Source organism: Lemur catta, chromosome 9 (assembly GCF_020740605.2).
Source record: "Lemur catta isolate mLemCat1 chromosome 9, mLemCat1.pri, whole genome shotgun sequence".
Lineage (NCBI taxonomy): Eukaryota > Metazoa > Chordata > Mammalia > Primates > Lemuridae > Lemur > Lemur catta.
The window spans coordinates 30,996,734-31,068,822 of NC_059136.1; the positions used below are offsets into that span (position 1 = coordinate 30,996,734).

A 72,089-nucleotide genomic window follows, 5' to 3' on the forward strand; every position below is an offset into this window, starting at 1 on the left:
ACATGGAGGTGGAGAGTTCATGTGTCCATTTTGCACTGTTACTGTGATAATTCTTTAAACTGTGCCCTTCAACATGGAGCTGCCTTCAGCTTTTTTTGAAGAGTAGATCCATAATGACCAAGACCAACTGCTGTCTAGATCCAAATGCTATAAGTATAATGACTTCATAGCGATATCTTTCTGCCACTTAATGACCCTAAACATTAAAGAAATTAGAATTGGCAGGATCTGTGGGGCTATTGTTTTTTAACTTACTGGGATTTCCAAATGGTAGCTTTGTGCTGCCAGCTAGTATAATAGCAAGGATTTATAGGCAATAAAACATAGCCAGGTCCCCAATCATAAGAGTTATCATGAGCTGCATGTGGGAAAACAGTCTCCCATTTATGTTGCCTGATGAGACACGATTGACCATAATCGTACCTTGATTTCATAGACTGGCTTTCTTCAGAGAACCATAAGGTCCTTAAGCATATGGTTTATGATCTTACTAACAAGCATCAATCCTGACACATGTAGACAGGGAAGGTCTCTCACCAAACCTTCTGCAGAGCACACAGCATAGTAATACCTTACTGTTTTGGGCTTTTGTTATTTGATTGAAGGTATCAATCTAACAAACTGAGCAACTACCAGGAGTCCAACCCTGTGCACAGGACTAAGCTCCCCAATGTGGCACAAGAACCTCTGAAGCTGATGCACTGAATATGTTTTCCAGTAAGTATTTCCTAATCCTCACAGGTGGCGAACTTCTCCCAGTTGTCTTCCATGTTCTTAGCACTTTGCCAATTCTCCTGCCACACATGTTCAGCCTCATATGAAAATCAGGCATCTCTGGTTCATTGGAGAGTCAGGTGTTCTCAGCAGATGGACTGAGTGTGCCCTGTGTCCACCCTCAGTGGCTGTGTGAAGGGGTACACCAATTCATTCTCTTATTCTCAGCTTACTCATCTTTAAAAAATAATGTCACTTTGCATAGTTGGGACGAATATTTAAGATATTGTACATAAAGTACTTAACTATAGAGATAGTATTAAATAAATATTCAATTGCTTCTATTCTGGAGTGCAGGAATGTACACTCTGGATCTGCTTCTCTCAGTTCTTGGCAGAGTTCCTATGAATTGGAGATTGATAAAAACTTACAAAAGGAAAGAAGGGAGGAAATTTGAAGTCATTAAATGATGCTGGCCATTGCATGGCAGCAGGAACTAAAGAAATAGGAAATCCAGACATTCCCAAAACTAATCCAAAAACAAAAATATGCTGAAGACATACGAAAGGATATTTCTTGACAAAAGGATCCCATGGTCACCACAACCTCCATCAGTATGTTTGGCGTCATGATATAGATGTTGATTTTTGTCTGCAGTTCCTGGCCTGTAACTCCCAAGTCCCTGTTATAATGTTGGGGAGCTTTCAGCCTCAGGAGGCATAATCTCTCTCTTTGACCCTCTCCAGTTCTCCTTTCACCTATACAAGGTAGGACTCTAATCTGATTGTGGGTCAAAAGATCCTCATTCCAGAGAGAGTCCTGCCCCTGCCGTGGAGGAAGGAATGCTTCACAGAGAGGCCAGGAAGAATCTGAACAGACAGGACTTGCTGGGTTTATATCATGAGCTTTTTGTCCAGTCACATTTCTACACGGTTGTCAATCATGCCTACGTAATGAAGCCTCCATAAAATCCCAAGAGGGCAGCGTTCGGAGAGTGTCCCAAAAGCTGAAAACGCAGTTTCCTGGAGGGTTTCCACCTGGGGAGAGCAGAGAAGCTCAGCCCTTCCCACACCTCTCCCTATGCATCTCTTCATCTGTATTCTTTGTAGTATCCTTTATAACAAACCAGTAAATGTAAGTAAGTGTTTCCCTGAGTTCTCTGAGTCACTCCAGCAAGTTAATAGAACCCAAAGAGGGAGTCACGGGAACCCCAGCTTGAAGCGGGTTGGTCAGAAGTTCCACAGGCCTGGACTTATGACTTGGTGCCAAAAGGGGCAAGCGGCAGTTTTGGGCACTGAGTCCTCAACCAGTGAGACCGTACACTATCTCCAGGGAGATGGTGCTGGAATTGAGTTAGAGGACACCCAGCTGGCATCCACTGCTTTGTGTATGGGAAAAAAAACACACACATTTGGCCATGTAAGTCTTCTGTGTTGATGACTTTTATGGTGTGAAAACAGGGAAAAACACAGTTTGAGAGGTTTTTCCCCACAAGTGTAAGCTTCAATTTGAAGGTTCGATATAACGTCTTTTCAAGAAAAATCTAATTGACTATTTGAGTTAAGTGTTTGATATTCCATTTCTTCTGTCACAAGAAAACTCTCAATCTGCTTCTCTGTGGGTGTTTCCCACTTAATAACAAATCCAAGTCCCCGAGGTTTACTTGGTCCCAGGATCAACACAGGTCAATCCTAGTTGCAAATTGCCATGCACGGTGGAACCTGGAAAATCTTCTCTACCCACTGGGGGCCATGCTATACTGCACTGCCAAAGTCAGTGTCACAAGCTAAAAATCAGGGGTTCCCTCATCATCTCTAGAAGATGACCTTGACCTCCGCTTTGGTGATCTAAACATGCTACCACCACTGGTCCTGTAAGTCTATAACTTATACAAGAAGCGTGGGGAAAGGAGAATGAGGTCTTGTCTCATTGTCCACTCTGTCATGGTTACCCCACATCCATGCAGACTCCCTGTGGGTCAGTGTCTCTGCCAGAAGTCACACCCAAGGGCTTTAACAGAAGAAAGTTTATCAAAGGGACAATTTCAGAGGAGATACCAGTGCTGATGGAACTCACAAGAGTTAGTGAAGCATGCACAGACCAGTAACCACAAGAAGACTTTACCACTCCAGGTCAAAGGAACATGTGGGAGCCATGGCAGCCATGCACCCAGCAGCAGGTGACCACATGGAACACAGCTTCTGCCAGGTCCATGAGGAGGCAAAGAGGTAGCTGGGGAACACTCTGCCATCTCTCTCTCCCCACCCTCCATCTCATGCTGGTAGCCCCATCAGTCAAGTTTAAACACGTGTCAGGAAGCTAGGGAGCCTGTTATTGCAGACTCTGGAGGTCGTCTTGCCTGGGAAGGTGGAAGGGCAGAAAAGGGCAGAGAATGGATCTGCAGACATTGGAGGACGGCCAGCACAAGCTCCCACTGTCACAGTTTTTAATTACATGTACATGTTCCGTTTGCTCCTCACATTGCACCGGGATGCTGGTAAGACTGTCACTGGCTGTTGAACTCCTTGGTTCTTGTCTTCTCACAATCAGAGAATGAAAGCAGCAAAGTTTATTAAAGTGAAAGTTCACTCCTAAAGGGGTTAAGAGTGGGCACACGTCTGAATGGACTGTGGCCCTGGGGTCTCTGTGGGTTTCTAATCAGTAAGTGATAGTACACTCCACAAGGGGTAGGAGCAGGCACACAACCCAGCAGACAGTGGCACTGGAGTCTCTGTTTCATCTCTTTTTCTTCTATCTGTCCTCTCCTTCATGATGTTGTCTCTTTGTTAGGGTGTGACTGTTAGGGTGTGAAGTCCATACTCAGGTGAGAAAGAATTTTTAGACAGTGATTAGGATATACAGAAGTAAAAATTTATTTATTTTCCCAATAAAGAAAGAAAAAAAAAAGGGAAACAGAAAGAGTGGCCATGACACATGGAGAGAGGAAAGAAATGTCGGGTGGTGAGGAAAGTTGTTTGGTGCTTTTAAAAGGTAAAAATGGATTGTTTTTTCTCTGCTTCAGCAGACTGATGACAAAAGAGTCTGTGAGTTGTAAGGGAGTTATTTATTTCTTTTTCTTTTTCTGTGAGGCTGGGTTATCTAAGTCCTTGAAATCTGTTTTCTTAGCAAAAACTAAGCAGAAACCTGGACCAGGGAGTTCGCACCCCTACTGTCCACTTAGGGCTCTTCAAGGCTGAGAAAGAACTCAGAGTTAACAAGTTAGGCCATACATGTTTTAATTAAACAAAGGGTAGTTGTGCTGGGAATTTATTTCTCTTGCTTTCTGTTTGATAGTTTATTTTACTCTGTTAGATAGGTTATTAATAAGACTATCTTTCACTCTTCTCTCTCTCTTTTTTTTTCTTGATCAATGGGGATGTTGCCTTCTTCTTGCTGTCAGGCAGGGGAGTTCTACACCTTATCATGGTTAGGCCTGGATATGTTGTGGTGTCCAAAGTCCATGGGGGTGGGGAGGGCAAACTGTAATGTATAATGTGTCCTTATGTTTCTTGTGATAGTTGTGACTACCCTTGTCTGTATTATTGTCACAGTATGTTCTCTTACTCAGCATCCCATTTGTTTACGTTGCTTGCTTTCATGTTTTCTCTGCTCATGCCTCACTTTTCTTATGCAAACATTCTGTGACACTTACAGCTACCTTATCTTGCAGTGTGTTTTCTTACTCAGTATCCTGTTTGTTTACACAGCCTGCTCTGTACCTCCTCTGCTCCTGTCTTACTTTCCTACCTACACTAACAAGATGACTGGGTCAGGGAACAGTGTTGGACTCAGCTATAAAGTCTATCCTAAGAGAGATTTCCTCTCTGATAAATTAGTCCTGGTGTTGAGCCTGATCCCCAATCTGAGTGTCCTTCTGTCCTTTGTGAGACTGTGCTTGGCAGCCCAGGTGCTGACCCCAGTCAACATCGCCTCGCCCACTCAGTGGTTTCTGACACTGAACCTGAAACAGCAGGCATCAAGGTGCTAGCTCTTCACAAGGCCCTTTGGTCCTGCTGCAGATTTGATCACTCCCACTTTCTCAAAGTTCAGTTTCCTTTAACCAATGTTTACATGAGAAAAAGTAACTATTAAAAACAAAAGCAAAGCAAAAAACTCTGTTACATTCTTTTGCAGATTTTCTATATAAGTAATCTTTCCTAGAATAAAGACATTCTCAAATGTGACTTCTGGTCTAGACATAATTACCCTCTGGAAACTTTAAGTGACAATTCTATGGTAAAAACAAAATTAAAAAAACAAGGCAACACCAAGAATATATATATATATATATATATATATAAGTATATAAATATACATACACAAACATATATATATTCACACACACTCTGAATATATACTCTGTCTCCCTCTCTCAATCTACATCTATGTATACATAGATGTAGATTGATAGATATCTATATTATTTTATAATTATTATTATATTGCTATATTATCATTATAAACCTTATAAACCTAAATTAAAGTAACACTGACATAATCACATCTTACCTATCAGCAAAAGTAATAGGTAAAGACATTATTTAATTAGCATGGCAAAGAGAGAGTTCCTGAGAGGCTGTTCCACCAGGCATCAATTCTATAGTTGCTGGATCCTGGGGATGCCGAAGCACCCAGGATGTGGTCTAGAGTGACTTGGTCAAGGAGTAACCATTTAAAGAGCTTCTTACTAACAGTACGAATGTGTTCCAATTTTTCAAGAATCTATATAGATGCATTGCAACTGAATAGCAACCCTGCTCATTAAATTAACAAAAATTAAATATGGCCACTCCTCTGTTGATGGGGTGCAGGGAAAAGGGTACCCTCAATCATTGCTGGTGGCATGTGAATTGCCAGAACAATGCTTGGAAAACAAGCATCCTGTGGCAAAGAAATATGTTAAATGAGCTCATATTGTATAATACTTAGCTATTTTCCTACCCTGCCCTTTGCTTGCCCATTTCAGAGAAGCAATGATGAAAATATGGTCTGAATTGTTTATATCAGTATTAGTGCAAATTACAAATTAACAATACATAAATCCATTCAGTACTTTGAAATTTATCCCATGGAAATAAAGAAAAAATATATCAATACTTAAGTAAAGGTAGTGATCAATTTACTGTCCTGTTATACGAAGTAAAATATTTTTAAAAGAACTGAAATTAAAGAAATGGCTGAATTCTCTCAGAAATAACACAAGGAGCAGGACCACCTGAGTTAAAGCAGAATCTGTACTTTTCTGCAGCTATGATTTTAATAACATCTTCTAAAGCCCCAACTGCACCATGATAAAACATGCTTCAGAGAGCACTTTGACAAATGCCGTACTGGTTTTTATCAGCCAGCATCTCCCCAGTTTCAAATGGATGATCATTGGCTTTTCTTCCTGTAGTGGAGCCCACAAGTCATGTGTAGTATTATGCTAAAAACAAGCCCAATGCAGCCCATAGAAGATCCCTCTGGCCTCTGAGTACAGTCCTCTGTTACTGCCTCCATCAAGTGAAGAGGTAGTGGGAGGATAAAGCATAAAACACACAATCGTTGAGGGCTGGATGAGCTATTTCAAAGCATAAAAATAAAATACGGAAATGCAATTCCACCAGTTGTGCCATATGCCTCAGTTGGCTCTTTGCACAGATTGGGGTGTGCTGTCCACATCTTTGGAGGCCTTGTTTCAAATACACACCCTCAAGTTTTCATTCACAGTTTCAGAAATTAATTTGCTATCCCCAGCTGGATCTGCATCCAGGGCTCAGAAATGATACCTATAATCATCAGGATTTTAGGAAAGTGAGAACAGGAGACATTCCTTCCAATATCACTTCCATCCTTTCGGACACAGCCTTCTATTATTCAAAGCTGTCAAGTCACACGAGGGCTGATAATGGGATATGGCAGGCCCTGCACAGCCAGACAGGCAGAGCTCCACCGAGAATGGTATTCTAACGGTTTCAGGGTGAGCATTGTGGATAGAGGTCAGAAATAAACATGAAGGTTTCCACAAAGAAATTTATCAAAATTATGCAGTGTCTGGTTCTAAATATTCTAAATGTATTAATAAGAAGTGAAAAATGAAAGTGAATTTCCAGGTGGTTTTTGTTTTCTTATATGTAAAATGGATAATAATAGCATATTTCTCACTCGAGGATTTTGAGGCTAAATAAGGTAAGCATTGACCCACCTCAAATCATCTGCTGAGTGAGTCAGGGGACAGACAAACAGACAAGTAAAGTAAGATAAATAAATATGGATACAGATACAGAGAGACCGACAGCTACTCACTGATGGTGAACGTTAAAGTCCTGAGTTCATCATTCATAGGTCCTCAATACCTGTTTATTGAGTATGTGAAGTATCAGAACAAGGCTTTGTATTTTGTTGGGGTTTGGGGGTGAATTTTTATTCTATAAACTTTACATCTTCACAGTCAATATCTATTTAAAAAATTATAAAAGTTGTATTTCCAAAAGATGTATTTCCATTGGTCGAGTCCACTGGCAAATTACTAAGCAATCACTCACAGCAATTACAGGGACAAGTACCTTCTGCCGGTGGCTGAAAGCCCACACTTCCCCGAGACAGACAGCTATGTGTGGGCAAGCAGTCCAGGAGGACATTGAGATGCATAGCCCTTTCACTTGGAGGGAAGAGCTTGCATGGACAGTGTGTGAGGGTGTGTGCAGGGAGTGTTTCATGTACAAATTGGTCTACACAATTATAAGCTGCATCTTGTAAATCAATCCTGTATCTTTGGTCATTTATGAGCACAAGCTGGTTTGGATGAATCTAGCCATCAGCTTCTAATAATAATGACATCAATAATGATGTAGGTGATTTGTGTTCATTAAATCATTTAATTTCCTCCACAATCTTATGTTAGGTACTATTAGCATCTCCATTTCCTTTTTTCTTTTCTTTTCTTTTCTTTTCTTTTCTTTTCTTTTCTTTTCTTTTCTTTTCTTTTCTTTTCTTTTCTTTCTTTTCTTTTCTTTCTTTTTTTTTTTTTTGAGACAGAGTCTTGCTCTGTTGCCCCAGGTAGAGTGCAGTGGTGTCATTGTAGCGCACAGCAACCTCACACTCCTGGGCTCAAGGGATCCTCCTGCCTCAGCCCCCCAATTAGCTGAGACTACAGGTGCATGCACAAGACCCATCTAATTTTCCTATTTTTAGTAGAGATGGGGTCTCTCTCTTGCTCAGGCTGGTCTCGAGCTCCTGAGCTCAAGCAATCCTCCCACCTCAGACTCCCAGAGTTCTGGGATTACAGGTGTGAGCCACCATGCCCTGTCAGCATCCTCATTTTCTGATAGCCCACTGAGACAGAGAGTTTGAGGAGCTTAATATCACATACCTTATAAATGGCAATGCTGAGGTGTGAATCCAATAATCTGAATCCAGAGTTTAAGCTCTTGGCCATTACAAAACCCTTTTATTTAATAGCTTAGGAAATGGAGGCCTAGAAAGGAAAATGATAATAGTGTCAGAGCCAGGGTTTGACAGTACCTTTTGGTTTAATTAGTGCAAACCCACTAAATGCTTATTGCAGGCCAGCAAATGGGCAAGGTACCTGCTATGGTTTGAATGTCCCCTCCAAAACTCATGATGAGACTTAATCCCCAATGTGGCAGCAGTCAGAGGTGGGGCCTTTAAAAGGTGGTTGAATCATGAGGGCTCTGCTCTCATAAATGGATGCATGGGTTATCATGGGAGTGGCACTGGTGGCTTTTCGAGAAGAGGAAGAGAGACCCGAGCTGGCAGGCGAGCACACTGTGCCTCTGGCCATGTGATGCCCTGTGCTGCCTCTAGTCTGTAGAGTTCTCACTAGCACGAAGGCCCTCACCAGAGGCAGCCCCTCCACCTGGGACTTCTCAGCCTCCATAACTAAAAGAAATAAATTTCTTTTCTTTATAAATTACCCAGTTTTAGGCATTCTGCTATAAGCAACAGCACATGGACTAAGACAGTACTAGAGAGACAGTTGAAAGCAAGATGGATAAGGTCCCGTCTTTGCACAGAGATGAAACTCGAGCCAGGACAAAGGCGGAGTGAGCGGGTTCTGGCAGTGAAGCATGGCGCAGGCTGCGCTGCCTGAGGACAAGGAACTAAGGCAGCGTCAAGGCACCAGGTGAGAACCAGAGGACGACTGAGCAGCCAGGTGAGTGCTCTGGAGCTTAACACTCAGTCCCATTGCACTTAAAGAAAATGTAAACCAAATATTTTCATCCTTTCGTACATTACCAGCTTAGCTTAGTGAGGTTGCATATTTTCCCATCTTCCTAAGCCATCCCTGCTTATCTCTTTCACAATCCTGCTGTGCTGCTGATCCTCCTTGTGCACATGGCTGCATGCTCGCTTTGCACTGGCCCGTGTCCCAGAGGACAGCTTCCCCCAGGCTCTCTTACCTCCCAGAATCCTGTTGGAGTCGGTCTAATGGTGGCCTCTAAAGAGAACCGGAAGGTAGGCAAGAGATTCCCCTCTCCCCTCCACCAGGTGGGGCCAGGTTTTTGTCAGTTACTGAACTCATCTGCCTGTGGCTGCAGGGCTCCTCTGTGGCTCCTGTGTCACAGCCAGGCTCTGGTAACACCAGTCCCTCTCCTTCCCCATGGGTCCTTACACAGGGAAGGATTCTGCTCTTGCTGTTCCTGGGGTTATCTCCAACCTTGTGGGTTGCTTAACCTTGCCCACACCTCTCCAAAGAGCTCTCTCTTTCAACTCTCTTCTGTCACTGCTTTGGGTACACCATTTGTCTCCAACTAGACCATTGCTGTTTTATATAACCATTTTTTGATTTAGTCATTTGAAAGATGTATCTATTTGAAAGATACATACTTTTTTTTTTCATTTGCTCATTGTTATATATCATTGCCAGTATTTCCCCTGATCTTTTGATTCTCAAGTACTTTTTTTTTCTGTTGCTTTAAGGAGAGTTTAAAAAATAATAATGCAATGTGAGGCAAAAGGAGATCTAATAGAGCAAAATTCTGAATTCTAGAATTATTTTTTAAAAAAGTTATATAATTTAGAGTAAATACACATATGGGAAATAGAAAAATGGATTAAGAAATCTTTCTGAAACAGAGATAAGCCAGACATAATTCAACAGGTAGAAACAGTGATGTGAATTAACACTTTGGCTTCTTTCAATGGTTCAAAGTATTTGTTTCTCCTAAGTAGGTAAAACATTCTCCTTGAAAATTGTGTTTGTATGACTCATTAGACATACAAGACCTTTTCTCGTGATTTCAAATTCAAGTAACATTTCATCAAGTATTCATTATGAGCAGATACTTTCTTATACCTAACTTAGTATGAAAAGTCTGCAAGGTTAGTATTCTCATCTCCGTTTTAAGGTGAGAAGATCGAAGTTCATAGGGGTTAAGGAACATAATCAGAGTTACACAGGTAGAATAAACAAACTTCCCAGCAGGAGAGAGATTTAAACATAAGCCTTTTGCCTTTAAATCCAGTGCTCTTGTCACAGTATCAAATACCAAACAAAATACACTTTAACAGAAGTCATGAATATTTAACAAGAATCAGATTTAGCCTATGTGAAATGATGCTTCTGAAAGATTCAAATTCAGTCTACAAGTATTAAAAGATACTTGATACCGAAATAAGGGCCAAATACAGTTAACTGGAGAAAAATTTACAAAATTAATGAGTTATAAGCACCATAGTTAAGTAAAAAAAATTTTAAATTCCTTATAAATAAAAATAAATATTACAAAAATATTCTAAGAAACAGGTGGTAAAATATGCCCACACTGACATCAGTTAAAACTCATATACCCAAATGGATATAAAACTGTTGGTGGGGACTGCTTGAAATGGATTACCCTGAACGGAAGGTGTGTATAGCATCAGAACATCTATTGAAGTTCGGTGAGCTAACAGGAGTTAGTGGACCAGTAAAGGTATCTTCACTTTCTTCATTTTGAAAATAATAGACTGTATAATAATAGAAGTGTCATCACAAGTGCAATACCAAAAACTCATGGGTGAGCCTCTTCTGAAGCAGAGTTGGTAAAACATATGGCATTTATGGAAATTCCTCCCCTTCGATGCTCATAATTACAGAGTTTAGCCGCTTCCATGTGATGCAAGCAACTTTCCTATAAATAAAAAAGAGATAAACCAATCTGCCGACAACATTAGGAGCAGCACTGTTAGAAACAAGAGCCATTGCGAGAGGCAAGTCTCCTGTGACAACAGCTGGGGTTGATGTGGCGGCATTTAGCTCAACACTTCCAAATAACTTATTTGTGGAGAAAGACACTGTTCACTGACTGTGGTGGCATTCACCAATGAATAATACACTTCAAAATCCAATTCTAGAAAGACAGCAGCTACATATCCACATCCCCTTCACAACTGCCAACCACCTGTGCAAACTTGGTGCCAGGAGACACATGAGGCCTAGCGAGGGTAAGCAAGGCCTTGGGACATGCAGAAATCTCAACAGAAAACTTTGCTGAACAATTTCTGCTCCCCTGGGTTAGACGAGAGCCTGGAAACCAATGAAAAGAGTCCTGGTTGAGTGGTAGAACATGGCAGAACTAGAGAGAGTGTGACCTGCAGAGATATTGGACCTCCAAAAGTTTTGGGGCTGCAAAGCATGTTTCTGGAAAGATCTATCAATCTCCCTGATTTGAGTAGCTTTGTAGAATCTGGTGGATATGTACACTGAGTCCCTTTGTTTAGCTGAATCTGTAGATTATAAGTCTGTAGGGCAGAGATGTTTCTCATCTTTAAAGATGAAAGCTAAGACACTGGTACCTGACCCTGAGCCCCATTGTATGAGTAATGGAAAATTGCAGTGTACTTAAGAGGGAACTAATGGCCAGAAAAAGGAAACACAGGCAGATACTTATGAAAGTCCATCTACTAGCAAAAAATATGCTGGAGAAGACAGGCAGCTTAAGCAAAGAAACAAAATAATCATACTTAAGATTGTATTGCAGCATGAGAAAAGACTTCAGAGAACCAGAAACAGTCCATTCTCATTATTAGAGGAGTTGTTTTATAAAGTCACTGTGAACAATGAATAATGAACCATTGCTCCTACAGGACATACCGGGTTAGGCTTCTGGAGCCTCTGGTCACAACATTCTTATCAACTGATCAATATATAACCTTATTCTATGTATGATTCTGTTTAAAAACACCTTATTTAGTATATACTGTGGATCCATTAACATGCCTGAACAGCAGTATATCTCAGGCCTGAACAAAGCTTATCTAACACGTGTATTTTCTTCATAAGGTACATCGCTGCCTTCTCACACTTACGGGCACTAGACAGCACTTCAGCACTATTCTTGGGGGCCATTTTAAACAGCAAAATAACCAGGAAAGAAAAGCCCCAAAATGTGAAAAATGTGGCACTAAATCAACCATGAAAAGGACATTTGTTTATGGTATGAGAGCTGAAACAAGAAGGCAGAGCACCGTGTTGTTCGACCTCATCTGGGAATGTGTGCATTGGGTGACCCAAATTTTTTGGCACTGTGCACATGTCCCTGAATGACAGTGAAAGCTCCATGATATTGACTTTAAAGTCACAAATAAATCTTAGCAAGTAAGCAAATTTTCAAACACAAAATTCATGAATAATGAATTTCTCTCCCTGGGCCTGGACCTCATCTGATTCTCCTGTAGCTCTAATCTTTCCAGGGACGATCAATTCCCTGATTCCAGAACCTCATGGCTCGCACTTTGGACATTAGAAAGGGACCAGCTTTTCAACCACTTATTGCTGTGAATCTACATTCTCCTACCTAACCCAAATCAAGACACGTTAAGGTCACAAATGACTGATACTCATCCAAAGCATCAACCGAAACTGTAGACTCCCATGCTGCAACCAAACATTCAAATGCTTTCCAACAGAAAGCAGACACAACAAAGTCATTAAAAGGTTAGTTAACTTTAAAATTAACAAATATTTTTCATTTTTTGAAATTATTAAGTACACAGTAGTTAGATTTTTAAAAAATAATGTATATTTTTATATATATCTAATTGAAATTTCTGAAATGTGGCCTTATTTGATTATAGCTAAATTAATGGGACCTTCTAACATGAAAATGTTCCCCACCTCTGCTATGGACTAAGACCTACACTACGTACATTTTTTATTTCATCTCTGAATCTCCCACATCAGCTTATATGATACCTGTGGTAATGATAATATCTAACATGTTACAAGAGGAAACCAGGATGCTAAGACCAGAGAAACTACCCTTTCAAATACAAAATAACTCAGATAAGTGTGGAGGGAATTCTCCCCTGCTCCCCATGGCTTGTGCCTGGCAAGATGCCAAACCAGCACACCTGGACAGACCCTCACTGCAAGACACATCCCTGCCCTGAGCCTCTGTCCCCCCACTCCAAGGGGTTGCTACAAGTGTTAAATGAGAAAATGTCTTTACAGTATCAACACACACTCAATTGGTGCTCCATCACAATCATAATTTCACTATTGCTGCATCTCTAGAGTAACAGCAACAAAAGTCATGGCAACTAAATAGTGATTTAATTTAGTGAAAAACAAATCTATTTTTCACTTCCGTTTTATGCATCAATCTTGTTTATCCTCCTTTCAGTTCTGGCTGTTGCAGGCTAAGTGGGGGTGTGTTTACAGTATGCTAAATTGACTTCTTAAAACATACAAAACAGCCAAATATTTCAATTGGCAACATAAACACTGAGAAGATGGCAGCTTCACTGAATACTTCTATCACGATAAGAGATCAGGAGAAGAGAGCCATGTTTTCACTGAGCCTGTCTTGAAATGCATGGCCTCTATCGACATTCCTTCCAGAAACTTGAGTTCTTGCACTAGTCAGTTAGAATAACTTCAGACTCCTTTGTGAAGGTCTCATAGAAGTTAGAACTATTGGTTAGGCTGACCACTGTATGATTCATGTTCCTAATGGTTTACAGCTTACATCCCTAGGAAAAGACTCTCTGACTTTTGGCGGAATCCCTTGAAATGGAAGTTGTTCTAACTACCAAATGTGTGCTGCAAAACTGGAAGGTCCCTGTTTTACCTCGCCTTCTACTAGGAGGAGGTACATGCATGTGAGAACTCTCCATGGCCAGAGAGTAAGGGTGAATTCATAACAGGTGTAGATCTCATGTGGCACCATGCTGATCGCATGTCTAGAATAGTACATTCAGTTCTGAGTATTGTGTCTGTTTTAGCATACACACCTACAGGAGCTCGTCCAGTGAAGAGTTACTAGCATGCTTAGTGGGTGGTCAAAATTATGTTTTAGGAAGAACATTGAAAATGAAACTAATTAACACAAAGAAAATAGTCCGGGAATTTGTTCATCTTTAAAATATCTTAAGGACTGTTATGGCAAAAGCAATGTGTTTTTTCTAGGTGCACCCAGGTGTAGGTTTAGGGCAAGTAGATAGAATTATGCATTTTGGGGAACTGACATTGTTAGCTCAGAGGCCATCCGTGGCCTGTGGAAATGGTAAGGCTTCTCTAATATGTCTTCGATTCTCTCAGAGTTTTCCTTCCATGACTTCCCCTGTCTCTGGTTCCTGGGCCCAAACCCTCACTGCTTTGGACCTCTCAAAGCCTGGATACCAAACTTGGCAAAGCTTTGCTTTCCTCCAGAGAAATCCACTGTCCCAGAAAGAATTAGTGAGCAATGTAGACTTTACTAAAGATGGGAAAGAGATGGAAGATAGGGGAACTTTCCTTTTCTCCAAAAGTCCTTCTCTGGCTACCCCTCCATGGGCTGTCACTGCCCCACCCAGTCACCAGTTACCTCCTTTCTACTTTCTCCTTGATTTTCCCCTAAAATTTCTAACTTTTCTCCATATGTTATGCAAAATAACTTTTCTCTTGCTGGGTAACTGACTGTAGCTAATTCCTAGGCCAATACAGGATGGTCAGTCTAGGCTGGGGACTGGACCTACCTTCTGTTCTATTTTTCAAAATACTTGTAAAAGCATTACTTTCTAATAAAGACAGTTTTCTACGTACTAGAAAGTCTCATGAATAAGGAAGTTGGTTTCCTGCTCCATATTAGTGTGTGGGTAAATGTCTGTGTGTGTATGTGTGTCGCGAAAGTTTACCAAGATTCTTAATGAAGTGTGAAACTGTTTGCAAAAGATCAAGGGAGGACATTATTAACTGAACCTGAACTGGCAGCTACTGAGATGTGAAGAGATTTATTTCGTAGGTAAGCAATAATCTCTTAATAAAATTGTGAATAATGAGTGGGAGAATTGGGCAGGCAGCAGATAAATGAAAGGGGAGTAAAATTAAAATGTCAAAGGTGCATTGAAATGAAATGAAACCAGAGTGGAGGTGGGAGGACTCAGAGAAGAATGAAGATGTACAGACCCAGAGTTTTCAAGAAGGAAACAAATCTGAAACTCAAAAGTGAAGATGCTGTACTGACCACCCAAGAAAAGAAATGTGCTTCTTGCCTTTGGGGAGAACTTTAACAAACTGAAGAATCTAGAGCAGACACCCAGATGGTGTCTGAGGTGCCTGAAGTCTGGAGCTGGGGGCACAAAGATTGAAGTCAAGACAGGTTACTATGAAAGGAATAGCAGGAATCAGGGTAGGAACACCCATGACAACGCTTTATATCTCTGCACACACAGAGCCATTTCCTCATTGGTCATAAGAGGCAGAAAAGTCGAGCATCAGTATCCACATTTTAAGTAGACAGAGACTGACAGACAGAGACTGAGGCTTGGGAGGCTGAGTGACTTGCTGAAGGCCAACCGGCCGGCTACCCAGACAAGACAAGATCCTGTATTTTATGATTCCACACATATGGTGTTTTCTCTTTGCCATAGGTGTTTGACTCTATCTGCTCCAGATCCTCTTCGAGGGACTAGAAAGCTCCTCTTTTTTTCCCCTTTATGTATTTTCAAGTTGAAACTTCAACTTTAAAATCCAGCTCTATGACTTATACTCTGAGTGAGTGACTTTACCTCTTTGAGCCTGTTTCCCCACCTACAAAATGGGAATGAATAGTAACTATCTCATAGGGTTGTGCAGATAAGACAAAATACTATAGATCAAAAGGCTTTGTTAATAAAGCACATTAAATATGTGGGTGATGATATCATTGGGGCAAGGCCAGTATCACTACCACCCTCAGAACAGTCGTACAGACAGTGGGAGGAGGCACCCTGGCCTCACGTTGCACCATGAAGACAATCAAGTGTCACCTTGTATGACACAGCTTGGTGCTGAGCCAGGTGAATTTTATTCCTATGAAGCAAGTACCAAAGAGAAAGTAGCCAGGCAAGACACAAAAGACAGAGAAGATCCACCAAGAGAGAGCGAGAGGATGAGATGCAGAGAGAACCAAAATCACCTAAGCGTGTAGCTAGTCTTCAGGAAAAACATTACGATAATGGGATCACAGAATGTAGGAGTTCTAAGGAACCTCAGAGTCAAAGGTGGCAGGTTGAATATCTAGCCCTCCCCCAGGCTGAGAGAGTGAATATATGCACAAGTGTCCCTCTACAGTCAAATGAGGATGAAGTGTCAGCTTTGTCATTGGCCAGGCCTGATGTTCCTCCATGTGCAGATTCAACATTAAAAGCAAGACTGGATAAGATGGCTTAGAGGCTTAGCTGTAGGTTGGATGGGCCTTGAGTCTGACATGTGATCAGGGTGGGAACACTGAGGCACGGATGGGGTGCAGGTTCTGCCAGGCTGTGCTCAGAATCTCAGAACACATTGAGAGAGGGATGCAGGGCACATGCACCAGCTGGGCCTCTGTGCACGTGGTCCCAAATCAGAGTTTTACCCTACTGGGGTCACTCTGACCAGCGGGTCCCAATATTCCTCTCTCACAGGCAAACGTGCATGATGCTAGGGAAGATGGCCGGGGCAGAAGCATCCATCATTTTAGGACCTCCCAGAGACTGTTGCACTATTGTAGAGGATACCCTGGAAGCATCATCGGGAATCTCCTCCTCTTTGCTCCCGGTCAAGAATAAGAAGAGAAAAAAGAAGGGCTCGTACATCAATTCACCCACAGGAATCACTTAGTCCATTCGTTTCCTGTTGGGGAAATGGGGAGAGTGGTAGGAGCTGGCCTTGCTGTGAGGCTTGAACAAGTTGGAACATACAACACACAAGTAAGCCAGGAAGCACCCAGACAGCATTAGCTGTTAGTGTCACTACGGCAGACGTGATTTACTTCACGAACTAACGTTGACTGGTGCACAGTGGCTGCCTAGAGAGGATTCTGAAGCCCCTCCGGGCTCGGCGGGAGAAAGCACCCTGCCACACTCATTGCTCATGGGCTGGGTTGGGGAGGGGCTGCCACCTGTGCGTGCTGCTTGCTCGAGCTCCAAAGCCCCATTGTTTCTTATCAATGAAAACAATTAAGGTTAGAAGCTGGTGGTGTTTCCTAAAGTCAAACACAAAAAATTATTTTATTATGGAAATAAAATTCATACCTCTCTTCCAGTCCAAATGCCTAAATTTGCTCTTGCTCCCCCAAGCTTCTCAGCTGACAAGGGAAACTGGTGGACAATGGAAGTAGGAAGAACAAGCCAACTGGATTCCAAAGTTTCATTCCAGAAGAGGAGGAATTTCTCTGTTCAGATTTGGATAATAATCCCGAAAGCCACAATCCTGAATGCCATAATCCCAAATGCTGAAAGATCAAAATCCCTAAAGGCTTGATCTCTAACATCTAACTGAATCCCCAAAGCATAATGACAGATTTGGAATTAGGGGCGATCAAGGATTCTAAAAGTAAATTTTAAGGTGTTATCAATCAAGTTTGTGTATTTGGTGGAAAAGTCAAATGAGTGGATTGGCCCTATGATACAGCAACTATGAAAACTGCAGTATAAAAATGCATCGTTTGTCTGCCTTGGCATTCTTTCTAGCTGTTGAAATTCCAGGAGTTTCCAATAAATTAAAGCCACAATTGCTGAGGAAGCCAGTGATGTTATTGACTGGCTTGAAAATAATTATGTGCATGGTAGGATAAGAGGACACTTGTGTCACAGTGTTGCTGTTTGATCACAAGTATTGTTTCTACCAAATCTGTGGTCTGTATATGAGCACACGCAGAATGGATTTCCATAAACCCCAGATAACATATAAACATGCCACAGAAGATGGGAAAATTTAATAGGAAATGCCCATGTCAATGTATCATAGAAGAATTTCAAAAAGAGCAGCATGTAGAGAATGAATGTGAATGCATTCTCTGAGGAAAGCCATGCCCTAAAAGAAAAAAAAAGTAGCTATTCATCCTGATGCAAGACTGCAAAATATAGTTAATGATCGTGAAAACCGACCAGCTCTTACGGACTACATCAGTGCAATTGTCCATAATCCAGCCCTGTAATATACTTTTACATGTTGAATTTTCTTTTGTAGCTGTTGTTCTGGACTTTGTCTTTCTTTTAGTTTTGTTTTATTTTATTTTATTTATTTAAGTTTTATTTATTAGTTTTATTTTAAGTTGTCAGCATTATTTCTCACAATTTGCTATGCTATGTATTTCATATTCACATTATTTCCAACACTGGAGGTATCAATTGTGTAAAGGCTTTTAAAGAGTTCTAATTTGTTTTATGCATTTTTTACATAATTGACTCTACAAAAGAGCATGATCACGATGTCGACTTTGTGTATAATCATTGTGCATGTATGTAAAATGCTGAAACTTCCTTGATAAGTAGGGAGATGTCCTTTTTGTACACCCGCATTTGTGAAAGGTGAAATTTCTCAAGATCTCAGCTCTTTAGGTGACTGCATAGCAGTGGTGACTCATCGAGGTTTTTGGTCTCTTCCGGAGACTTCTGTCGTGGTATTTCAGATGGCCACATTTGCATAAGCTATTTCTTTACGCATATGGTTCATTTGCTCATAACTGTTACACCCTTGTGACTGCCGTTAGTATACCTGCATGTTTATGCTTGTGAAAATATGTATGTTATTATTTCCTATTTTATTGTGTAAATTGGCCTATAAAGTGTTCGGTCCTGTTGTTTCTCAAATAAATCTCTTTATAAAAATGTAAATAAATATCTTTTAAAGAATTTGTGATTATTTTTTTCAGAATTATATTTTTGGGATTTTGATCTTTCATGATTTCAACATGAGGGATTATATCTTTGGGGATTATGATCAGCTCCCCTCTGGCCAAATGTAGGCTCCTGCTGGCAGCTGATTTCTGCACATTTTCCAGGGACCACCAGAGAATGTTGTGGTACCACAGAGGATACCTTGGAATTATTCATGCCTTCTTATCGTATGGACTTCCTGACAAATTGCTTATTTGCTCTGTGGTTTGAGAACATTTGATTTTGCTGCAGGGGTTCTTGTTTATCTCAGAAGTGCTGAGCAGCTCTGATCAGCTGAAAATGAATATGCCAATTCCACTGCGTTCTTTGAGCACCTACTGGTGCTGGAGAGGGCACCAGGCACTCCTGAAACCTTCAGCTCATTTAAGCCTTATCTTGTCAAAACCCCTGGAGGTGGATATTTTTCTTCCTTTAAGGAAATTAAGGCTTGGAGAATTTACAAAACTTGCCTAAGGTCATATACAGCGTCAGGAATCAAATCCAGATTTGTCCATCTACAAAGACTGAACTTTCTGTTGGAAGAAAACTGACTGCTTCTTGAGAAAAGCATAAGGTCCAGATGCCAGAGGGGTGAGTTACTGAAAAACTACCGTGTGCTGTCCCCCAGCAAGCACTTACTGTATGTTGTTTCATTTGGCGTTCAGAGCAATCCCATTCCTGCCAGGCTCCTTGATCCCCAAGTTAGAGTTGAAGTAACAGAGTCTAAAAGAGATCAAATGTCTTCCATAAGGTGACACCAGCTGAAAGTGCTGGAGTCGGGACTTCAACCCAGGTCTCCTGACTCCAAATAACCTTGTTCTTTTCACTGCATGACACTGCACAGAAGAAACTTTAAGCAGGCAATTTGTCTGCAGGAAAATATGTCACTTGGGCCTCAGTTAGTCCTTATACACCTCCTCTAGAGAAGTAGACGTTCACTTTTTTGTCAGCTTAGTGCTTTGTTTTGTTTTTAAATCTACTAAGACTCTTTTGACTACAGCACAGGGTGCTACTCTGCTCTTAAGTGTAGTTTGAAAGAGACTGTCAATCAGATTTTCCTACATTCCCCTGTTCATGATGTGGACATGTTACCCAAGCTCTGCAACCTCTCTCTCCCAAGGGATGAGACACAGCAAGACCTGAAGCTTCCTAATGGGAAAGTCTAAGGAGGCTGTCCCTGTGAGATCCCGTGCTGCAACGCACGCCTGTAGTCCCAACACAGTGACCAGCAGCACTTCCCTTCACTGCTTGAGATGATAAATTATACAGTTATGCTAACTACCATCCCAATTCTGCAACATGGAAGCCTTCTGATGCCTGGGTCTTCAGCTTCCCCTTCAATTATATAAGTGGCCTCATACCTCTCCAATAAATTATTTTTTACTTAAGTTAATCAAGTCTGTGTCTTGCTTGCAATAATAACAAACATTATGCCCCTTGAAATGACTTTTTGTGGATGAGGTCTTTAATAACCAAATAGCTAGGGTTTTTTTTTACCAAAAACATTCAGCTTCCTTTCCCTACAATTCCCATGCTTGCTTACGGGCTTATGGACAGGTGTCCATAGCAGAATAGGCAGAGATCATTCTTGAAAGCATGGCTTCCCCTCTCCTGGGCTGACCCGGTCTCTGCAATTGCTCAGTGAGCACCGTTGTCGCCAAAGCAGCAACCAGCCCTGAGGCCTTTGATGGCGCCATTCTGTGAGAGCGCCAGCCAGCCTAGCCAAGGCAGACTGATCAAAATGAATTTCATTAGTTTGGATGAGGCAGGAATTTGTCCTCATGGGAACTGACACTTATTCTAGATTTGAATTTGCTTTCCCAGTCTCTGATGCTTACCCAGTCTATGGTCCTACCGAATGCCTCAACCTCTGCTCTGGTATCTTACACCAGGGGACAGTTGCCACTGCAATGAAATCAGACATGGAGGAATGCCCATGGTATTTGATACCCAAAAGCAAGCACATGGCCTCCTGAAGGGGTGGGGGCCTATTAAGGGCTCAGCCTGGAAATCAGCATGGAGGCAACATCTTGCAAGTGTGAGGGTGATCTTGCAAGTGTGAGGGTGATCTTGCAAGCGTGAGGGCCATCTTGCAAGTGTAGTGTGTACTCTGAACCAGCAACGGATGTTCAGTGCCATTTCTCTCAGTGCCAGAATAGAGGGAAGTGGAAACTAAGGAACAAAACTGGGGATGATGTAGTTCTGATTTTCCTAAGAACCTGCTTATAAACTCTCAACTTCCCATTTCTGCAATTATGGGATCCACTGTTTTGGAAGTCTCCATACTTGTATCAGGTAAGATCTCAAGAGGAACAGATAGCATGTGCAGATTAGGATACTGTAAGTAGAGTTTGTCTACAGAGGACTACTACAAAATCGTAGGCAGAATGTAGTAGAACCATAAGGGATAGTGAAGGAACCCAGGGCCAGTATCTCTTGGGCATTTGTCACCTCCAAACCTAAGGGAACAAGGAGTTTTAGAAACTGGGAGAAAGAATCCCATAGAATCAGCTATTTTGAGAGGAGCTATGATCCTCTGTTGAGAGACACAGCCAGCCAGTGGGAATCCGAGAGGGCTGGAACCAAAGGACCCTGGCTACACTCTCACCCCTCCCCCACACCACTTTCAAGGGATTTCCATGGACCAAACTCAGCAGGGATCCAGAGGCCACTGGATCCTTTGATTATAATCTTTTAGAGCTAAGAAGAGTGGAGAAAAGTATGTGTATCTAGAGAGGCAAACAGGAGATATCCAGCTCAGTACCCAAAGAAAGAATGCAGAAAACTACTGTAATTAATCGCTGGACACAAATCAACATTTTTTAAAAAGTCAATTGTATTTTTATATAAAATAATGAGCAATCAAACATTAATTAAATTTTATATATCTATATATAATAACTAAAAATCTTCAACTATATAAAAATAAATCTAATGAAAGATGTTCAAGACCTCTGCAAACAAAATGATAAAACATTTTTGAGGGGAATTGAAGAAGACCCAAATAAATGCCAGGGTATATTATGTCCATGCCTTGAAAAAGTTTATATTATTAGGATTCAATACTGTGTTATCCTTAATTAATTTACAGGTTTGATGCTATCCTAACTAGAATTCCAAATTTCTTTATGGAAATTTCAAGCTGATTCTCAAATTTATATGGAAATGCAAAGCCAAAAAAAAAAAAAAAAGCCAAGGCAATCTTAAAGAAGAAAGTTGGAGAATTTACACTAACCAGTATAAATGCTTCTTGTAAGGCCACATTAATTAAGACAGTGTGACATTGGTGCAAGGGCAGACAAATATACCAGTGAACCAGAATAAAGTCCAGAAATAGAGCCAGTCAGGTAAGGACAGTTTATTTATGACAAAGGTGACACTACAGAGTAGTGAGTAATGGGCAATCTTCAATAAATAGTGCTGTGTTAACTAAAATTCATATGGAAAAATTATGCATTTTGACCCCTATTTTGTCTCCTAGCAAAAATCAGTCTATGAAGTTTTTGGACCTAGAAGTAAAAGCTTAAAAAATAGGGCTTCTAATTAACTGAAAATAGATTATAGACTTAAATGTAAAATGCAACATTATAAAACTTGTAGAAGAGGCTGTGGGGGAAATCTGCATGACCTTGTGTTTGGCGAGGAGTATTTTTTTTTAATTTTTATTATTTTTCATGTAGATGTATATTCTGCTCACATAGAGTTTTTAGATACAGCCCCAAAAATTGTTGTAAAATTGAAAAATTGACTTTATTATAGAAGAAAAATTGTTAAGTTGGAATTAATTAAAATTAAAAACTTTTACCCAATGAAAGACACTGTTAAGAGAATGAGAAGAAAAGCTACATACTGAGATAAAATATTGAAAATCACATATCCGATAAAAGATTTAAATGCAGAATATGCAAAGAAGTCTTAAAACTTAGCAATAAGAAGACAAACAGCTCAATTTAAAACAGGCAAAAGATTTGAACAGACACCTCACTACAGAATCTGTACAGATGGTAAATAAACATATGAAAAGATGCTCAACATTAATTATGATTACAGATATGCAAATTAGAAAAACCATGAGCTATCATTTCATATCTATTAGAATGGCTAAAATTTAAAAAAAAATAATTTCGGGGAGAATGTGGAGCAACAAGAACTCTTTTTCATTGCAGGTGGCAATGCAAAATGGTGTGGCCACCTTGGAGGACAGTTTGGTGGTTTTTATAAAACTAAAGATAGATTTACCATGCAACCCAGTCACTGCACTCCTAGGTATTTACCCAGTGGATTTGCAAACTTGTGCTTACACAAAAACCTGCATATAAATGTTTATAGAAGTTTTATTTATAATCCATACAAATTGGAAGCCATCCAGAAGTCCTTTAATTGGTGAATGGGTAAACGAACTGTGGCACATCCACACTATTGAAAGCGATTCAGCGATCAGAAGGAATGAACTATTAAAAAGCACTTGATTAATACTCTTGAAAATTGTCAAAGTCATCAAACCAGGCAAAGTCTGAGAAATTGTCACAGCCCAGAGACATTTATGGAGACAAGATGACTAAATGTAATGTGGCATCCCGGATGGGATCTTGAAACAAAAAAAGATACTGGGTAAACTTAAGAAAATTCCAATAAAGTATGGACTTTAATAACTGTAAATCAGTATTGGTTCATTTTTGGTGGTAAATGTAGCATAGTGATGTAAGATGCTAACCATAGGGGAAACCAGGTGAAGGATAGATAGGAACTTTCTGCATTATCTTTGCAACTTGTCAGGAAATCTAAAACTAGTCTAAAATAAAAATTTATTTAAATATAAAAAATAAATCTTCTATGGGATAATGTAAAATGTATATGACCTTAGGTAGTAACACTTTCTTAACCAGAACCCCTAAAGAAAAGATTGCTAAGAGTTGGGCTACATTAAAATTAAAAACTTCTGTTCATCAAAAGACACCATTAAATGAGTAAAATAGAAAACCACAGAGTAGGAACAAAATGTTTTTAATAAATATTATCTACAAAGAATTTATATACAGGATAACACACACACACATATACTTCTATAAATCAATAAAAGTCAGACAACACATTTGGACAAATGAAAAGCAAAGCGCTAAACATGCATAGTCAATGAACATGAAAATATGCTCAAGATCATTAGTCATCAGGAAAATACAAATTAAACCCACTGACATACCGATACTTCTGACCAGAATGGCTAAAATTAGAAAGATTGAAAATACTCAGAATGTGTAGCACTGGAATTCAATACTCTGTTAGTGGATGTGCAAATTAATGCAGCCATTTTTGGAAAACTGTTAGGCAGTATCTACTAAAGCTACACATAAACATACCCTATGGCTTAGCAATTCCACTCCCAAGTCTATATGCAGCAGATGTACAAGCATATACACACCAAAGACATAAAAAGTGTTTGTAGCAATAATTCCTGGACTAGGATGAGGCCAATGAGGCACCTGGGGTGCAAGATTTAAGGAGGCTGTCATTCTGAGGGTCATACAAATGCATTGTGTATGGCCTTGAGAGTGAATGCTTCCTTAAATTTTGTGTTCTCTCATTGCTTCACTTGGCTCACATTAGTCCTGACCGCGGTAGCAGTATGTTTCATACCAGCTGTGAAGCAGACACTGTTAGTGCCCCTAAGGTCACCTGCTTCCCTGCTGCAGTGGCCACTGCTAATGGCCTGTACCTGCCACCTTCTCAGAGCACTGCTCTGGGCCATTGGAACGGCCATTCCCGAAGCCTCCTAAGAGGAACCCCACACCCACCACTCTGGGTGGCTGGGAGCCAGGACTGACTACTGCAGACTGCAAAAGCCCCACTCCTTTGCCGTAAGGCAGGACAGATTCTGTGGTGCAATTTATGCTCTGGAGCTCTCTATAGGATCCAGCTGGGGCTAGACTTTACCTGAACCCACATCCATCCTTAGCTTCTCTCCTGGCCCCAGAAATTTCTCCATCCTGCTTCCCTTACCTCCTTATTGGTTCCTTCTAAGAGCACTTCCTTAATGAATCACTTGTACAAGATTTCATGTCTCAGGCTCTGCTTCTAGGAAATGTGACTCATGACAAGTGCCAAACTAGAAGTCATCCAAATGTCTATCATAGGAAAATGGACCAACATGTCATGATACATCAATACAATGGAAAGAAATGGGAATGGGTGAATCGTTGCCATATACAACCATATAATGAAGCTCACAGTCCTGTTATTTAGGGAAGAGACTAGGCATAGTAAGTGGATACCACATTATTACCTAACACGGAGTTCATAAAGCAACATGACGGATCTATGGCATGAGAAGTAAGGACTGTGCTTAACTCTGGGGAGGAATAAGGGTACAGCAGGATGTGGTCTAAGAGGAGTTTATGGATTCCAGAATTATACTATCTCCTAATTTGGGTAGAGGTTAGATGGATATGTGTGGAATTTAGGTAACATTTCAGTCCAAGCTCAATGGAGAGAAAAAAAAATTATAAAGGTTTTAGAAAATGGACTACAGATAATCCCCTGCTTACACTGTTTTGATTCATGATTTTTCAACTTTACAATTGTCCAAAAGTGATATGCATTGAGTAGAAACTGTACTTCAGATTTGATCTTTGCCCAGGCTAGCAATATTCAGTACGTTACTCTCTCGTGATGCTGGGCAGCAGCGGTGGGCACAGCCCACCATCACAAGATAGTGATCACAAGATAGTGATCACAAGATAGTGATGGTAAATGATGAATAGTCTACAGTGTACTGTGTTGCCAGTGTTTCTGGATATTGTGATTTGTGTTTTTGCATCCCATCTGTGTCCCCTGCTTCTGGTGAGAAGAAGAGGAGAACAATACTCGTGAGATGGAACTCAAGATAATTGCCCAGCATAAAGGCACCAAGCTAGTAATGGCCATCGCACATGAATGAGGACTTTCACAGTCCACGACCTGGACCATCTTAAGGGATAAGAAGTGAATCAGGGATGCAGTAAAATTGTTGGCATTGGTTAAATCCACCATCATCATGAAGAAAAAAGCTGGACCTATTAAAGTAATTACCTGTCATGTGGATGGAAGACCAGATACAGAAGTGCATACCACTTCACCTACTGATGACCCCCACTAAGGCAAGAAGTCTTTTCAAGAAACTAAAAGAAGGTGCCAACAATCCTTCATATAGGGAAATGTCAATAGCAAGTCATGAGTGGTTCCAACACTTTCATAACATGAAGGTCAGCGGTGAGGCAGGAAGTGCCAATGCTGAAGGTGCCTAAGCTTTTAGGAAACAGCTGCACAGAATAATAGTGGATGAGAAATATTTGCCAGAACAAATATTTAATGTCTATGAATGCTCTTGTTCTGAAAGCGTATGCCAGAGCTTACGTACGTTCATCAGGAGTCCAAGCATTCTTGGGATACTGGAAAAATAAGCACCACATGTACTCACCATCAAATTGGTTTCACTGATCATCACCTAAGAGCACATTTAAGAATAACATTGATCGGGTGTTGGGCAGATGTGGGTGGGGGAGAGGATGGGTATATACATACATAATGAGTGTGATGTGCACTGTCTAGGGGATGGACATGTTTGAAGCTCTGACTCAGGGAGGGGTGGGGGGGCAAGGGCAATATACATAACCTAAGCTTTTGTACCCCCACAATATGCTGAAATAAGAATAAAAAAAAAAGAGTCCAAGCAATGCCAAGATTCAAGGCATTCAAAGAGCATGTGATACCGCTTTGGGCTGGAAGTGTTGCAGGGTTCAAGTTAAAGCCTTTCCTAATCTACCACTCGGAGAACCGTAGAGCATTCAAGAATGAGAGCAAGCATATAATTTCATTTATTACCTCCATAACAAGAAAGCCTTGATGACATCATCATTGTTCAAAGACTGATTTTTGGCCGGGCGCGGTGGCTCACGCCTGTAATCCTAGCTCTGGGAGGCCGAGGCGGGTGGATCGCTCGAGGTCAGGAGTTCGAGACCAGCCTGAGCAAGAGTGAGACCCCGTCTCTACTAAAAATAGAAAGAAATTATCTGGCCAACTAAAAATATATATACAAAAAAAAAATTAGCCGGGCATGGTGGCTCATGCCTGTAGTCCCAGCTACTCGGGAGGCTGAGGCAGTAGGATCGCTTAAGCCCAGGAGTCTGAGGTTGCTGTGAGCTAGGCTGATGCCACGGCACTCACTCTAGCCGGGGCAACAAAGTGAGACTCTGTCTCAAAAAAAAAAAAAAAAAAAAAAAAACAAAGACTGATTTTTGAATTGTTTTATTCTACAGGCAAAAGAATATTGTAGGCAAAACAACATCTCATTCATGGTTCTTATGATCTTAGACAATGCTCCAGGGCATCCGCAGCTTATTGGGGACATACATCCTGATATAAAGATTGTGTTTTGCCACCAAATACAGCCACACTAATTCAACCATTGTACCAAGGCACAATAGCTACGTTTGAAGCATACATTTACCCCAAACATTTGTGCAGACTGTTGAAGCAACTGGCCAAATGCTTGAGAATTTTGGAAAGGTTCTAACATTTTAAATGCTATCCAGAATATGGCTGCAGTGTGGAAAGTCACAGAGCAACACATGAGAGACATTTGGAAGAAAATTTTGAAGACATATGTGAACACATTCAAAGATTTAACGAAGAGCCTGCTGTTGATGGAATAGTAAGTAACAAGACATTAGTGCTCGGGAAACAGCTAGAACTGGATGTTGATGAAGAGGATATACATGAGCTTGTTGGCATTGGGGTGTGGAGCTTTCCAACAGGACTGATTGACCTGGAGGAAGAAAGAAGTAGAGAAGTTGAGGCAGAGGAAGAAGAATTATACCCGAAACACCAAGAAAGTACACAGCAAAGGAACTGGTGGAGGCATTTGCTCCAATCAGCCGTGGCCTGCAGATGTTAGAAGAAAGGGAGGTCAATTAGGAGAGATTCACGAGAGCTGACAGGCAGATACAGGATGCTCTTGCTTGCTACAGAGAAATAGATAATATAAAGAAGAAACAAACTGTACAGTCAAAACTTGATATCTTGCTGAAGAACACTACACCTGCTAAACCATCAGCATGTGTCGATTCCCTGGTGCCTTCTACCAGTGATTCTTGAGCCCCATCAGAAGAGAAAGAAATTGATGACTCTGTCACTGTAGCTTCCCCACATCCAGCAGTTAATTTTAGTTCAATGCTTCAAACATTCTTCAGGCTCCGTGGGCTTTCAGCATGTACGTTCATGCTGAGTACCCATAAATCCATTCTGTTTTTTACTTTCAGTACGGTAGTTAATAAATTACACGATTGTACCCCCTAAATCTAAAAGAATAGGCTTGGGTTAGATGGTTTTGCCCAACTGTAGGATAATTTAAATGTTCAGAGCACTCTTAAGGTAGGCTAGGCTAAGCTATGATGTCCGGTAGGCTGGGTGGTTAAACGTATTTTCGACTTACGATATTTCCAATTTACTATGGGTTTATTGGGAAGTAGCCTCATTGTAAGTCGAGGAACATCTGGATTACTCAGTGTCCCAGGGTGGTCCTCTCATCACTCCTTGTCCTTTACCCTGGCAGCCTGCTGACATGGAGCAGGTGGAGCAGGGTCCGAGTCCTCAATGGTTCTTGTTCAGAGGCTTGGTCTGATCTTTTATTTTCAAAGATTTATAACTTAATTGATGAGCTCAGCTTTCCAGATTACCTAACTAAAATCCCGAGTTCAATAAACTTCACACACCAGGGGAATCCATTCTGCTAGGAAGGATTCTAGAAATAACAGTGTTACTGCAAAGAAAATAGTGACACAACCAAAAAGATCAAAAAAAATTTTTTTTGAGCCATATTAAAAAAGAAAAGTCTGATCATCCAAAGCTATAAAATTTCATTCTACTTTGAAGGGAAAATGTCAGAAGCCTAGCAGAGAATGGAGCAGAAGAATGCTTGACATTTTTCAGTACTTTTAAATTACAATTCTATTTCAATATTGTAATTAATATTAGTCTCAGTCTCCCACCTTGCCTGTGTAATATTCCTCAGCAGAAAGAGCATGACCTTTAGAGTCAGACAGAGTGGAATTTAGTCCTGGCAGCACTATTTGCCAGCTGCTACAGCAAACATATCACCTAACCTCTCTAAGCCTTGAGCTTTCTCATCAGAACAATGGGCATAATTATGCCCTAGCTCTAGGGCTGGGAGGATGAGGGAGTGAGGAGAAAGAGCCTGGGAAATTCAAGAAATGGAAGTTCCTTCTCATTCCCTGTAGGCAGTGAGGGTCCTTGTTAGCATACTCTAAACCCCTTTGTGAAAGGACTCAGTGATGTATTTATCCATTCATTCAACAAATATATAGTGAATTTCTACTCTACTCCCTCGGCACAGATTGGTAAATAAAATAAAGTCCCTGATCCCAGGGAGCTCACATTGTCCCAGGAGACACAGAGACAAACACAGACACATGCACAGAAAATATAGCAGGTGACGACAGGTGTGTTGAGTAAAAAGAACAGGCTCAGGACACAGACAAACATGGTTGGTTCAGGAAGGTCCTCTGAGGAGCTCACTAGAGCAGAGACCTGAGCAGGGTGAGGGAGCAAGACCTGTGAAAGGTGAAGAAGGACCATCCTGCACGAACTAACTCAGTTATCTCAAGCTTTCAAGGGGAGTTTTCTCCCATGTTCCCAAACAGAGGGAAGAAAGTGACTCTTTTGATGGTTAAACAAAACCCCCAAATATAAACGCAGCTCCTAATATCTCCCCAGGATCAGGAGAAGCCCCTCCATCCTCACCTGGAGGCTGTGCGAGACCCTTTTGCTGCCTCCTTCATGCTGGCAGCCATGCTTGCGAAGTGTCTCTCTGTGTGCAGTAGGAAGAGCACAGAAGGAGGCACCAACACGCCACTTGGTTGCCTCAGTGTCCCTCTGGGGGTGATTCTTGAGCCAGAGAACCTTTTAAAATGACCCCTGAGGAGACCATCTTTGTAAAGGGGGCACAAGACAGCAGCAAAGGCTTGGGTTTGGGCGCAGGCAAGGCTTGGCTTCCATACCAGCTTCGCCACTTCCCAGATGCATGACCTTAGATGAGTCATTTAGCTCCTCTGAGCCTTAGTTTTCAAATCTACAAAATGAGACTTATAACATGTGCCTCATAAAAGTGTATTTTTGTTTTACTGGTTTTTATTATTGCTACTTTTTGTTGAATGCCTAGCCAACTGTGCTAAGTACTGAAAGTAGTACCTGCCCTCATAGAACTTATACTTTAATAGAAGAATGCAGACAATAAACAAACAAACTCAAATTTAAAAAAATAAGGTAATGTCACAGAATGGCGAATGTTGCCATAGAAATGATCTCTATCCCATAAGGGATAGAGTGAGTGAAAAGAGCCTCATTTAGACACATATAGAGGCTCGGGGTGAGCCTGCATTCCTGTACCCTGCTTTCTATGAGTTCTAGAAATATTCCTCTTAAAAAAAGAAAACTATCCCATATATAAATGAAAATGTACCCCCTTCTTTCTCAAAGAGAGACAACCCCAAAATGTTTTCAGTTATTATATCTAGTTCCAAATTCACATTTTCTGATTAAACTCCTCTTAGTTCTCTTCAGGTATGTTTTTTCATGATCTACCAACGTGTGAGATTAGTAATTATTTTAACTAGTCTTGGCACACCCAGTATAGAGCAGTGGAGGGAAAACAAGAAAAGAATAAGGTCAAAGTTGTCTCCACCTTTGTGTAAAGGGAGAGGGGAAGTGCTTATGTTTGTACAGCCATACTGTGGGGCAATGCAGTCAAAATCCATTGTTTTAGCAGGACGGAGAGTTTCCTGATCAGTCAGCCCAGCCCACCCAGTTCTGCTTTTTGAAAGGCTTTCTTTTGTGCACTGTTCTCTGTCCCACATTTGAGACAGGCCCTAGGAAGGATTTCCTTCCCCTGCTTGCAATCTCTCTGCAGCACACTCCCCAGGTCTCAGAGGCCTGGGGAGTTGGGAGCCCACCAACCTGTGCTCACCAGGAATGAAGTTCTTCCTGCCATACAAATCCCCTACAATCTCAGTCATCCATTGCTTGATTCAGTTTCTGGAAACATCACTGGCTGGTCACCAAAGACAAGAGCTTTTTGAATCAGAGCCCATGAATCTGGATACACCCTTGAAGTTTTTGTTGTTTATTAAGGGATCGCAAAGCTCTGCCTGTTCCTGTATTCCTCAGCCAAATGGCTTCTATCTGGGTGGCTGGCTCGGTGGGAGGCAGAGCTAATCTGTCCCCCTGCTCCACCTCCAGGCTGGAAATCCAAGCATGCAGAGAGGGCGTTCTGGAGGAATACGAAGGGTCAGGCTTCCCCTATTTTCCAACTCCTTTTGGGCCACAATCCTATTTCCAGTTATATATCCCAACTTCACTAGCTTTATTGGGGTACGGAACTGGGCTTTTGCAAATTTACAAGCCTCATAAATCTGATTCTCAGCGATCTTGGACAGCTGCCCAGAGGCAGAAAATGCCTCTAGACAAAATGTCCACCAATTCTTTCCTTCTTTAGAAAGGATTGGCTTGGATGAAGGGTTGTCCCTCTACTGCAGTGCAATAGTGGAAGCTGTTTGAGGAGTAAAATACTTCCCAACGCTCTGATATCATCTACCATGGAAATACCTCCTCACACACTGATCGTCTACCAAGGAAGTACTTCCTAACACTCTGATACTGTCTACCATGGAAATACTTCTTAACATCCTGATATCATCTACCAAATCCTCCAAGTGCCAGTCTCAAGAGGTTCAGTGTCTGAGGTCGTAGATACACATAGAAACAATTTAACTGACTGCTCTGCCACTGCTGCAGAAGAGGGACTGTCAGCTTCCCAGAGGCAGCAGAGGACTCTTCATGCCCTACACCCCACCTGGACCCAGGTAAGCCCATATTATAGCGCCTGCCGTGTCCAAGCACTAATTTCTCAGTTAAACAGAACTCTCTTAAAAGAAATCAACTAAATGTAAATTAGAAAGAACGGAAGAAAGGAAGGGAGGGAGGGAGAGAAGGAGGAAAATATAAGCTTAAAACAGAAGGGAATCCACTGGCTACAGGCAAATCCAGATCTAGGGGCTCGGCTGATGCCATGGTTCTGTGTTTGTAACAGTGTTTCACTTGCTTCCCTGTGTGTTGACTTCATCCCAGCTGGGCTTTCTGCAATGGTAGCAGAACAGATGCCTTCTGTGTATCCCACACCTGGATGTCCGCAGCCCATGATCTCCCCAAAGAACCTTGATTTCCTATAATCTATATATCATTTTTCATAGAAACGTTCTGATTCGCCTGCTTGCATCCCGCACCTGGATTTTTTTCTCTTCCCTAGGCCCAGAGAGGGCTGGAGCAGGGATCGATGGCTAAATTCAGGGGAGAACCAGTTTCCTTGGAATTAGGGGTCTGAATGGAGAAAAGAAATAAACACAACTGGTTGCACCTAACATTTCTATCACAGAGGTCCACGTGTCTTTACGTTTTTCACCTGAGTTAACCCTGAGATTTCTCCAGCTGGAGAGGAAAAGGAGACCACGCAGTAAAGACTTTCAACCTCTTCCATGACCAGGGATTTCAGCCATTTCTGGGAGCTCAGTGGGGGCAGAACTGCCTTTCTGCTCATACACATGGGCCTCTCAGTTGCTTTTTCTGCTGCGGTTTTGGGTTCCCGATGCCTGGGACCCCGTCGCTGACACTCGCCGATGGCCAGTGGCGGATGCTCTCTCACAACTAGCCTGAAGGTTAGGCACAGCCACGGTGATCAACGAAGCCACTAAGTGTCCTCTGCTCAAGGACAGGGTATCCCTCCACCCGACTGTGTCCCCAGATCCTAAGGGACAGAGGCTTTGTGCTTCCAGTGTCTTAGAGAGTCTTGGGGCAATAGCCCCCTTACCCCAAACTCAGGCAGGAAGACATGGGGCCTGGCGGGGGTCTACAGACAGTCTCTGTGGCAGACTCCAGCTGAAGTCTGGCCACTGCTCTTCTCCAATGCAGGGCCTTTGCCCTGGAACCAAATGTCCCTTGAGAGTGCCTCTCCTTTTACAACAAGCTCTTGCTCAGTTATTTCTCAGACCCTCTGCCGGGCCTGCCTTCTCACCCTCTGATCTCATTTGATTATAAATTGAATGGAGTCTCTCCAGAGTTTATGTCCAAAAGAAACTATTGCCTGAAGTTGCTTTTAATCTCAGGGAGTTACTTGGTGGAGACTCTGTCTTTTCTTTTCAGAGCTTAGAACGTGTTCCAAAGGCAACAGTGATGTCAGTTCCCAGGAACCGGCCACGGTGAAGTCAGCAGTGGCCAGCCCGGCCCTTCCTCAGAGCCACTTCCCAACTTAAAGGCCCTGAGGTTAGTGGGGAATAAAAATTGCTTCTTTCTTATGAATATTTTTTCCTGGTTTTATTTTTAAAAACCTACATGTGTGAGTGCTAGAAATATAGAAAATGCACATTTGTGAAGAAGAAACTTCGATCACCCAAAATCTTAGTGTTAACTGCTCTTAACATTCCCGTGGGTTTCTGACTTAAAGTGACTTGAAAACTAAGCAAATTTCTGGGCAGGAAGTCAAGAGGAAGTGTGAGTCCAGGCATGAGGTGATCAGTTGCCGCCTGTTTCGTTAGAATTTTCTGCCTTCTTGTCAATGTTCATTTCACCCTCAGAGCTGTTTCCCTGTGCAGCTGAGGCCGCGTATTTATGGTTCATCTCCAGCAGCACAGAGTTTAGAACCACCTCCACCCCTGGTCTCACACTCTCCTGGATGGGTTAATTAGGCTCTGGTGAGAAGGAGGGGGAGGGGAACGAGAAGAAGGAGGGGAGAGAGACAAAGGGCCTGGGAACACTGAGGAATATTGTCAGAAAGCAGAGAGATCGGGGGCGGGGACTTGAGAGAGACACGCAGGAGAGAGGGAGGCTGAGGACCAAGCCTGGCCTCGGGACACGTGGTGGGGATGGGTGTCTCTTCCCTAACTGGGGACAGTCAACCAGGCCCCATCAGGCAGGGGCGGTGGCAGTGTGCTCGCATCTCAGAATCCACACTTTTGTCTTGAAGGACCCGGTGCGCAGAGATGCTGGGGAAATGCAGGCACACTAAATAAGGGGCATGAACGCCCCCAGTGTAGTTGTAATGATCTTCCGGCTCTTTCTTCAGAAACAATTGAGGCACTGAGGCATCAGTCTGTCCCCTGTGACCCGCCTGAGCATTCTGTGTCTTCCTGCCCTCGCACAATTGGGCCTTCAAATCCCATTTCCAGGGTTTCACCTCCCACCTGCCCCCACACTGCCCCACGGTGCCTGGCTCCTGCCCCGTGCTGGCTCCTTCGCTTTCAAAGGCTGGAAAAGCAAAGCGTTTGGTGAATGCAAACAGGGGTGCATCTGCAGCTGGAAGGCCATGGCCAAGGAAGATGCAGGACAGACCTGCACATGACAGCAGAGAGGGAGCCTCCGAAAGTGGCAGCAAGTTTCCTGCTAGTCCGAGCTCCTGCAGAGAAGGTGGCTATGAGCAGCTGGGTGGCATGGGTTGGCCATGCCAGTGCTGGACACATCGCACATGTGACAGTGTGATCGTCCTGGAGGTCCAAGTGAGGACCCAGCCTCTGTCCACCGTGTGTGCTGTATGGAGCGGCCAGAGGGGAGCCGGAAAGGATGAGTCCTATGTTGAGTGAGCAGTAGAACTGGCATTCAGACAGGGGACTACCTGACTGTCATCACAGCCATGTGTCTCTCATCTATAGTCACCCGCTTTCCAATCTATGACATGAAGATGTTCCATCTAGATGAACATCTAGGAAGGAGATAGAGTGGGAGGAGGGAAGGGCCGGAATAGAGACAGAAACCAGCTGTGTGACTTCAGACAAGATACTTACCTTCTGTGATCCTCAGCACAGGGTAAAACGGGAGACATAAATCCTCCCTACCTCTTAGTATTGTTCTAAATTAAATGAGCTGACTCACGGCGATCACACAGAGCAGCGCTGAGTTGTAGGCAGTGCTCAGAACGTGTTACTACCACTGCTGCTACTGCTGCTATTGCTACTGCTACTATGAACACGGTTACTACTATTGCTGCCGCTAGTAGTACTACTATTACCACCGCTGCTGCTACTACTGTTACTACTTTTACCACAGTAGCAACAGGGTGTCACATGGTGACGAGGCTGAGCGTGCTTACGTGCTAGCTCAGAGCTCTTCCTCTTCTTATAAAGCCGCCAGTCCCACTCCTGTGATAACCCATTAATCCATTAATCTGCAAAGGAATTAATGTATTCATGAGAGCAGAGCCCTCAAAACCCAATAACCTCTTAAAGGACCTACCTCTCCACACGGCCACATAGGTTTTGGAGGGGACAAATATGCAAACCATAGCAACTGGGGAGATGCAATGATGATGGGGATGAGGAGCACAGGTGCTACTCAGAGCATGCTTAGAAACGTCCTCCACGCAGTGACAGAGATGTGGAAGTGACCTGCACACTGTCTCAGGATCAGGGCTGTGAGAGGCTTTGGGACAAGATGCTCTGTGAGCCAGAGGATGGAGCACCCAGCGCTGCTGGCAGTCCCGGTACCAGCTGTACCCTCCTTCCCAGGGGCTCTGATATGGCCTTTGTCACCAGGCCATCTCTGTGTGGCCTTCCTAAAGGACCACTAGGAAGCCAGGCCTTCCTGCCAAAGAACAATCCCAACTGCCTGCCTTCCTGACAGTGCCTCCACCCTCTCAGATGCCAAGGAGCATGTGTGCATCTGCTCAATTGCAGAGTCCAGTGCTTGAGAATGAAAGAAAATGTGTCATTCCAGGCTGGTGACTCCTGTCACTCAGAAGCTTCTGGATTACGGGGCCCCTGAGTGCCTATCCCAGTCACAGCCCCTGCTCTGCAGTCTGTGGGTTTTGCTGAGGGAAGCAGAGTCCAGGGGCCAAGGCTGGTCCGTCTCACTCCTTGGGCCTCACTGAATGTGTCCCCTCAGTAGGGTCTTTCCCAACCTCCTTAACCACATGCATCAGCCCAGTTGTCCCCCTCACACCAGAACATGGGCTTCCTCCCCAACGTTTCCCTTCTATTGGTGATGATGTGCTTATCTGTCTGTTGCCTGCCTAGTTTCTTTCTGCACCAGACTCTAAGCTTCATGAGGCAGTCCCTTCCAGTAAGTGTGGCATCCACCGTGCCCTACAGTGTGTCTGGTGCATAGTAGGTGCCTAATAAATATCCATAGCAGAATGAATGCATAATGGCTTTTAGAAAAAGAAAACAAAACCAAAAACCCAATACGGTCTTCCATGGAACCATAGTGTCTGAGCACTGAATGGGGCTTTCATGGTGGCATTTACTACTCACCCCATTCTGAGGTCCCAGCTGCAAATTTGAACAAATGGCCACATCTTTCCTCTTGCACAAAGCTGAAGAGGTACACTCTGGGTGTCAGCTGCTTGTTTGGTTTATTTAGGAAGAGTTTGTTGAAAAGACACCTGCCCTAGGTGTTCTGGGACTAGGGTCCCAGTTGTATCCCTGGCATTGCAGGCGGGCTGAGCAAAGCACTTCTGTCCTAGTGTCAGGCCTTCATGATGAGCTGAGTGAGGTGGATTACACAGTACTTAGCACCTGTGCTTTTCAACCTCATTTTATGTTCTTCAGTTCCATGCTCTGTTTCCATTTCTGCTTACTTGCTCAAAGCTGAAACTTCTTGTCTAACTTTTCTCATGAATGAATTAATTTCATTATCATGGGTGATGGCTTCCCATAAAAGAGTGAGTCTAGTCCTCTTTTTTCTCTCATCCCTCTGCCTGCCACCATGGGATGACGCAGCAAGAAGGCCCTCGCCAGATGCCAGTCCCTCAATCTTGAACTTCCCAGCATCCAGAACTGTGAGAAATAAATTTCTGCTCTTTATGAATTACCCAGTCTTTGGTGTTCTGTCAAAGCAGCACAAAACTGACTATAACACCAGGGTAGCACAACAAATAAACCAAACCAACATGTGATTCCTGTTCCACCTGATTCCAATATACTCCGGAGCTAGGACTAAATGTTCCTACTTTGGCTCCAAATATAGTGCATCTCTCACCATCTTGTTGTGTAAAATTGGGCCAGTGTCCTTCCTCAGAATGCATATATGATGCTAGATAGTTGTTAGAGTCAAGTAGGAAGTCACGGTGGAAAGCATGCTATAAACTGTGGAGTGATGTGCTCTTGAATGGCGTCATCAGTGTTAGTTCATTATAAAAGCTCATTAAAGCCTTAACATTGGACTTTCATGGGACAGGGGTAATAGCAATGATGGCAGTTGTCACATTAATGCAACCTCAAAGCCACCCTTCTCCTTTTGTCCTTCCCTTCCTTTCCAGACCCCCTACAGGTAGCAGTGACCAGGCAGGACACTGTGCCCAGTGGAACATAGGAAGTCCTGGGTAGAACTCTTTAGGAGAGACTCAGCTGGCATGCCCTTCAGCCCTGTACTCACTCCTTTGCTCCTGCACCTTTCCCTCTTCTCCCTGCCTGGAATGTGGATATCAGGCCTGGAGATGCTGCAGCCCTTTTGGGACCATGAGGATAAAATCACAACACCAAACAGGGAGATGTTAGGGGCTGGTCCCCTAGTGACAGCCAGCACAAGAGTGTCATGTGAGACAAATAAATCCTTTGGAGGTGAAACTGCTGTTACTTGGGTTGTCTTTTATTTGCCACTGACTACATCCCTAATTGACAGGTGAGGATTAGACAGATGATGACAGAAACAAGGTGGGTGAGGAGGAGAGGTAGGAAGGAAGGAAGAGAAAGTAGCTAAAGGAGCCATCTCCTATCACGCCATGTGCATACAGACACCAGGAGAGGGTGGTTATTTGCATGGTATGGGTGGCTCATGATCTGTATTCAAGTCCATCTATCCCTCCAGCTCACGTTTGGAAGGAGGTTCCAGAGACTGCCGAGTGCCTGTGACCCAGAGTGTGCATTCATTTCCTCTTTCAGAGAGCAGATCTTGAGTGTGGCTTTCCTCTTAACACACATTGCCATTGCTAAGTGCTTCACGTGCATAGCCTCATGTAATCCTCCTCCTACTGACTGCTGAGAGGATGAGTGCTATCCTAACCCCATTTCACAGATGAGAAAGCCGAGAGCTAGAAAGGTAACCCATGCCCAAAGTTTCTGACCTAAGGCTCAAGCCCAGCTACAAACTCAGAGTTTTGTGCTTTCATTCCTGTGCTATACTGTAAATCAAATGTCTGCCCCTCTCTGAAATCTGACTGGGGCGCTCACACGAAATTGTTCAGTCTCTTCTCAGTGGTCCCACATGCCTACCTAAATCTGTGCAGAATCAAGACATAACTGTTAATAAGGGACTTCCCCACAGGGCTGTGAGCATCTTCTCAGCCGGGGACCAGGCCTTACCCAGCTTCATACCCTGGCACCTAATAAGATTTCTGAATAAATATCAGTTGAAAAAAATGAGTTAACTAATTAAATAACAAAGGTTAGATTTGGCACAGCCAATCAGAGGGGCTGATAAAATAAAATGCAAGCTCCAGCCACAGGAAACAAGAACCTTCTACATGATTAGCATCTCTTCAACCTTTGCACTTTTCGTTATGTAAGTTGTAATATTAATGAGTTATTGATTAATGAATAACAAATTATTTTTTATTATACTATTTTATGTCCATTTTTCTGTGTGTCTCACTTTTGCCCTATATCTGGAATTCATCCCAAGATTTCTAGGTGTGATAAAATCTAGAAGCATTTCTTTCGACACAGCTCACGAAGGCCCTGTCGAGTCTGGAATACATCTTCCCCCTTGTCACGGGAGATACGGCGAGGGAAAGAAAATATAGTTATGTGCAGAGCCCAAAGAAGACTGCATATCTTATTAATAGCTGAGATAAATTGTGTGCACCCTCAAAGCTGGGTCGATAATGATTCGTCAAACTTTGTTACCAACATCTTAAAAAGCTGATGTGAGTCATGGAGAACGATTTTGCACAAGATTTGTCACCTTGATCTGCATGGGAAATGAATAACTAAATATAAAATGCCATTTTGCTGTGACTCATAGTTCTTTCAAGCTGACAGACATTGTAAAGGAATATAATCTTCTATTTCTAAAAAGTGTAGTGGAGGGGTCTGCTTCTTAGTTTCTTATCAACCTGAAGGAGGATCAGAGAGAATGCCTGTAAGTCCCCCAAAAGGAATAGTTTTGTCATTTCTACTTTTTGACAATGTACACATTGGGGAAAGGGGCCATAATCCATGGGCTCTGTTTCTAGGAAAATGGAAGTTCCAAAATATGTTTATCCTCACCTTAGGATGCTATAACTGGGTTGTTTCCTTCCTACAACATGCACAAATTATTACATTTGAAAATTAGAACCTATTGCAAACTTTCCCCTTCCACAAATTTCTCTCATACATGATTGTAGGAGATACAGATCATCTTCTATGTACCTAAGCATTTCCGATTGAACTTTTGCAAATTTCAAGACATTCCTCAAGATAACTTAGGAGGAGAGATATAGAACCATTGGCAATAGCTTAAAAGATGTTGAACAATTAGTTAAAAAAAAAAAAGAAAGCTAAAGATTGTTCTTCATTTGTCTATTCCCTGCACAAAGTGAGCAGAATGCACAGGCATCTTACTAAGACTCTGAGGGAGTTACATCCTGAACAGTTTCTAGGGAGGAAGGAACTTGTAGCTAGATAATTATGCCACGGTGTGTACGATACTGCACAGCGCAGGGGCTAATGACCCAGGTTTTGTGTATGGATGAATCTTCATTAGAATCCTTGCTCTGCTACTTACTAAAACAGTGGCCTTGGGCACTTAAATAGTCCAAGCCCTCGTGTGTGTGTGTGTGTGTGTGTGTGTGTGTGTGTGTGTGTGTGTGTGTTTCATTTGGAAAATGGACACAAAATAGTATATTCCCTGTAGGATTATTTTAAGTATTGAATGAGATCACTTAATCTCATTTAATATGTGAAAATATCTAGTATTGCCAATGGAACCAGAGAAGCACTCTACAAGTCTTAGTTAACATTATTGCTACTAAAACAAGATACAAATTATTTTACATAATGTGCTAGTTTGCTGGTAACTGCTAAAATAAAATCTCTAAGTGATGTCAAAGCTTTACTCATGACCTCACCCCTCCAGCTCACTTTGACCTTCCTATACATGTTTTCTTAACCACACATGGCCCCTGTGAGAACTTCAGAAATCCTGTTTCTAAAGGTACGGACATTGGAATGAACCCTTCAAAGCTCATGCGTTGCGAGCTCCTGTTTTTAAATCCCTATCCCCTTGGCTTTTGTGACATAACTCTCCTGGCCAGATTTGCATCTCTGGGCATTCTTAATCCTCCCCTCTCTACATTCGTCTTTCTCTGTCCACCCACTACAGGCTGGTGATTCACCAGAACCTCGGCCTTCCTCTTATTTGATCTTCTCTCTAGATGATGGAACTTCTGTTAATGGAAACAAACAAACATACAAAAACCCCATACTCTGTAAAATAATTTAAGGAGGTTTATTCTGAGCTGAATGTGTGTGACCAGCCTGGAGTACATGTCTGTCCTTAAGAGGTCCTGAGAAAATGTGCCCACAGTGGCTGGGTTACAGTTTGGTTTTATAAATTTATGGAGACAGGAATTACGTGTAAGATCTTAAGTCAATGTGTGGAGGGCGTACATTGGTTTGGCCTGAAAAGGCAGGGCATCTCAAAGCGGGCAGGGGAGTAGGGCTTATAGGTTATAGGTAGGTTGAAAGATTCTCTGATTTGTAATTGGTTAAAGAAATGAAGCTCTGTCTGAAAGCTTGGAATGTTTTAACGGATGTCTGGTAATCAGAGACAGGCCACCGGACATTTACCTTTACTGAAACTCAAGTGATCTGTTACGTAAATTGATGGCCTGCAGGTGTGGTTTAAGATTGGTCTTGCACAGACTTAGGCCTGTTAAGGATTTTGCATCTTGTTGTTACAAAGGCTATCTCCAGGAAGGGAGGGATTCCTTCTCATGGCCAGCCACTCAGCTTTAGGGTATTTCTGGGATCCCCTTTGCCAAGAGGGTATCCATTGAGTCAGATGGGGGGCTTAAGATTCTATTTTAGTTCACACCTCTTTTGTGACTTTAAGTACCAGGGCATGCAGATGGGTCCCATGTCTGCACCTCCTGCCTGACCTCGCTCCTTAACTTCAGTCCCTAATAGATCCGCCTTCCTGCTGGGCTTCTCAGAGTACCCCATTAGCATCTTATACCCCGTAAGTTCCCAAGCAACACTTCATTCCCCACTCCCACCACCTATTCCATTGTCATCTAACTCAAGTAGGAGAAGCTACCGGAAGTAGGCACCCAGGTCAGAAATCTGGGTGCCACCTCTATCCACTCCTCTCCTCCCATGCATGTGAGAAACTCCCATTAATCTTGTCTTCTGAATGTTTCTGTAATTCATCCCACCTCATGATTCCTTCTACAAGTGCCCAGACTCAGTATACCTACCTCCTAACCAGTCTTTTGGGGCATCATTCTTGCACCCCTACCCAGCCTCCCATCATGTCCATTTCCTGCTCTGAAACCAGAATGATCTTTCTAAAATGCAAGTGTAGGGATGGGGGGAAACTTCCTCTTTGCCCAGGAAGGATTGCTGAAAGATCAACTCACAACAGAGCAGATTAATAAGAGAAAGAGATTTATTTACCATGCACATGGGGAGAATCAGAGTGATCACCCAATATCCTAGTGGGGTCCAGAAATTTATATATCCTCATTTTAGAGTGCAGAGGGAGATGAGGATACAGGCAGTTCTGTTTAGGGGCAATAAATGGTTACTAGGGAGGATGAATAGATACTGGGAGAATTAATGGATGGCGGAACAGATTGACTTGTAAATGATCCTCTTTGGAAATTGAATTAACCTGAGAGACAGGTATTATATTTAAGATGATTCAGACCAGGTCTGGATGCACTCTTGATCTTCTTTTCTGTAATATACTGAGCAACAGAGAGGGGGAGGGAAGTCCATTGTTCTTTTCGGTGGGTCTGTTTTTTAATGAAGAGAGAAAGCCCCTTGCAATGCCTGTTGATGTCTAAAGGCCTTTAATTCAAAATACTCTTTATATAAACCAAGGAGACATATTTTCGGGTGAAATTTCCTGAGCTCCTTCAAGGGATGATGGCATCCGTACCACTGCCCCTACTTTAAACCTCACTATAACGTCTCCATGTCTACAGCAGTATTTCCCTCTCCAGGTGCTGCCAAGACCCGAGAGTGAAAATGCTCGGGGCCAAACTCACTCATGGTCAAACATCTGTGGGGACGGTGGCACACTGTGCCCACCGCCACCCCACCTCCAAGTGGTGACTGAATCTGCATAGCAGCGTCAACGGAAAAGAACCCAAACTCTGTAAAATAATTTTTTTTTTACTCTTTTTTCAGCATATTGTGGGGGTACAAAAGTTTAGGTTACATATATTGCCCTTGCCCCCCACCAAGTCAGAGCTTCAAGCCTGTCCATCCCCTAGACAGTGCGCACCGCACTCATTATGTAAGTATACACCCCTCCCCTCCCCCACCCACATCTGCCCGACACCTGATCAATGTTATTCCCAAATGTGCACTTAGGTGATGATCAGGGAAACCAATTCGCTGGTGAGTACATGTGGTGCTTATTTTTCCATTCTTGGGATACTTCACTTAGTAGAATGGGTTCCAACTCTAAAGAGGTTTATTCTGAGCCGAATACAGGCAACTGTGGCCCGGAGAGCCACGCCCAAGAAGCCGTGAGCAAGTGGTCCCACCGTGGCTGGGCTACAGTTTGGTTTTATACGTTTCAAGGAGACAGGAATTACACATAAAATCATAAATTAATACATGGAAGGCGTACACTGGTCTGGAATGAAAAGCCAGGACATCTCAAAGCCGGAGCTCACAGGTTATAGGTGGGTTTAAAAATTCTTTGACTTGCAATTGGTTAACGAAACGCAGCTTTGTCTACAGGCTTGGAAATGTTTTAAGTTAAGGAAGTCTGTTACTCAGAGACAAGCCACCGGACACACATCAAGAATCAAGTGATCTGTGAAGTCAGTTGATAACCTGCAAGTGTGGTTTAACCTTTGTCTTACATGGCCTCAGGCTTGTTAAAGATTTAGTGTCTTGTTGTTACAAAGAATAACTCCATAAGGGATGGGGCCTGTCTGACCTCCCTTCTCCTCATGGCTGGCTACTCAGCTTTAAGGTTTTTCTGGGGTCCTGTTGGCCAAGAGGGGGGTCCATTCAGGCAGCTGGAGGGCTCAAGATTTTATTTTAGTTCACTAGGGGGGCCTGTTTAATTTTTTTTAACTCTGTTAAAATGTTTTCGAGCCTCATTTGGTCCTGTCCTTCAGAACTGGTGTTTCAGAAACCCAAAGTCTCCAGCAGGATGTACATGATCTTCAGCATCAGGCCTGTCCTCCATCTCTGCAGCCTCATGTCTTACCAACCCCAGCTCCATACTCTACGCTCCAAGAGAACGATCGCCAGGAACGGCGAGTCCACCCCGTCCTCAGCCAGTTGGTCCCTGGCCGTGTCAGCCAGCACGCCGGGCGCAGGGCTCCCCCCAGGAGGCCACGCAGAGCAGTGGTGAGTGGCGGACTCTTGAGCCCGACACATGAGGTCAAGTCTGGACTGGCAATCTTGGACCATTTACTTCATCTCTCCAGTCTCCTCAGTCGTAAAGTGGAGATGCTAACAATAAATCCTACCTCCTAGGGTTGTCGTGAGGGTTAAGTGAGCTATACATAAAGCACTCAGAACAGGAATTAACACCTAATGACTTCTGTGCACACTCAGCTAATACTAACAATCAGTAGGTAGATAACTATCACAGAAGAGGCAGGAAATGTGCATGTACAGTCAACACAGCCTGCCTGGAATTCCCTCTTACTGGCTTCTGCACCCGCCATGTTGGTTGAATCCCCCCCACACCTAACCCCTGAACCCTATGATGGCCTTCTAGATAGTCCAGCCTTCACAGTGCCCTCAAGCCCCTCTCCCTGGAGTTTCCATCCTTTACTCTGGCCCAGTCCTTGGGAGTCTATGCTCACAGCCTGCTCAACTGTCCCAGGCCACTTCACCCCCAAGTCCCCAGCTCCTCCTGAGAGGAGATGCCAAGCCCCTCCCTGGGCACACTGCCCCAGGAACACTCCCAGAATTGATGTGCAACAAACAAAAAGGCTGATGCGCCAGTGAGGCGGGGGGGGGGCCGGGGGGGTAGAGGATAGGGGGCTGAACAGCTGCCCCATGGTCTCCACTGTCCCCTTCATTGGTAAGGGCCGTTGGCATGTTCTCAATCTGCTGTCACACACAGTGCAAACCCAGCTTTAAGACAAGCCACCGCCTCTCAGATCGTCGCCCCTAAATCAACATTTTAAAACTTCAATATATATTGGTAGGTGTTAAAGTCAATTTAATGGGTACTTCCAAGATTTTTTAAAATAAAAGAGTATAGAATGAAATACAATGGAACAGAAGGAATGGAATAGAATAGGAGCACATTGCATGCATTAAGGTAAGTACTGTTGTGTAATATATTTATTCCTGTTTTATATATCTTTTATATGTGTGTGTGTGTGTGTGTGTGTGTGTGTATGTGTATGCGTACTGGGGCATGATGAAAAATATATTTTTTTACTGTAGGTCATGGGACAAGGTATTTTGAAAAGCACTATCCTAAGCCCTTATATAAAAAATGTTGGAGCCTTATTGACTGGAATTATTCATAGCTCACTCTTTGCTCATTCTAAGATATGAAGCTCTTAGCAAAAACAAAAAAACAAACAAAAAACCAAAAAACAAACAAAACCCCCATAAATAAAAAGCCCTCACGTTTCCTCATAAGAACACTTCAGTGGCATCAACCTTAAGGACACAGAGACTAACCTGTGTTCAGAGCCACAACCTGAGGGTGGGACCGACCTGTCCTCACAGAATAGAGCTGTGTGTGTTCTAGAGATGACCTGGCTACACAAGGCCAGGAGTCTTTGCCTCCAGAGAGATTTTCAGTAACAGTGGCTGATACAGAAAAGACTTCCTGGGGATCCGAAAGTCTGCTTCCCATGGGTGACACCTTTACATATCAGGGACTTGGAAAATATTTGAGGAATGAATTTACTTTCCCCTGCTTCCTCCTAATACGCCCCACCCTCTACACTGACAGGCAAACCCACCCACATGCACTCTTATCCTTGCTTTCTCAGCATTTTATTTTATTTTTTTCTAGGTCAATGGTTTTCATGACATTTTCAATGGCAGAACCTTGTGTTTCAAAGGAAATCTTTAACAAGACTCCACCATATAAAACAGATAAAAGCACTAAATGAATTCCCAGAGCATTTAAATCTCCATTTTCTCAATGGGAAAAAATAGCGTAATAGTTTGAGTTTTTTTTTTTAAAGAGCCCCTGAAGCTTATCTTCAGAGATTGGTTTGAAAAATGAGCACCCGAGAAACTATGGTCAGCCAGTTAACATCGTCCTGAGTGGCGCTGGGGCTGGAGTGAGATAGCGGAGGAGCAGTGTTTTGCTGAGAGCTATACAGCCCTCTGCTGTCATTACTAGTTGCACTTCTGCCAGCTGTACAACCTTAGACAAACCATTCAGCTTCTTTGGGGCTCTATTCCCTCATTTATGAACCACCAGGGTTAGACTGCAAGATCCTGGGCTTTGTTTATGCTCCATATGTCTGTAGAACTGATATGGGCATTGTTCTTAATACCAAAATGCTCGTACGCATCAAAAGCCTATGGTTTGCGGTGAAGGATTTAATCACTACTGCAGGTTTCTCCCAGTTGTTCGATTTTATGATCCACCCAAAGAGGCTCTACCTGTCTCCCAAGTCATTTTTACAATCTTTAATACTCAAGCCACTGAGAAACTCATCTTACCATGTCTCACTGAGTTCTAATAATACTGACAATAACCATAGAAATGTTTTTAACACTCGACAATCTACAAATGCTTATCTTCATTATTTCCTTTGATTTCCACAATAAATCTATATCTCCATTTTATACCTGAGAAGGCAGGTACAGAGAGGGAAGCTGATTTGCCAATGTTATCAGGCAAGGAGAAGGCTGGAGCCCAGATGGGCTTGCCAAGTGGGGGCCCATTGGGAAAGCCCTGGTAGCAGGTCAAAGAGTCTCCATTTTATTGGGTCAGCAGCCCAGATCTGGGAAAGAGACACGTTATTCGATCAAAGTGGAGAGAGATTTAAATCAGGCAGACCAGGGCAGAGGCCCCTCCTGACGCCAGAAAGATCTTATGACGGCTGCCCTGAGGTGGAGGCTGCAGGGTAGGGGGAAGGGAACATTTCACTCTTATCTTTCTTTCAGGGAATCCTGAACCCTGCAACTGAAACCTCTTTCTTTAGTTCATCCCATGAAGAAGTGCAGACTAGCTCCAAACTAAAAACCAGTCTCCGTCTGTGTGTAAAGTACAGAGGGCAGAAAGAAGTCCCTTCTCCCCTCGTCTTTCTTCATAAAGCCTTTCTCTCCGGGTTCTCTTTCCAACCGTTTGGTGGTTCTCATGAGTATTAAATGCATCAGAGTGGCTCTGATTCCCCGCCTCAAGCTGGAAACTGGAACCCAAGAGGCGCAAGAAGGTTTAGGTCAGTTTTGTGAAGCTGCCAGATCTGATGGGCTAAATTTTCATTCTATTTGTTTTATGGATTTCAAAGGTTCATATTCATCTAACTGTGAAAATGGAACTATTCGCAAGTGTTTTGAAAGGACAAAAGCTGCACTGTGGGCAGCAGACTTTGGCCTAACCCTGAGAAACCACTAAGGAGTAAAATGATGTGGAATTTCTCAGAGTCCTCCATGGGGGTGGGATCTGACACATGGTGGTAGAGCTGAAGGCGTGAGAGACAGCTATGTCTGTGGCCCAGGACATGCTTGAAGCTGGTGTATTGACTTCATGCAATGTGCGACATTCACAGCCATTCACACTTCTTTGGCACTGTTGCAACAGCGATAAATTTCAGCAGCCACATCATCAGATATCTTCAATGTGTTACAGGTTGAAAATGCTCATTCTACAAGAAATTCAGAGACTATTAGAGACTACAGAGTGTACAAGGGTCTGGAAATACCTAAGTAACGGAGGAACATGCAACACGATAAGGGACTATTGCAACCATCCCAGGCACATTTGAATGTCTTCACAGATCAGAAAATATTTCAACTCAATCTTAAACAGAGGACTTTGCTCAGTGGTTATGTAAGAGGGGATATTCTATGCAAAAGGAATGACAGTTGAGGGTGGGCAGAAGTATAACTGAGTCTGGCATGTTTTGTAAATCCAAGTGGTTCAATAATGTTGAGTCCTCTGCTTGCCAGGGTTGGGGCATGCAATGGGGTTCCTAAGCCAGAGCAAGTTGAGGATAGTGTCCGCAGAGGGCTGTGGTCTGGCATGGGGTATCAGAGCCTAAGCAGAGCAAGGAGACCATCTGCACAGGAGAGAGGATGGTGATGGTGAGGGGACCTAGGCATGATTGGGACATAGGTAGGGGGATTGATCAAATAAGTAATGGTATTAAAGAAAATGGGAGCCAGGTTTCTCACTGTCAGAGAAGGGAATGACAACTATAGGAAAGAGAAAACTAGAATAAACCCTATGGTGATGGATTGGAATTGGAGATATTGCTGTGAATATAGAAAGAGAGATAAAGAGAATGTTGTAGGGTGACAGAACTACTATTAAAATAAAAAACAGAATATTGATACTTCTGGCAGCTGATTTCAGATGGAAAATTTCTATAGATTTATAAAAAGTTTGTTAACCCTTTCTTTTATTGTGTCCAATTTGTTGTTAAACCCATCAGTTAATTTTTTTACATCAGATGTTGTACTTTTTAGTTCTAGAATTTTCATTTGACTCTTTTTTATAATTATGTTTCTCTATTGAGATTTCATGTTCATTAATTTATTATCACTACATTTTGCTTTAAGTACTTGAACATATTTATAAGAGCTGCTTTAAAATTCTTGTGTGCTAATCTGAGTCATCTCAGGATCAGTTTTTATCAGTTATTTTGTTATAGATTACATTTTCTTGCTTCTGTGCTAGTCTATTAATTTTTATTTTATTCTAAACATTGTGATGCTACATTGTTGAGAGTCTGGATTTTGATGTTTTCCTTCAGAGAATGCTGTTTTGTTCTGGCAGGCAGTTAATTTACTGGCAGATTGATCCTTTGAAGGCTTGTTGTCAGGATTTGCTAGAGTGGCTCTAGAATTCCCCTTACTCTAGGAGTCGAGCAGCACTGCTGCTAAGATGTGGCCTTTCTAGAGTCTCAGTCGAGGTCTTCTCCCCACTCTGGATGATTGAAATGCATATTTTTCTCAGCACTGTGTAATATCAAAGATCTCTGTTTATTTCATAGCTCCCCAGAAGCTGTTTTTTCCAGGCCTTGGGTAGTCTTGCCCTTCCCATGTTTATTTTAATTCCATCCTGTGCCTTAATGGGGATACACAAATTTCTAGAGCCCTTCCTTGATGTAGCTCTGTCCTCTCTGTTATCTCGCCACTTCGTAAACTTTGAACTCCAACCTATGCCTCCCCAGGTTAGCAAGCCTGTTGTGCTCTGCTTGGATTCCACTTTTCTGATCTATGCTTCAGAACTAGCCCCAGGCAGAAAGCCAGGATGATCATGCAGCTCACCTTCCTCAGGCATCACCTTTAATCCAAGGCTCTGTGCTGAAGTCTTTCTGAACCAAAACAAAAGGGAGTGACCTGTGTGGCTAATTTTATCATTATAAACATCCAGCCCATTTCTCACTTCCCTCCTGTGGGTTTAGGGAGGAGTTGGCTAGATGAGTCATATAGAACATACGGAAACTTTCAAACTATTGCCTAAAGTGTCACAAGGCAATGCAGTAGGGGGGCAGAGCTTGTATCTCTCTAATAGGCGAAGAGTCTCAAAATTAGAACTATAAAATTTGAGTTTAGTTACTTCAATTCCACACACACTATTGAACACCTACTATATTATGTTCCAGGCCCTGTACTAGCTGCTGGGGGTACACGGATGGATGAGACATGGCCAGTACCCTGAAGGAGTTCATGAGAGACAGGGCGCTGCACAGCACAACGGTTAGTGCAATGATGGAGGGTCTATAGAGCAACTACGGTGGAGGCCCAAGCAGGAAGGACCCATCTAGCCTGAAGAAGCCAGCATGGGTGGTGAAAATCTAAAAGGAGGTGATGGGTGAGTTGACGTCTGAAGGATATACAGAAGTTGTTCAGGCGGACAGAGTGAAGCACCTGGCAGAGGAAATAGCCAGTTAAAAGGTGTAGAAGTTCAAGCCCTGTGGCAACTGTAGTTAAAGAAAGTGCTACGTGATGGCTATACCAGCTATACTAAAGTAATAGAGCATAACTGTCTATACTAAAGTAACAGAGTGTTCTGGCAGTGGCAGTGGGCACAACCCAGGGTTCTATCAGGAGATCCAGTCAGAGAAACAAGCCAGATTATCACATGGTTTTTTGCCATATTTAGGCTAATAAACATAGATTTGCTTTGTGTGTACCTGTAGCTGTCAATAGTACATAAATTAACAGTATTTTATATCTCTAGTTATGGGCTTAAGGTTCCAACTCCACTCCTCACTGTCCACCTGAAGTCTGTAGTCCTATTTCATCCCTTTGAGATGGCGGGATGGAAGCAGAGAAGGGAGCCAGGGTGGCAAAGGAATTTGAAAGCACCTGATTCCGGCTGTGGCAGCCAAGACAGGCCTTCCCCTCACTGCTTTGGAAGGGAAACATCTCTATCTCTTTCCTCCGCTGTTTATTCCTGAAGAAAATTATGGCCAACCGCAAGTTCTAACTATCTGATTCTCAGGCAGTTCTAATTCAAAGGCTCATTTTATAGTTAACGAGCAGATCCCTTCAGGTGAGTCCTCTGGGAACTAGACCCTGGGATGGACATTTCTGGGCAGAAAGTTTACTGTGCATCAGGAACAGCACTGGTAAGGAAAGAGGGAGACAGAATTGCGCAGATAGCGAGGTCAACCTGCAACGCAGTTAAAACTGAGGTCTCAGTTGACTCCATGGCGAGTTCCGTAGCTGGCAGGGCCCTACCAAGATTTCACATATTAGGCAATGGGCCAGGCCTGTGTTTCCCACTTCAACCAGTCATTAGATGCATTTTCCCCCAGGGCAAAGAAAAATCCCCCTAGAGGGCCCTAGCTGCGAGCTGCCAGCTGCCAGCCCTCCCAGACACCTGGGTGCAGCCTCTCAGGGTGCCCCACAGGTGACCTATCATGGAAAGTTCTGCCCCTGGAGAAATGATAATTAGCCAGACTATTTAGACTCCAGAAATGAACAATAACATACGGTTGAGGATCAGCCAGGTGGTATAAACAACCTGTTTGATAGAAAACGGGACCCAAGAGAAAAACAGAATGTGTGTGAGGAACATACTTGTCCCCTGAGGGATGGCCGAAGGAACTGCAATGTGCACTTGCGGGAGAGAAGACTGGGAGGGAGGTGGGGCCCACCTTTGAGTAGCTGAAGGGCTGGCCCGGGGAGGAAGAGTCCTGCATGTTCCTGGGGACCTCAAGAGGGTGGACTTGGGTGGAGGGCTTGCTGCAAAGCGCCAGCTGCCCCCACAACGACTGAGGCAATCGTTGTGTTGGGGGCAGAGCTGGAGCCTCTGCAGGTTCCCGTGCCCATGACAGCAGCTGCCGTGATGGAGGCGGCATCTGAAGGAAGCCAACTCTCTCCTCCTCGGGCCGGTTCAGGAATCATGAGTGTGACTGTGGCTCAGGTGCTGATTCTCAAACCAGGCTGCACATGCAAAGCTCTGGGGAGCTTAGAAAAAAAAACCCTCAGCCCCAGACAAGTCAAATCTTAATCTCTCAGGACAGGGATGGGTCACTCTTATTTCTTAAAGACTCCTCATATAAATTTGATATGTAAACAAGGTTGCAAACCCACTAGGTTAAGATGTGTCTGCCCTGGCAGAGTGTCCTTTGTGTGAGAGGAAATGAGCAGGGTCGTTCGAAGGGTGCATGAGGCAGCTTCCTGTTGCATGATAAAATCAATAGGAAATAATTAATCCCGAGGGAGTCAGCCACGGTAAAACACAGCAAGCAAATTGATCGCTACAAGCAGGATCTGTGACACTAATGCTGACTGCATTGAACCAGAGGAACTGGAGCTTTGTTTTGGCAACGCGATCTACTGCTCTATTTTAGTGAATTATGTGGCCTGGCTTGTTGGGAATAGAGTTGCCTTCAACTTTTTCATACAACGGGGACTATTCTCATAGGCATCTCTTTAGTCCTCCAGGGCTCCAATACACTAGTAGCTTGTTTCAGTAACAAAAGTAATTTGTAGGTATTGAAAAAAGTGTGGAGATATAGGAAAATGTAAATAGAGAAAAGTATAAAGAAGAAAACAAAATTTTTCTTTAATCCTATTATCCCAAACCAGCTAGTTTTACAGTTTTGCCATAATATGCGCAGATAACACACACTCGCTGTGTATAAACACATACATGCACATGCACGTACATACCCGTATGTATGCATCTGTCTGTGTATTAGACACTGTACTAGGCAATATTGACAAATTATGTGAAACCTCAAAACAGTTGGCAAGATTATCTCACCTAGGATGACAATAAGAGCACCTACCTCATGGGGTTGTTGCATATTAACATTAGTTAATATATGGTAAAATTCTTAGAACAGGATCTGGCCCATAGTACAGTGCCCATAAACATTAGGATGAGAAAGAGAGAAAGCAAGAAAGGGAAAGGGGGAGAGAGAGAGGGAAGGAAGAAGGGAGAGAGGGACAGAAGCAGGGAGAGGTAAGGAAATTTGCCCATGTTAGAAACAGGCAGAAAGAGGGAAGACTTAGAGTGGGGTTTTCTAACCTCAGCATCACTGTCATGTTGGGCTGGATAATTCCCTGTCATAGGAGGTTGTCATGTGATTCGTGGGATGCTTAGCAGCATCCCTGGCCTCTACATACTCCACGCTAGCAACGTCCCCTCCCCCAAGGCACCACAATCAAAAATGTCCCCAGACATTACAAAATATCTCCTATGGGGAAAATTGCCTCCAGGTGACAATCATTGACCTAAATCCATCATATTCTAATTCCTGTTCTTTCATAAGAAAAAAAATCTATTTTAATCAATTGCACATGTAAAAAAACCACAATTCAGATCCACACACAATTTTATATTCTGCCTTTTCACTTAATGTCACATCATGCTAGTTCTCCACATATTAAATATTCATTATAAATGTAATTTTTAATGGCTGCATCATATTCCATCCTTCCAATGCACTATCATTATTTTAATGACACACTGTTGTGAAATAAGATGTTTCCACTTTGTACTCCTATCAAAAAAAATCATCCCCCAAAATGCACACATACATAAACATAAATCTTTGTCCACATTTCCACTTCTTTTCATTGATAAATTTCTGTAGTAAAATTACTGAAACAAAAGTAATCAATATCCTACAGTGTCTTGATATATATTGTCAAGTTGATTTCCAAAACAGCTGTTGGAATTCATACTCACACCAGCATTCGGACTGCACTAAGTACAGGATTTGGCATGATTTTGACTTGTTCTAGCCAAAGGGGTCTTTTAATCTAGACTTCATAAAAGTCAAAAATTAAAAGTTAAAAAATAAAATACAACACATGCTGCATAACGGGTCATATTGATTATGCCACAGGTAATGTAACTGTGCATAACTTCAAGAAACTTCACAGCAAAGAAGGATGGTTCTGACTTGAACTCTATTTCTCTTCACTAAGGGACTGATAGGAATGTTAGATACCCCAGAGAGGAAAACGTTCTTCTAATTTCTAGAGGGTTGCCGGCCAGGCTTGCAGCCACGGGGAGAGGGTTGCAGTTGAACTGCTGGTGGTTGAACTGTTGGTGCTGGTGGCTCCATTGGCCACATGAGAAGCTCAGAGCCACCCAGCCAGGATAGACACCTGATTTCCATCCCACTTGAGAGTAATGTCCAAATCCTCTATAAAAGGAATTACTTCTTTTTGTAATATTCTAGAATTCTTGCAATAGGCAGAAAATGTGCTGCTTCACTTCTCCATTTGGGGGAAAACTTTTAGAAACAGAAGGGGAACTCAGATCTACTTATAGGCAGCCATGGAACCTCAAGTCAACTATGGAAACTTCTGGGTACAGATGTTAGAGGGGCACCTGGTGGGAGGAGGGACTCTAGCATCCCTGAAGGCTGGTCCAGCACAAGTGCTCTCAGACCCTGAACTCCAGGCCTCTCACTGTTATCTTTCATATTCTGAGAAGATGCCACGTAGGCTTCTTTGACAGTATTTATAGTCAAATGTAGAGTAACAGAGCTAACAGAGAAGACTGGTTAATCCCAATGAGCTGTTGGTACAACCAACAGATCTGAACCTGTGCATTCTGAATGTCATTTGCTAAGTCATTCAATTTCATAGACATTCATTCAACAGGGTTGGTTTGAGCCTTCATTGGAGGTACTACAGAAGATGAACAAGGTGCTGTCCTGACCTCCCAGAGCTTACAGTCAAGAAGAGTTTAAAAATATACAATTATCTAGAATGTTAGGCATAAAGTTAAAAAAAAATAAGTCTATTATAAACAAAGTGTCCAGGGACTTTATTGCAAGGACACAAGGACTGCAGCAAGCATGATATAACACTCAGCATATGCTGGACACTGTGTGCACGCTTCACATGGAGTCAGCTCATCTAACTCTCACAATGCTACACTGAAACTGGTACCATCATAAACAGCTGGCCCAAGATCCCACAGCCAGTGAGCTGAAGTGTTGAGAGATGAGCCCCTGCAGCTGGATCCAGAGGCTGTGCCGTGCAGCTTCTTGCAAGCTGGGGTTTTAGGATGAGCCTCGTGCAGGAAATCAGGATGGAGCTTTAAGAAGTAAAAAATGAAGGACAGAGCTCCCAGAGAGAGTTATGCCAGTGAATTTATGCATAACCAAGTAGGCAATAGGGAACCAAGAATATTTTTGAGCAAGGGGGATCACATTATCGAAATTGAACTTTAAGAAGATGAATCTGGAAGCACTAAGTAGAAGGAAAGAAATGCTGAAAGTGGGGGCAAGGAGAAAGGTGGTATTGGGATGGGCCAGGGTGACATTCATCAAGGCATGTGGCTGTATAGGGATGACGGGAGTGTGATCATGAGATAAATGCCCAGTCGTTACTGAGCGTGGCACTGCATTCTGATTCTCACACTAACCTGGAAAGGAAGCTACTGTCATCCCAAGTTAGCAGATAAAGAAGCCAAAGCGGAGGGGAATTAGATACATTACCTAAGATTCACAGCGTGTCAGAGACCAAACTGGGATTGAAACCCTGCTCAATCTGAATCCAAAGTCATTCTTTCTAATATTCCCCTGCAAATTATTATCCAGCTTCTTTTGCTCATGGAGATGGGGCCGGAACAGCCGCTCAAAGCAGGCAGAATGGGCGCAGGACAAGGGATGGTTCCTGTTGTCCTTTTTCTTCTACAACACGTGCAGGGATAACTAGCATGGAGGCATCATCTAGCCCTGCTGTTTGTTTAGCTACAGTGTGAGTTTCACTTCTGCATCAGAGAAGTCCCTCTGGGACAGTTGCTGGGGACTTTCTGCAGACCAGGGAGGGTGGGGTGTTCTGCTCGCCCTGCAGGCTCCTGCTGTGCAGTCTTTGTTTAGGCTCAGAGCTGCTGTGCTCCTTCAGACTGACCAAGGGAAGCGAGTGCCTGGCAACAGGAAAGTAGTGTACGTGGAGCTGTAGGCTCTATCCCAGGTTTTACACACACACATGTTCACACACACAAACACACAGCGGCATTGTGCTTGTGTGTGCCCATCATTTAGCTCTCAATTATTAGAGAGTACACACGGTGTTTGTTTTTCCATTCCAGAGATACTTTGCTCAGGATAATTGTCTCCAGTTCCTTCCAAGTTGCTGCAAAAAACATTATTTTATAGGGATGAATGAAAACCTCTCTAACGGGCACAATGAACACTACCTGGGTGACAGGCACACTTATAATCCCAACTCAAGCATTACAAAAGCAATCCTTGTAACCAAAAGCATTTGTACTCCTGTAATATTTTGAAATTTAAAAAGACATTATTTTATTCCTTTTTATGGCTAAGTAGTACGCCATGGCATATAGATACCACATATTCTTAATCCACTCATGAATGGATGGGCACTTAGGTTGATTCCACATCTTTGCGATTGTGAATTGTGCTGCGATAAACTATCATGTATTCTTACAGTAACGTTCCGGGTGACAATGCCGAGCCTCACTTCAGACTTTTTTTCCTAGAAGTAGGTGGTGCATATGCATGGTAGATAGAGTGTTACATAGGAGGAGGGACTCGCCTTGGGGTGCTTCTCTGATGGCCACAGAAAAAAGAAAGTCTTCTTGATGAGAATCCTGATTTCATTGTCCTTAGCAGTGAACACATCTGATATGCACACACGTCTTCAGCCCATGAGTTTAACACGAAGGGCAACAAAGAGCTGGCTTTACCACAGGCACAACTGGACGTGAGAAGAGGAACCCCGGGCTGGTCAGGGGTGGGGGCCACAGTTCCAGGGAAGACCAAAGCACAGAGTACGATCCAGGAACAGATATGGATTCAAGCCCCATCCTCTTGTTTTGACCTTGAACAAGTCCATTATCGTCTCTTGCCTCAATTTCCTTATCTGTAAAATCAGCACCTCTTGAGCGTGCTATGAAATTACATGTGACAGTGGACGGCATCAGCCCTTGAGAGCTCTCCGCTGACCAATAATGGGTGTCCAAATGCTGGGGGAGCCCCTCGAGTACTATTTCTCTCAACGTGGCTTAAGCTTTTTGAGGGCGTTTACTGGGTCTTATTTATCTTTGAATTCCCAGTATTGTGCCAGGAAAATGGTCACCTCTTAACAAATATTCCTTAACTGAACTGAAGTAAACAGAATGAAATTGGATTGAATTGACAAAGCCTCAACCTAAACATGATACAATTAGAGAACAAAAGGAGAAGATATGTCATTAAGGGCTTTTGTCTGCTTTTATAGAAATATGGAAATTCAGAAAAGAGGGAGAGGAAAGTAGACGGAACAGACAGTTACTGGGGACAAGCATTTACTGAATACCTATTCTGTGCCCGATACTATGCCAGCCCTTCTCCCAAATATTATCTCATGCCTCAGAGCACACCAAGCAAAAGCATTACTACCTTCCTTTAATAAATGAAAACTCAGGGGTTCAGTAAAGCAAAGTCACCTGCCCAAAGTGACCTGGGGGAAGTGGCCGGGCCAGGGGAAAACGCCAGAGGCTCTCTCCACCCTATCCCCCTTCCCGCCTTCTTACTCAGCTGCAGGCTGGGGGCAGCACCTCTGCTCTTTCCCTTTGATTTCTCTTTTGTTTCTTGTGCCACATTAGCTGAGCTCTACTCACCATGCCCATTTTCAATTACAGCCTGCAAGCCTGTGCTTTGAAGAACATAATTTATTTTCCCAGTCAGACCAAATAGAAAACACAACTATGTCTTTAAATACTAATTAACCTTTCACAGTATTTCTCTCTCTCTCTCTCTCTCTCTCTCTCTCTCTCTCTCTCTTTCTCTCAACCTCTCCCTCTCCCTCTCTCTCATTCCCCTAAAGCAAAAGCTTCCACACGCAGGACAGTTCTTGCCACGATTTCTTCCCTTGACTCTATCACTTGGAGGTCTGCAGCACACAGCCACGAGGACTTCTGCAAGTGAATTTAAACTCTTTTAGAAAGAGAAGACGGCCACAGATGTGGTCATTAATGTGCTTGTCTCTCTGCATTGAGAATTCTAAGCTCCCTTTGATGTAGGGTTTGCACAGTCCATTCCAAGGATGGCTCTATTGGGTTCCCATTGATATCATTCCCATTGACCATATTACCTTCCCTCTGTGAACTCTCTAATAATCTCAAGGACATGGGCTTTGAGGGTAGACAGGCGGCCCATTTACATGAACTACATGCATCTACATGAACAAGCTTAAGGATTACTCAATTAACATTTCCATGTCAGCGTCATAATTTTCTTACATTGCCTTCCATCCCCCACTCGGCTGTGCCTCCCTCTTCAGCTCTCATGTTTTCATAGCTATCTCCTCCAGTTTGGGGCCCCATTCTGCACCTCCATCCTTGCATACTTGGTTTTGGAGTACTTGTATCATCTTTGACTTCAAAACCTATTTTAGAAGAAAATCATCTGCCTGTCTCCCCAGTCGGAGTGCTCCACTCAGAAATCACCCCTTTGTGCTCAATACCATTCTTTGATAAACCCTAATGATGTATTTAGTTTGGGACCTGTTGAATTTAAAATGCTTGAGGGGTTATTCAAATGGATATACAGTTGGATATGTTGATTCAAAAGTCCAGAAAGAAAATGAAGAAGACTTGAAGGTAATGGTGACATGAAAGGCAGAAAGAGAGAGAAAAAAAGAATTTCTAGAAGAAAGGAATGGTAAATGGAATCAGATACAACAGACAGGTCTGGTAGGGTAATAAAGGGATGTGTTTATTAGGTTTGGCAACAACGAGGTCAATATTTTCCATTGTCAGATACATTTATGTGGGTGGGAGGGAAAAGACACCAAACTGCGGTGACAATAGGAAAGCATGAGAGGAAAGAATGTTGAGATCGAAAGTCTAGATCTTTACTTCAAAGAGCTTAGCACAGGGCCTGGCATGCAAGAGACTCCCAGTGGACAAATGAGAATGAATGGGACACAAGAAGGAGTCACGTGAAGGCAGGGACCTTGGTGCCCTACTTTAAGGACATGTCCTGAGGATTTTTCTCCCAAAAGTAGTTCACATCTAACTAGGAATATAAGCAAGTATACAGGTCACAATTAATATGACTTTTAGGCAGTAAATTGCATGTAATGTGTTGAGGCATAAGAAACTGATGTTGTCTGTGTGCTTCATTTCCAACCGAATGGGTGAAATTTTCCAGGTGGTAGAGAATCTACGTTCTGATCTCCAAGTCAGAAACTCCATGTGACTAGCAAATGAGAGGTGACCTGTCCATAGGTATGAATCTACATTTATTAAATTACCTGGGGACTGACATTCACTCATTCATTTATTCTTCCAACAGATATCAATTGAGCTCCTACAATGTGTAAATCATTATATTCCCCCGCCAGGTGACAGTGGCCAGGACGTTTAATTCTAAGGAAGTCCAGACTGTGTGCATCTGTTGGGCAGAACATCCACTCTCTGGAAATAAAACTACACCAAGATCTACCGTTGCTAATCCAAAAGTGGCTGCCCACGTGGATGCGGAGCGAGGGGAGGTAGTCGGGATCTTGAGGACTATAGACGTGGAACAATGGTCGACAGATGGCCATAGAGATTGATCTTCTCCACTGACCAGACTCTGGTTACCAGACAGTTACTTGTTTCCCTTGGATTTTAGTAGAGAAACCAAAAGCCATTCTTGCAGGAATTTCCTTGCAGTGAAAGTGAGAGGTCAGAGCTGGGAGCTGGCGACGGTATGACATGAGGATGGGGTCACCATTGCCCTCGGCGTCTGGTACGTAGGAGGTGTAGGTAAACATTTTTGAATGCACGAATACATACTGGGTTTGACATACTGGGTTTGGAACGTGACACTGAGATAGAACCAGATGTTCACTTTTGCCAATCTTGTTGGCTCCAGCTGCTTGTCTCTTGCCGTTTCCGCCTTCTCACCTGGCCTGGCCTAGACGGAAATGTTCCTTCCCAAGACCTACTGTCAGTGCATTCTCCCAAACTCCCAAGGGATGGATGATGTATGCGTGTAACTACGCATGTTTCTGTGTGCACATGTGTGTGTAAGGGACCTAATTAAAAAGACAGTTATAACTTGAAGTATCAACCAAGAAACATCTATCAAAAATGTCTTCTCCCTTGTATTAGAGATTAATAACTAATTAGTAATAACTAAACTAGCAACAGCCATGGGGTATAGGTTCGTTGTACCCATTTCACAGATGAGGAAACTGAATTCCACAGAAAGACAGTGACTTGCTTGCCGCGCCAGTATTAGGAAGTGGCAGGACCAGAGTTCAAACCCCGGCCAATTTGACTCCACACCTAATAAACGCCCAATGCACCCAACATTTGTAGTGTTCTTTGTTTTTAGCAAAAGAGGAGATTCAGCTTAAAAGTCCCTTTAATCCTAGCAGACACGACTGTTTCCTTTCCCTCGGTGCCTAGCCTGTGCCTTCAGGGGCAAGTGCATTCATTCAGGCTATTCAGACAAGGTCCAGTAGGTGGAGGTAGAGAGCAAACGCCAACTGGCCCCTGGCTGAGGAGCCGGCAGCTGTTGCCCTGACAGATGACAGTATCTGGGTACTGTCCTCACCTGATACTGTTAGTTGACTTCCGTCTTCAAAATGCAAGTCTCAACTACAGCCTAGGCTTGCAGTGGAGGAAGATAAATTCCTGTGAATTTACTCTCTCAATCCTGAAAGATTAAGGCCAGACTGGAGTTTGCTACTTAAATTAAGCTCTGGGAATAATCTTCTATGGAAAGGGAAAATCAGTAAAACAAACAAAAATAATTCCACAGTGTCATAGGTAATCAGCATAGTTTTACTTAAAGGCGCAGCCCTGATTTAAGTCCTGGTTTTCTCTCTCTCTCTCTGTCTCTCTCTGTCTCGTATTTTTGTGACTCAGGATCCAAATGAGGAAGGTCAAGACATTGATATTGGTTGAAGTTTGATAACTGTCCCACTTTCCTATTCTTTTAATAGACTTTATATTTTAGAACAGTTTAGATTTACAGAAAAATTGAGGAGAGAGTGCAGCATTGCCACGTACTCCAAACCCAGTTTCCCCTATTCCTAACGTCTTGCATTGGCCTGGTGTCTTTGTTATGGTTAAAACATGGATATTGACACCATATTGTCAACTAAAGTCCATAGTTTATTCAGATTTCCTTAGTTTTTACCCAATGTCCTCTTCTCAGTCCAGGGTCCATCCAGGACACGTGACGTCTACTTGTCACATCTACTTGTCTCCTTAGGCTCCACTTGGCTGTTTCTCAGATTTACCTTGTTTTCAATGACCTTGACGGTTTTGAAGATGTTTTGTAAATTGTCCCACCACTGGAATTTTTTATGATGGTTTCCTCATGATTAGACTGCTTTTTCTCATGATTAGACTTTTTGGGAGGAAGAGATAAAGTGCCGTTTCCATCCCATCATATCAAGGATACACTGATCAACATGATCTATGACTGTTGATGTTTAACCTTGACCAGCTGGTTGAGGTGGTGCTGGGCAGGTTGCTCCTTTTCCCTCCTTTCTGTGTTGTACTCTTTGGAAGGGAGTCACTATGTGCAGCCCACGCCTAAGGAATAGGAAGTTATGCTTCCCCTCTTTGAGGGTAGAGTATCTACATAAATTATTTGAAAAAAATTCCCCATTTATTAATTTAATTATTTACTTATATTGGCATGGAATCAAGCATATTTTATACTTTGAGTTTTAAGTCAATACTACTTAATGTTGCTGTTCAAGTTGTTCCAACTCTTTCAGTAGGTTCCTCTGCTCCTGGGACATACCTTCATCAAAGAGGGCTATTTCATTTGTTTTTGGCCATTTAGATTTCTTCCCTCCTTCCACTTTCCTATCCTTCTTTCCTTCCCTCCTTTATTCCTTTTATCGTGGCCTCCTGCCTGACTTTCTCTTTTTCTTCTTTTTTTATAACACAACTTTGCCCTGTGCTAGACCACCTGAGATGAATGAGAGATCTCTGCCTGCAACATGCTCCCAGACAGACAAGAAGACAGACAAAAGGTGTACAGGTTCAATGCAGGGTGGTAAATTACATAGAAAGGAAAACACAGGGTGCCAGATGGGGCAGAGGAGTTGGAGTAGGAGTGTGGGTTCTGACTTGCTGTGTCTCCATGACCTTAACAAGATCATTTTGCTTCTCTGGGCCAGAATATACAAATCATAAAATCAAACAGGTTAGAGGGGTAAAATCATGGTGGGGGAAAAAGCTAATTTTTTTTTTTATTTTAAAAAAACAGACTCTATACCGTACACTATGGCAAGAAATTTATTTTCGTTTATTCACTCATTAAAAGCATAAATGATGAACTAGACACTAGAAAAAGTGATTTATATTCAGTGACTCACTCAACAGATTATTTACCGAGCACCAACTATGTGCAGAGCTCTACTAATTCATGTACTCCTCACATTATACCCATTTTACAGATGAAGAAACTGAGGCTCAGGGACCTTAAGCAGCTTGCTCAAAGCCTACCTAGTAAGTGGAAGGGTCAGATCTGGGCCCAGGTTAACCTGGCTCAGGGCTTGTCCTGCCATGACTCAGGGTTACTCCCCATGTTTTCTGTGATTGCAGGTATCTCTCCTGCAGGGGCCTGGGTAACTTAGCAAGAGCATTCAGCACAGGAGCTGGCGTCCCGAGGAATCTCTCACTGAGTCTTAGTGTTGCTGGTCTTGGTAGTAAATTTCTCTGTGGGCTCCACCTCCAGCTCTCATTTATCAGTGATCGTTCATTTTACAGTATTCCCCAAGCTGCCTACCAATTCATTTCCTGAGTGGTTCACACAGAGACGAGTTGTGCCAGGTTGGGACTTGGCCTGACTATGCCCTCACAGGGCATCAGACTGGAGCTCAGCATCTTCAAGGAGCGCTGCCTCAGCAAGGCCACATGCGACCCTTGGTCGCAAAGCACTATCCTGGGCATAGGGGATGCAGGTGGCAGGGTGGTTTGGCCAATGAAAAGACACGAGCTTTTTGGAGGAAGCACAATAAGCCTAATAGATCTCTAAGGGGAGCACAGGGCAAAGGGCAAAACATTGCAATCAGAGTCAAAAGAAGGAGATGGAAATCAAGATAGTTTTGAGTATCAACTGTACCTCAGGCACATAGCAAATAAGAGAGTGAAGAAGTTGTCTCTGCCCTCAGGGAACCGACTATGTCCTGTAGTGCCTGCAGAGATATTAATAGATGCAACGTCAAATAACTTGTGATTCGTGGAATTGGCACTTTGGAGAACTGGTGCAATTTTGCAGGGGGCTCCCCCGGCGCACTGTTCTGAATCTCCTCATGCAAGCTAGAACAGCACTCTGATCCTCGTTGTTAACAGAAGATAATGGGTATGACAAAACACACCCAATGCACTAATAAAATTTAATGCTCAAATCAAGCAATAAAATTGCCTATTCATATGCATTTTATATCTCCCCATATAATAAAAAGAATCGCATTTCCTTAAGAAGAATGTCTTAAGTCTGTGTGTGGAGCATCCTTTCCCGCCACCCCACCCACAAATCCATTGATTTTACAGACAACATCCAAGGGGCACATCAGGTAGAATGTGGCTTAATGGTGAATTGAGGCACCATTCTCCCTACCTATATAAGAAATATACAAGAGCAGTCAGATAAAAATTAATCTTCCTCCCTTTCCCTTTCTCTATATGCTCTGAGTTCAACGTCCCTTTCAATCCATCTGGCCAGTCATATTAGTACACAATTTGTATGTGGACAAGCAGCTTGGACCATGATGTTTGTTCTTCTTCAAAAACTATCTCATCCTTTGTCGATGCAGGTAGACAGGCTGCCCGGTCACCCCTTCCCTTCCACAAAATACTCAGAGGCTGGGACGACATGAAGATTTATTCTGGGTCTCAGTCTACAAGAAAGAGTGCACAGACAGAGGGATTAAGATAGGAATGTGGTCAAGATCTGGGAATTCCATGAGAGTTGTCTGATTTTTTTTCATACAAACATACAAATAAAATTAGTATTTTTATTACAAACCAGAGAAAGTAGTTCTTAATAAAAATGCAGGTAATTCATTGGGGCATTTAAAACAATTTTCAAATCACTCAAAAGTTAAATTGGATAAATGAAGTTAATGGAGAAAGTAGGGAGAATGCATTCGAATGTTTGCTTTTTTTTAAAAAAAAGAATACTGTGTAAATGAGTGTATAAAACACAAAGAGGGAAATAGATGTGGGCCACTTATTTTTGCCCAGAGTAGGATGTTCAGTGAATGCTACAGAGAAGTGCCACCATCTTCTTGTTCCATGAGCAGGAGTTTCAGGTGGACAGGAGAGTGGCAGAGCAAATTCTGAGAAGCATTTGTCCTAAATTCAACTTTTAGCACCTCGAGAGTTGGGGGTGGTTTTGCCTGCCCCATCCTAACGATGAAGTTATTGTGAGGATGCCTGATCCGGACACACAGGTGTTCTTTGTGCATGGCAAAGTGTCGGGAAATGAAAGATGTGCTGCTATTCTCCTTCGTGAAGTCATCATCTCTGTCCTTTGAGTACCTGAAATAATGGGAGTCCCAGTTCTGCCATGAAATAGCGATGTGGCTTCGAATAAGTTGCTCAGGCTGCCTGATCCTACGTCTCCCTCACTGTGAAATGAAGGCACGGCACACCCTGGGCTCCAGGGCTCCTTCTAGGCTGCTGTGATTCAACGCATCTCCTGAGCATGTTCCCTGTGTTCAGTCCCTGGTTGGCACTGCACCTGCAGGATCCTTAGCCTTGAGCAGCATGTGCTTTAGTGAGGAAGACAACACAAGACACCCTGAATCTTGAGTATAAGATCTGTCATTGCAGAGGTAGACATAGCACTGTGAGAGCTCAGAGGAAAGTGGCCATTTAAGTTCAGCCTCATTAGAAGTAACTTACAAATTGCAGCATGAGAGACTAAGGTTAGCTACAAGGAGGGACTCAATGGCAGTTTAGGCCCTAAAAGATTTTTCCAAAGTAGATGAAAGTACTTGTGAATTTTATCTTAGCCATGCAACTGAATTAGATATATATCCTAGAGCAAGCCCTCTAGAAATATATTTAATAATCATATAGAAATATTTTGTTGTTGTTGTTGACAGGATATTTTAGAAAACAGGACAGATGTCAGTGTTAGCTAGTGTCTTATCTTGGGCTGCTATAACAAAATACCATAAACTAGTGGCTTAAACAATAAGCATTTATTTCTCACAGTTCTGGAGGCCGGGAAGTGCCAGATTAAGGTGCCAGCAGATGTGGTATCTGGTGAGGGCCTGCTTTCTGTCTTCACATGGCAGAGAGACACAGGCTCTCTTGGGACTTTTATGAGAACCCTAATCTCATCTGAGGGCTCCCCCCTCTCGACCTCATCTAATTTTAATTACTTCTCAAAGACCCCGTCTCCTAATAGCATCCCATTAAGGGGTAATGTTTTAACACATGAATTTTCTGGGGATACAAGCATTCGGTCCATAACAGCTGGTAAAAAGCTACGGTCGGGAAGAAACGGAAGGAACACACCCTCCCCAGGTAATCTGTGGCAAATATCTGAATCTTGCTGTTCATTGATTCCCTTGTATCAAAAGAGACCAATTGAATTAGTGATCGCTACAGTAATTTCTTCCCCTAACCAACTCTACATGACCTTTTGAAACTATTTTGGAGGGAGAAGAATTTGTTTCATTGGATGCATTCACGAATTCATTCTTCTGTCCTTTCATTCAACAACTATTTATTTATGGGCCATGTCCTGTGATAACCACTGCTGAGTCTGCACCTGTGAGGACGGGGCCTTCCGTGAGGGTCCTGTGTTCAGTGTCGGCACCTGTCGGAGCAGGGGACTTCAGTGTGGGGCCTGTACTGAGTATGTGCACCTGTGAGGGCAACAGCCTTGGGGGGTGGGGGAGGGTGCTACTCATTGTGTGCACCTGCGAGGGCAGAGGCCATGGGGGTCCTGTACTCCGTCTGCACCTGTGAGCACAGCAGCCTTCAGGATGGGGTCTCTGCTGATTGTCTGCACCTGTGAGGGCAGGGCCTTCACTGAGACTCCTCTACTCAGTGTCTGCACCTGTGAGCGCAGGTGCCTTCATGTTGGGCTCTGTACTAAGTGCCTGCAGCTGGGAGGATGTCGGCCCTCAGGGCGGGGCCTCTACTGATTGTCTGCACCTCTGGGAGCAGGGGACTTCAGTGAGGGTCTGGTATTCAGTGTCAGTACCTGTCAGTACCTGATGCTTCGTACCAACAAGACAAACCCCGCCCTTGGAGGGGCGGAGTAACGAGAGTAGCCACTTCCTGGGCTGAGATGCCTGGTGGCCCCAGGAAGTGCCCATCCCCCAGTCTGGTGGCTTATCTTCCCCCATGGCAGGGCAGACCCCACCCTTGGAGGAGGGGAGAAAGGAGAGACAACATTTTCAGGGCCTGGGACTTGGGGGAGTCTCAGCCAACGCCCCTCCCCAAGCCCGACAGGACAGACTCAGCCTTTGAAGGCCGGGAGAAAGGAGAAAACATCGCTTTCCATCTTTGACTGGCTTGAATCTGTGGGACCTTGGAACTAAGGAAAAGGGGACACGTTGTTGACTCGGTACATTGGGTTGGTTTTGATCATCTGATAAGATCATAACACAAGGGCTTGCCCTTGGCGCCCAGGCTGTTGCCAGCTTTGGGGCTTGTGGTCTGGGAAGGAAAATCTTGATCAGAGTCCTTAGCAATTGCACCAGTTAACACCCTCCCATCAGGAGCTGCTTCGCAACTGTGACGAAAGGGCCCTGAATAACGTATTAGCAGCTCTCCCCTAGCTGCAGATCAAGCAACCTCTGAAGTTCACAGTCTCAGGCTCGCGGGTACCTGTTGTTCTCACCCCACCTAAAGTGGTAACAGGGCTCAAGTAACCCTTGGGAGTGGCATGGCATTTCCCAAAAACTGAGGCACTTGTATATCCCATTCGGGGCTTTAGAGCTCAACACAAAGGCATTAGAATACCTTGATAACCAACTCCTCCATGCAAACTACCAGCAACAAAAGAGAGGGTAACCTCACAGCCCAACACAGTGTCTTCCATCTCAAACTAGTGGACCACAGTGGACTCACACACACAAGAGCGATCCAGCTCCTGGCAGTCTAAGCAAGGGATCCAAAGTCACTAATCTCCTGTAGCAGGAGATGAAGAGAAATGCAGCTTTGGAACTTTGTAGGTATCTTGCCCCATCAGAGGCCACTTTGGGGCCCCCGGCTCATATTATGCTGCTATTCACAGAAAGGCCATGAGCTTAGCAGTTAAGAGTACAGACTCTGTACCCAGCTGCCCTCATTTAAATCTTAGTCCTGGCTCTTACCGGATGTGTGCACAACCTCAGTTTTGTAAAGTGGAAATAGTACCTGTCACATAAGGTGGACATGAGACTAAAATGAGTTAACATATAAGGAAAGTGCTTTGACTAATACCTGGCACACTATAAGCACTAAATAAGAGGTAGCTGCTATTATTTTTATTCCATTGCAGAGGCTGCTGCCATTTATTGAACAGTGATTTCGCTCCAGGCATTGTGCAAAGCCTTTTCGCTTCTCCCGTTGTGCGGAATCTGTGCGGGAACTCTCTAAATTAGGTATGACATGAATGGGAAACTGTAGGGTCAGTTAAGTTCAATAGATGTTTGTGAAAGCCGCTGCCATGGTTTGCATGTGATTTGTCCCTGCCAAAACTCTTGTTGAGATTAATCCCCAATGTGGCAGTGTTGGGAGGTGGGGCCTAGTGGGAGATGTTTGGGTCACGGGGGCAGATCCCCTGTGAGTAGATTAATGCCTTCCCTCAGGGGTGAGTGGCTTCTGGCTGTCACAGGAGTGGATTAGTTCGCATGAGAGCAGGTTTTTTAAAAGAGCCTGTCTTCCTTGCTTTCTCGCTCTCTTACTTCCTCTGTCACCATGCGATCTCTTTGCACACGCCCACCCCCCTTCCACTCTCTACCATGAGTGCAAGCAGCTTGAGGCCCTCACCAGATGCAGCCACCCAATCTTGGACTTTTCAGCCACCAGAATGGTGAGCCAAATAAACATCTTTTTTTTTTGTAAATCCGTCATAGTAAGATGTTCTGCTATAGAAACACAAATGGACTTAGACATTCCTATTCTGGGCCAGGAAGTGTGCTGGTGCTGGAGGTACAGAGACGACTGTCCTTTGGTCCAGGAAGCATCCTTGGTGTGCCACCTGGACAGTTGGCACTTGGCAACTTAATACTTAGTACTTAATAATACTTGCATAAGGGGACCTGCATTTTCATGTTATACTGGGCACCGCAAATTAGGTAGCCAGTCCTGCTTTGGCCAGCCTGGGCCTGGGGGTCATTGTCATTAATCTGAATTAGGACACAGGAGCAGATCCTACAAGGCAATGGGAGAAGCAGAGAGGAGGGGGAGGGGAGAGGATCACAGAGGAGCAGGGAGGGGCACAGGGCGTGATGTGGCAGAGCCAGGAAGAGAGCTAAGACCCTCTGAGCCTCCACCCACACTGTCGCCTCGTCCCTTCAGGGTTGTGCCACTCCTCCCAAGCCATGCTCCCCCAGCACAGTGGGCCTCACTTCTTCAACAAGGTGGCACCAGCAGGTTTCTCAGCACAGTCTCCTTGTGGATGCTCCAGCTTGTCTGTGGGTTGCTCTCTTGTCACACTCTGCACACAATCCGTCAACAGCACTGCTTTCCCTCCTGCAAAGATTCAAAATACACCAAGAATGAGGAGAAAACTGAGTCTCTCCAGGGGTAAGAGGAGGGAGAAAGTGTTCCATGGGCCCAAACAGTATGCATGACATTCAAACACCATGAGAGCTTAGGCAGGGAAGACTTCAGAGGCCCATCCGCTGCCCTGGCTGCAATGCTAGAGTGCTGGCCCCCACCTGCCTGGCAGACCATAACTCATCCTGCAGATGCAACCTCAGGTTTGCTTCCTCCTAGTTGGGATGGAGCCCCACTGCAAAACAAAGGGGAAAAATGTGTATATTTTTCCCAAAAGGAAGTACAAACATTAGAGTAGGGAATTGGTAGAAGCTTCTGGGTTCCATGCTATGTTCCTCCTGTCCTGGTTGACAAAGGAACACTTAACAGAAAGTCTCCGTGCAGGGGCTTGGACAGAGAAAACCTCAACCTCTGTGTGGACATTGCACAATCTGAACAGCTTTTATCAAGAGGTAAAAAGGCCACTCAGATGCATGCTCACACATGTATGCACGTCTATATGTCAAAACAGTTCATTGTCATTATTTATATCTTTTCCCCTCCTCTTCTTCCACCTACTAAGCTAGAATCCAATTGCATTGCTTTGCTGGGCTTTCATTTGCTAATTGGTGATTGGGCTGAGATAGGAATGGAGAGTCATTAGAAGCAAAAATGATTTTTATAGGCTGCACTGAGGTTGCGATTTGAGGGAGAGAGGTGCTGGGTAAAGAAGTCTTCTAGGAAGGTCTCTGGGAGGTTATAAAGTGTCATCATTCTTCCCCTGGCCTTTGTTACAAAAAGAAAATCACAGAAGGAATGTGTTAGGCTTCAAGACATTAACAGTCAGATTGGTGACTTGGGGAATTTGTCATCTTGCTGAGGTCAAGTTCAAGGTTAAATGGTAATGGTAGAGAGTCAGTGTGGTTAGATTGAAAAGTGCTCCCCACCCCCATTCCCCTTTCCTTTTAGTGGTAGACATCTCCAAGCTGTAGCTGCAAACCTGGTCACCCAGCAGCAAACATTCTGCTTCCCAGCCCCACTGTAGCAGGGACAGGCTCTGTGATTCCTGTTTGGCCAAGAGATGTGAGCAGAGGCTCTGTGTGCACTGTCTAGGCTGTGCCCCTCAAAGGAGCTCATTCCCCTCTTTCAGATAAGAGTGGACCGAGTGCTTCAGACCCAGAGACAGAAGCTAGCTCTCGAGGACAGTAGGTTTCCCAGGAACATTTAGCTCTGGCTTGTTATGTAAGAGAGAAATAAACTTCCATAATTTCGCAATAAAGAAGGTGACAAGATAAATGCAATTGCTGTGGCAACTGCCCTCTCTGAAAGGTATCTCCCCGCTTTCCAAAAAGTATCCTGATATATTTGGAAACCTGTGGGGGGAGTGTGTTTGTGTGCTCCTACTTACTTTACAGGGCTGTTACAAGGATGAAATCCAGTGAAAGAATATATATGTAAAATGCTCTGTAACAGCAAATGCTTTATAATTTGGATGGCATCAAAACCAAATTCTTCATCTTTCTCCTGTAAAACCTGCTTCTTCCAATATATTCTCCATCTCTGTAAATGGTCCCTCCTGTTGTCTAAGATCTTAGGCCAAAAACCCTGACCCTGTCTTCCATTCACACCCAAAGTGTAGCAATTCCTTCGGCGCCAGGCTCACAAGATACCAAGAACCTGATCCCATCCCCCACCCGCACCCCTGCTGCAGGCACCCTGGCCCCACCCACCTCTTCTGCTGCTTGCTGGTGACAAGCGTCAGCTGACCAGTGTCCCTGCTCTGTCTCCCAAGATCTGTCCTCCAAGCAGCAGCCAGAGGGAAACTTCCAAAGCGCACATAAGAGGGCACCAATCCTCAGCCCCAGGCCCTCTGAAGGGTCCCAGCTCACTCAGAGGAAGAGCCAAATCCCATTCCATGACTTGCACTGGACTCCAGAACTGAGCTTGTTTCCCCTCTGACCGCCTGTCCCACCAGTCTCTCCGGGGACCCCTCTCAGCCCAGCCCACCAGCTCCTCGTGTGCCTCTCACACACCAAGCAATTCAAGCAATCCCTGCTGCAGGGTCACTATCCTTTTTCGTCCCTCCTCCTGAATGCTCCCCCTGCCAGATAGCCACAAGGACCACAGGACCCCTGCTGGGCCTCTTGCAAGGGCTATTCAAGCATCCTCTTTCCATATGGTGCTCCCTGGCCAAAAAGTCTAAAATACCAACCTCTCAGCTAGGTTCCCCAGCCTCTTCTGCATGTGTGTGTGTCCCTCCATACAATATTTTTATCATTCTGACATACGCATTTGCTTGTTTATCCTCTGTATCTCTGCCTCTGGAATACAAGCTGCAGGAAGACAGGCCTTGTCCATTTTATTCCCAGCTGGGTCCACCAGGCATAAAGTGTCCAGCACATAGTAGAGCCTCAACCCATGCTCTCTGGCTCTCTTTCATGAAATTATCAAAGAGATTGAAACTCGGTGGACATACTTCAGAGCTTCTGTTTGATGTACTGCCTTGATGACATTCTATTGGTAGGACCAGCTAAGCAAGAGGTGGCTGGCATGCTGGAGGCATTGATAAGGTACATGTGACCTCCCGGTTGGCAGAAAAACTTCACTGCGATTCAAGTCCTGCCATATCCATAGAATGTTTTGGGGCTCCAGTGGCTGGGGCAGGCCTGGACTTCCTCAGCAGGGAAGAGTGGAAGCTGGTGTATCTTGAACCTCCCTCCATAAATAAGGAAGCACAGTACCTGGTGGGGCTTTTCGGGTTTTTCCAGAGCATGTGCCACCTGTAGCATACTGCTTTGACGCAGACCAGGGGGCATGGCAGGCCACCCACTTTAAGTGGGGGCTGGAGCACATAGGCCCCTGCGGCAGGTCCCGGCTGCCATTCAAGGAGCCATGTTCATGGCTCATGGACCACAGGACTCAACAGAGTCTGTGCTGTGGGAGGTAGCAGCTGTGGGGAGAGGTGCCACAGGGAGCTTGTGGCAGGCTCCAGGGAGCAGATCCAAGACAGACCCTTGGATTTTAGCCAACAGCCATGCCATCTACTGCAGAGAATCATGTGCCTTTTGAGAACAACCCCTGCCTGTAGCTGGCCCCTGGTAGAGACAGAACAACTGTCCGGGCAACACCAAGTGACCATCTGGCTAGAGCTACCCGTCATGAGCTGTATCCAGTCAGAACCACAAAGTCGCAGGTTGGGCAGAATGAGCACCAAGCCTCCGAGCTCAAGCAGGACCGAGGGCACATGCCAGCTGCATGAACAGGTACCGCAGACTGCCCTGGCCTCGCCCACTGCCACAGCAGGGTGCCTCCCAGCTCACCCCTGTGCCTGCATGGGGGGTGCCGTTTGACCAGCTGAGGGCTGCGAGACAAATCTGAGCTTGGCCACGGATGGGTCAGTTCACTGTGTGAGTACAAGCCAAACATGGAACTGCAGCCCCACCCCAGGGTGGCCTCCAAGGACAGCAGCAAGAGAAATTCCTCCCAGTGAGCAGAGCTTTGGGCATTGCATCTGGTGATCCATCAAGCTGAGATTTCAGAGGTGGCAGATGGGATGGGGGGTAGCTGAAGGCGAGGGGAGTTTAGAGTGGAGGAGGGGAACGGTGAGTGCCAACTGTGGCCCCAATACCAGCTGCTGGGGCAGGGACTGTGGCTCATCCCCCTGGCACAAAGAGCCAGCCAGGATCCTACAGGGAAGAGCTGCTTCCCATGGTGCACAGAGAAGTGGAACTGAGGAAGCAAGTGCAACTGCAGTGGACAGGAGAGATGCCCCACAGATCCCTGCAAGGAAGGACAGGAGCCAGCGTGGGGAGTGTCGCTGACCACCTGTCGGCTCCGTTCCAGGTCAAGCTTTACCGGGGCAGCCGCATCCAGTGACTGAGCTGTGAAGACCTGGATGCTTCTGCCCGCCCTGGAGCAACTCTCATGGACAATTCTTGATCCAGAGCCCCACATCCAGTGGCTCTCAACCAACGGCTGTTGTTCCCCAACAAGGATGTTTGGCAATTTCTGGAGACACTTTTGGTTGTCATGACTTAGGGAGGTTCTACTGGCATTTAGTAGGTAGAGGCCAATGGTGTTGCTAAATTCCCTGTAGTGCATAGTACAGCCTCCAAAGTCAAGAATTATCTGGCCCCAGATGTCAATAGTGCTGAGGGTGAGAAACCCCGGGTTTACTAATATAAGCATCCTCAAGTCTGCCTCAGAATTCAAATGCTTCACCCACCCCCTACTTCCTCCTCATCCCTTTCACAGGTATTCCCAAATTAAAATCATATCTTGCACCCAAAACTCAGCCTCAGCATCTGTTTCCAGAGACCCAAACTGATATCAAGATACCCCCATTTCCTACCTCAGCGCCTGGCATGGTGCAGGTTCTCAGCAAATACCATGAATGCATGAAGATAACCTAGATTAAACATCAGCCTCCACAGCCTGTGCATCAACAGTGTGCCAAGCAGGAGTCCAACTGGGAGTCAACAGAGGTTTCACTTTCCATGAAAGGCATCCAGTTAAAACACCGTTGAGTCGTGCTGAAAACTGTTGCCATCCTCAGGTCAGATGTCCAAACGCCATGGTCCTTCCAGCACCAACACTGGAACAAGCCGTTCCTTTGTAATAACAAGCGTATTTGCTTAGGAAACTCAGCTCTCAGGCTGCCTCCTTCCTAGAGCCCTGCGTTCGTGCATCTCCATTCCTGCTGATAATGTTTAACTTTATTCTCCTATGGTCCCAATACAAGAACTACATACCTTAATTAAGCATCTTGTCACAGT

The 72,089-nt window shown here is 43.7% G+C and overlaps 1 long non-coding RNA gene across 1 annotated transcript; it reads left to right on the top strand.

The window, feature by feature from the left end:
* Positions 1 to 611: 611 nt before the first annotated feature.
* On the top strand, positions 612 to 18,774 carry LOC123644796. Its single transcript, XR_006737268.1, has 3 exons — positions 612 to 717; positions 8,635 to 8,869; positions 17,218 to 18,774. It is a non-coding gene; the product is annotated as an uncharacterized LOC123644796 (long non-coding RNA).
* The last annotated feature ends 53,315 nt before the right edge of the window (positions 18,775 to 72,089 follow it).